General features: G+C 44.9%; 6 protein-coding genes across 10 annotated transcripts; 3 read left to right on the top strand and 3 right to left on the bottom strand.

Moving 5' to 3' along the window:
- Nucleotides 1-22,185: 22,185 nt before the first annotated feature.
- On the bottom strand, nucleotides 22,186-28,415 carry LOC139411218 (uncharacterized). 5 transcript variants are annotated; one of them, XM_071157221.1, is made up of 10 exons: nucleotides 27,880-28,169; nucleotides 25,989-26,090; nucleotides 25,802-25,859; nucleotides 25,448-25,595; nucleotides 25,319-25,355; nucleotides 24,796-25,074; nucleotides 23,761-24,559; nucleotides 22,895-23,479; nucleotides 22,624-22,702; nucleotides 22,186-22,387 (listed from the first exon to the last, which is right to left on the bottom strand). In XM_071157221.1, the coding sequence occupies exons 6-10, from the start codon at nucleotides 24,957-24,959 to the stop codon at nucleotides 22,224-22,226; spliced, it is 1,791 nt and encodes a 596-aa protein (XP_071013322.1). In that variant the 5' UTR covers nucleotides 24,960-25,074; nucleotides 25,319-25,355; nucleotides 25,448-25,595; nucleotides 25,802-25,859; nucleotides 25,989-26,090; nucleotides 27,880-28,169; the 3' UTR covers nucleotides 22,186-22,223. The 5 variants fall into 5 exon arrangements, with proteins under 5 accessions (XP_071013322.1, XP_071013325.1, XP_071013326.1 ...); XM_071157224.1 differs by lacking the exons at nucleotides 25,802-25,859; nucleotides 27,880-28,169 and adding an exon at nucleotides 28,237-28,415; XM_071157225.1 differs by lacking the exon at nucleotides 25,802-25,859 and having other exon boundaries at nucleotides 27,880-27,906.
- A 5,844-nt stretch (nucleotides 28,416-34,259) lies between these two features.
- Nucleotides 34,260-35,634, top strand: LOC139412388 (uncharacterized). The gene is made up of 4 exons (XM_071159198.1): nucleotides 34,260-34,384; nucleotides 34,492-34,802; nucleotides 35,209-35,358; nucleotides 35,442-35,634. The coding sequence occupies exons 1-4, from the start codon at nucleotides 34,373-34,375 to the stop codon at nucleotides 35,632-35,634; spliced, it is 666 nt and encodes a 221-aa protein (XP_071015299.1). The 5' UTR covers nucleotides 34,260-34,372.
- Nucleotides 35,635-45,089: 9,455 nt separating this feature from the next.
- Nucleotides 45,090-47,380, top strand: LOC139412108 (uncharacterized). The gene is made up of 2 exons (XM_071158902.1): nucleotides 45,090-45,312; nucleotides 45,723-47,380. Exons 1-2 carry the CDS (start codon nucleotides 45,098-45,100, stop codon nucleotides 46,528-46,530), a joined length of 1,023 nt encoding a protein of 340 aa, XP_071015003.1. The 5' UTR covers nucleotides 45,090-45,097; the 3' UTR covers nucleotides 46,531-47,380.
- Nucleotides 47,381-47,420: 40 nt separating this feature from the next.
- Nucleotides 47,421-59,718, top strand: LOC139412107 (uncharacterized). The gene is made up of 3 exons (XM_071158901.1): nucleotides 47,421-48,737; nucleotides 48,920-49,001; nucleotides 59,655-59,718. Exons 1-3 carry the CDS (start codon nucleotides 47,529-47,531, stop codon nucleotides 59,705-59,707), a joined length of 1,344 nt encoding a protein of 447 aa, XP_071015002.1. The 5' UTR covers nucleotides 47,421-47,528; the 3' UTR covers nucleotides 59,708-59,718.
- Nucleotides 59,719-61,284: 1,566 nt separating this feature from the next.
- Nucleotides 61,285-62,685, bottom strand: LOC139412387 (uncharacterized). Its single transcript, XM_071159197.1, has 3 exons — nucleotides 61,964-62,685; nucleotides 61,650-61,771; nucleotides 61,285-61,348 (listed from the first exon to the last, which is right to left on the bottom strand). Exons 1-3 carry the CDS (start codon nucleotides 62,618-62,620, stop codon nucleotides 61,285-61,287), a joined length of 843 nt encoding a protein of 280 aa, XP_071015298.1. The 5' UTR covers nucleotides 62,621-62,685.
- A 191-nt stretch (nucleotides 62,686-62,876) lies between these two features.
- LOC139412386 (uncharacterized) lies at nucleotides 62,877-66,307 on the bottom strand. Its single transcript, XM_071159196.1, has 7 exons — nucleotides 66,049-66,307; nucleotides 65,054-65,155; nucleotides 64,867-64,924; nucleotides 64,512-64,659; nucleotides 64,383-64,419; nucleotides 63,858-64,138; nucleotides 62,877-63,615 (listed from the first exon to the last, which is right to left on the bottom strand). The coding sequence occupies exons 1-7, from the start codon at nucleotides 66,061-66,063 to the stop codon at nucleotides 62,877-62,879; spliced, it is 1,380 nt and encodes a 459-aa protein (XP_071015297.1). The 5' UTR covers nucleotides 66,064-66,307.
- Nucleotides 66,308-69,945: the final 3,638 nt, after the last annotated feature.

Genomic DNA, 69,945 nt, shown 5'->3' with positions numbered 1-69,945 from the left:
ATAGGTAAGGATGTTTAAGAGCTCTGCTATAGCTTGTAGTTTTGGTTTAGGTGTGTGTTAGAAACATAGGTATGCCTACCAAACTCATAGCACTTGTTATTTTTCAACGTTACTATTCTGCATCTCTCTCTCCCCCCCAGTTGGAGAGGTTTCTCCCTCCATATCTCAGTCTGTCAAAAAACGATCCTTGATTGTCAGGGTCTTTTCAGCAATGATGAAGCCATTCAGGCGCTTCACCAAGAAGAACCTGTAACCTGTTACGCTGCATGAAGAACTACTTATGTAACAACAAGACTTTTGACAAGAGGAATTTCTGCATGTCTACCCTTTCAAAGTCTATTTGATCAAATAAATGCCATTGATTTGACAAGAATTTCAAGTGTTTTGGAAGATTGATAATACTGAAGCAGATTTTCTCAGAGAAATGCACTAGTTCCCCCTTGGTTACACATTTATTGTGCAGTTTTTGAGTTGGCAGGACTTGGGGCAGCAGGTAGCCTTGTGGTTAGAGCATTGGGCCAGTAACTGAAAGGTTGCTAGGACAGATCCCTGAGCTAACCATGTAAAAAATATGACGTTCTGCTCCTGAACAAGGTAGTTAACCCACTGTTCCTAAGCTGTCATTGTAAATAAGAATTTGTTCTGAACTGACTTGTCTAGGAAAATAAATAAAATAACCACAGCTTGACTCTAATACAATAGTTGCTGCATAGACTGTCAGATAACCAGATGTTCTCTATTAATTTAGTTAGATTGGTAAGAGCTTATTAGCAGCAAGTGGAAAACACATAGAGGAGAATTAGCTATCTGCAGCTAGATCAACCCTCTGAGATGTTTTCTATATGTTGAAACTATAAGGTCCAACAGTTGACAGTGTATGTCAGAGCAAAAACCGAGCCATGAGGTCGAAGAAATTGTCCATAGAGCTCAGAGACATGATTGTGTCAAGACACAGATCTGGTGAAGGGTACCAAAACGTTTCTGCAATATTGAAGGTCCCCAAGGACACAGTGGCCTCCATCATTCTTAAACGGAAGAAGTCTGGAACCACCAAGACTCTTCCTAGAGCTGGCCGCCAGGCCAAACTGAGCAATCGGGGAAGAAGGGCAGTGCAGTGGAGTATCTTCAACAGCCATAAGCCCAGGGATTTCACATCACATTCCATGATGCAATGCTTCACACAGAACAATCACCAAACCCATAAGATAACACTTAGCACAGCCAAACATCATGTATCACATGAAGAGGCATGTGTGTTCTCCAGACGTGATACCTTGTCATGGACCTGCTGTTTCGATCTTCGCTCTCTCTCTCTCCCTCTTCCCCACCTCTCTCTCTCTCTCTCTCTCTCTCTCTCTCTCTCTCTCTCTCTCTCTCTCTCTCTCTCTCTCTCTCTCTCTCTCTCTCTCTCTCCCTCTCTCTCCCTACCACACCTGTTGTCTCGACCTCTGAATGTTCGGCTATGAAAAGCCAACTGACAATTACTCCGGAGGTGCTGACCTGTTGCACCCTCTGTAACCACATTATTTTGTTGACTCTGCTGGTCATCTATGAAGAATGTTTGAACTACAGTACTTGAAGAACGATCTGGCCTTACGATCTGGCCATGTACGCTTATAATCTCCACCGGCACAGCCAGAAGAGGACTAGCCACCCCTCAGAGCCTGGTTCCTCTCTAGGTTTCTTCCTAGGTTCCTGTTTTTCTAGAGAGTTTTTCCTAGCCACCGTGCTTCTAAATCTGCATTGCATGCTATTTGAGGTTTTAAGCTGGGTGTCGGAATAAGCATTTTGTGACATCTGCCGATGTAAAAAGGGCTTTATAAATAAATTGTACTGATTGATTGATGATTGATTGTATGAAATGGAGTAGCATAAATCCATCATGTAAAATGAACATTGAGCACTGTCTCCATGGAGTATAGCACTGCAGCCTTAGGCAATGTATATTTACGTGGTGCATAACATTATCTCATATCACATGTATGGCAAGACATGATTGATGTAATTAGATGCTCTGGAGAGATCCCACGCTCCTTCCCCAACACATGTAGAATGCTTAGAAACCACCAGAAACCTGTGAAATAGATCAACAGATTATGTTTTATCTCCTCTCAAGGTCTGTTGATTTACAGTATCTCAGAATCAGGAACTGTCATATCCCATGTGATATGTCAAAACAAGTTGATACATGGTGCATTGGGTTTGTATTTATTGTGGATCCCCTTTAGCTGCAGCAGTTACTCTTCATGGGTCCAGTAAAATGAAGGCAGTTATACAATTGTAAAAACATTCCCGATACATTCACAACAGATTTCACAAAATCCGTGTTCCTTTTTGATTTCGGGGCAGGCTGTCAACAGCACGTACTGTGACACTATGATAAGTCAACAATACCTCTAGGCATATCTGACGTCATGTATTTGATATCTTTATGTGAAGGTTCATGTCCATATTGACATCAGTTCATTGTGTTTGAGGACGGTTCACTGACCAGTTTCCAACGGATACGATTAGACTAGTTTAACAGTTACAGAACAGCTACAGTAGCCTATCAGAACAGCTGCAGTATCAGAGGCGCAGAGCCTTAATTAACGGGCTACACATAATGGCTGACGACAGCCAGGTAAGGTTCATTTTAGCCTACGTTTAATGAGCTTTACAGTTGTCCTAATTCCATCTTGTTCTAATGGCAAGTCTGCCTTAAGTGCAGAAACTATGGTTGATATTAGAAAATAAGTATGATTGGAAGTTTAGGCAAGTAATTCCAATTGGGGAATTGTTGTGGGATGTTAGCATACCATATTGCGCGTGTAGCATTCGTGCCATGGAGGATTGTGCAGGCCGGCAGGTTGCTACAGGATCCTAGTATCATGTATGTTATAGGGATCAGATCTGGCTGACTTTTTCACCTGAACTGCTCATTGGCTGTCCATAATGAGCCCAGCGAGCAGGATGTGTAGCTGGGCTCTGCACTAATTAGCTCCCAGAGCAATTACAAATAACTATTCTTGTTTTAAAAGCGTCATTACAACTAGCAACATGACGGTCAGTCACCTCTAAGCAGGACTCAGTAGAAACGCTATGTGTTGGATTTGTCCATGTCTCGCTAAATTAACCTAGCTACCATAACAGCCGTGGAGAATTTATACTACAGTTTTAAGGGATCTCTCTGAAGGTTTTAGATGATACAGTGGTGCTTCGTCCTCTGGATGAAGAACCATACATCTCGGCTTGGCTTCATTGCATTATTATTTGGGAAACGTTGACATGCCATTTGTGTTGACGGATGGATGAAAATAATGTAATTATAGTATCGTTATACATAGGCTAGCAGGAAAATCCGCATGAGATATCCATAGAACTGAGCCCTGCTCCATTTCAGCACCATGCCGCGGTCTCAGGTGCTGCCCAGACTCGAAACATTTCAGCACCATGGCACTGTCCCCTGACGCCAAGAACCGTGTCAGCTCTATGCAGCGGAACGTCTTTGATTTGAAATTATTCTGCAAGTGGTTATAATTTATTGCACGTCCTAGTTTTGCAGCTTTACAACCTCAGAATTATAGCTAATGGATGGCAGCGAGTTACGTTTTTGTATATGGTGATGAATGACGATGCATGATAAACCATAAATTAAACGCAAAAACGTGCACTTAGACATATTTTCGTTTGGCAGAACTTTGACAAGCTTTGATTTGTTTTCTAATGACATTGACAATTCATATAGATATTAGACTTAGGCCTAATTGTGACATCATGTGTGTATGACATCTTTGAAGAATGCTCTGCCTTCAGCCAATCGGAATCGAGTATTCAACAATGCTTTGGCATAACGTTCATATTCACTTCAGTTGTCTGCCGATGGTTCACTGACGTTTTTTCAAAGGAGGTATTAGTATTTCCTCTAAACAGCCTACAACAATAAGCTACACATGTCAGATGACAGCAATGTATGGTTAATTTAGCCTATTTTGAGTTTAGAGGAGAAATTACTAACAATATAGTAGGTCACTAACACAGCAATAGGTCTCACTGGTTTGATCCATGGACTGAAATCTGACCACTATTGCCATTTTATTTGAAATAGGAGCGAATAAGTTTTTTCATAAAGTCACAACCTAGGACCTCTTATTTATCCACCAGAGCGTGAAATGGGAGGATCCCCCGGATGACCAAAATAAGGTTGTGGAGAATATGAAGGATGAAACAGAGACACATGCGACCAGCAAAGACAGGACAGGAGGCAAGGTAAGAAATATGCTGTCTTTTACACATGCTCTGCCTACTTAGGCACAGATCTGGGATTAGTTTACTATCACTAAATCCTAGACTTAAAGCATTAGGAGGAGACACTACACTGACCTTAGATCTGCTATGAGACCTATAATCTGTTGTCATGTAGGCTAAACGTAAGTCCAGTGGCTGTGCCAAGAAGACTTCCGTGGAGGAGGACAGCAGCATTGGTGCAGGTCCGAGATTACTTCATGTTGGGTGCAGGTTGTGTTCAAATTCATCAGCACTAATCTGAGAAGTTAGTATCTATATAGGTGAAAGCAATATAGTGGAGGCCCGCAGAGAGATGTGCTTTTACCTGTCCAGTGCAATCAAATCCCTAAAGGTGAAGGAAATTAGGGATCAAGTTCAGATTTCTCTTTGCGGTTTCCCAGAGTCTTCTCAGACACCCAGGTGTGGTTTCCGGGAAAGGGGATCTATCATTGAGCAGCAGGAGAAGGAGGCTCAGAGGACTCTAATGCCGTCTCTCAAGATTGGGACATGCTGTGCCCCAATCCTCCTCTCCTTCCTGAGGAGTCTAACTGATGAGCAAGTCCCATGTCTTTTTCCAACCTCACATACAACTCTGAATTTATAGTCATAGTGCACCTTCTAACCACAAATGGGATTTCAAACATTACACCTAACCCTAAGGTAGTAGTTTTGGAATAGTTAGCTAGATTACTCGTTGGTTATTACTGCATTGTCGGGACTAGAAGCACAAGCATTTCGCTACACTCGCATTACTCACATTAACATCTGCTAACCATGTGTATGTGACAAATAAAATTGGATTTGATTTAACATTACTGTAACCACACACCTAACTCTTCCTGTAAATCAAGATCAAAATGTCTCATGGACTTGCTAATTGCTTAAATAAATACATGTTTATTTTCCTTAACATGGCTATCTAGTGACTCCACTAACTCAACACCAGTGTTAACATTATCATTGATAACTTGTGTGAGATTGAGGGCATCAAGCTTAGATTGTCGGATGGCTGGGGTGTTAAGCATGTTCCAGTTTAGGTCGCCTAGCAGCACGAGCTCTGAAGATAGATGGGGGGCAATCAGTTCACATATGGTGTCCAGAGCACAGCTGGGGGCAGAGGGTGGTCTATAGCAGGCGGCAACGGTGAGAGACTTGTTTTTAGAGAGGTGGATTTTTAAAAGTAGAAGTTCAAATTGTTTGGGTACAGACCTGGATAGTAGGACAGAACTCTGCAGGCTATCTTTGCAGTAGATTGCAACACCGCCCACTTTGGCAGTTCTATCTTGTCTGAAAATGTTGTAGTTTGGGATGAAAATTTCAGAATTTTTGGTGGTCTTCCTATGCCAGGATTCAGACACAGCTAGAACATCCGGGTTGGCAGAGTGTGCTAAAGCAGTGAATAAAATAAACTTAGGGAGGAGGCTTCTAATGTTAACATGCATGAAACCAAAGCTATTACGGTTACAGAAGTCATCAAAAGAGAGCGCCTGGGGAATAGGAGTGGAGCTAGGCACTGCAGGGCCTGGATTCACCTCTACATCGCCAGAGGAACAGAGGAGGAGTAGGATAAGGGTACGGCTAAAAGCAATAAGAATTGGTCGTCTAGAACGTCTGGAACAGAGAGTAAAAGGAGGTTTTTGGGGGCGATAAAATAGCTTCAAGGTATAATGTACAGACAAAGGTATGGTAGGATGTGAATACAGTGGAGGTAAACCTAGGTATTGAGTGATGATGAGAGAGATATTGTCTCTAGAAACATCATTGAAACCAGGAGATGTCATCGCATGTGTGGGTGGTGGAACTAATAGGTTGGATAAGGTATAGTGAGCAGGACTAGAGGCTCTACAGTGAAATAAGCCAATAAACACTAACCAGAACAGCATTGGACAAGGCATATTGCCATTAAGGAGAGGCATGCTTAGTCGAGTGATCAAAAGGGTCCAGTGAGTAGTGAGGTTGGTTGGGGTCATGGTGATTCAGACAGCTAGCCGGGCCATCGGTAGCAAGCTAGCATAGGATGGAGGTCTGTTTTTAGCCACCTCGTGCATTTCCGTCGGTAGGATTAGTGGGGTTCCGTGTGGTAGCGGGGATCAATCCAATTTGCAAAAAAAAATAATAGATATAGTTATAGAGGCCCAAGAAATAAAATAAATAAATGAATTTGTTTTTGTCCGATAGGTCTATTCAGATAGCAGCCGATAAGACAGCTAACGATTAGCGGACCGCAGATGGGCGTTCAGGTAACGTCGCGACGGAGGAGCCAGCCGGATAACTCCCTCGAGTAGATAATGTCAGTACTCCAGTTGTGAAGGCCCGGTGGGGCTCCACGTTGGCAGCAAAATGGGTCCGGATAGGTGATTGTAGCCCAGGAGTGACTGATGGAACTCTTCGGCTGGCTAGCTCCGGAATAATTGATGTTTGCTCCGGAATCGACGTAAGCCGATAGTCACACGGATAGCAGTTAGCTAGCTGCGAGATCCAGGTATAAATGTCCAGAGTTAGCGGTTGAAATCCGGGGACATGGAGAGAAAAATAGGTCCGGTATGTTCCGGTCCGAGCCGCGCCATACAAAACTGGCGATAGATTTTCGAGCTAAAGGATAACTGATGACCACAAACCGTGGTTAGCTGAATACTAACGATTAGCCAGTAAAGAAGCTAACTAGCTTCTGGTTAGCTTCAGGATAGCTTCTGGCTAGCTTCTGGTTAGCTTCTATGGAGGATTACAGATTTGAGGTAAATGATACTTTCTTTTTTTTTAAATATAAATTGGTGAGGCGGGTTGCAGGAGAGTGTTTTGAAGATGAGTTTATGGAAAATAAAAAATATATATAAAAAGGAAGAAAGTTGTAAATACATATATATATATATATATATATATATATGTATATACACGGGACACGACAAGACGAGGACAAAAGGCGTCTGACTGCTATGTCATCTTGGAGCATTTTGTTGAAAATATAAGGTCCAACAGTTGACAGTGTATGTCAGAGCAAAAACCAAGCCATGAGGTCAAAGGAATTGTCCGTAGAGCTCAGAGACATGATTGTGTCAAGGCACAGATCTGGTGAAGGGTTTCCAAAACATTTCTGCAATATTGAAGGTCCCCAAGGACACAGTGGCCTCCATCATTCTTAAACGGAAGAAGTTTGGAACCACCAAGACTCTTCCTAGAGCTGGCCGCCAGGCCAAACTGAGCAATCGGGGGAGAAGGGCTTTGGTCAATTCAAAATAGCTCTACTCTGAGAACTACTTTTAATCACAGAGTGGAAAACATAGAACCATACTGTGTTGATCACAATTATGGGTGCATTCTGGAATAAGACAAACCTATACATAGAGTTGGAGTCTGAGTGTGTGTACACACAGCCACCTCTTTAACCACTCTTCAAAATATTTGGCAGCCTTTGAGATGGAGAGGCAGGAGAAGGAGTGACAGAACAAGAGTATAATAAAAGCATGACTTCTCTCCCACTCCTGCTCACAGCAGCAGTGCAGTGGAGTATCTTCAACAGCCATAGGCCCAGGGATTTCACATCACATTCCATGATGCAATGCAGAATACGGCTTCACACAGAACAATCACCAAACCCATAAGATAACACTTTGCACAGCACAGCCAAACATCATGTATCACATGAAGAGAAATGTGTGTTCTCCGGACGAGATGCCTTGTCACGGACCTGCTGTTTCGATCTTCGCTCTCTCTCCCTCTCCCCCACCTCTCCCTCTCTCTCTCTCTCTCCCTATCCCCCACCTCTCCCTCCCCCCTCTCTCTCTCTCTCTCTCTCTCTCTCTCTCTCTTGCAATGCATGCTGGGAGTTTTTTGGAGTTTGAGTGTTTGGTGTGGAGGGCTCTATCTTAACTAACTTTCTTTGATTCTTTTCTTTACATGCTATTTTCTATGGTGGAGGGTTAATGCAATATTGTTTTAGGGGTATCCACAGTTTTTTCAAAGTTAGGGTGGAAGAGGACAGAGTAACTTTCCTGGGGTTTGGAAGGTGTGGTGTTTTTATTCTTTGTCCCCAACTCTCTAGGCGACCAGTTTTGATAGCCTTTAGCCGCACCCTCATACTACTCCTCCTTTGTTCCGCGGGTGATGTGGAGGTAAACCCAGGCCCTGCATGTCCCCAGGCACCCTCATTTGTTGACTTCTGTGATCGAAAAAGCATTGGTTTCATGCATGTCAACATCAGAAGCCTCCTCCCTAAGTTTGTTTTACTCACTGCTTTAGCACACTCTGCCAACCCTGATGTCCTTGCCGTGTCTGAATCCTGGTTTAGGAAGGCCACCAAAAATTCGGAGATTTCCATACCCAACTATAACATTTTCCGTCAAGATAGAACTGCCAAAGGGGGAGGAGTTAGCCTGCAAAGTAATGTCATACTTTCCAGGTCCATACCCAAACAGTTCGAACTACGAATTTGAAAAATTACTCTCTCCAGAAATAAGTCTCTCACTGTTGCCGCCTGCTTACCGACCCCCCTCAGCTCCCAGCTGTGCCCTGGACACCATTTGTGAATTGATCACCCCCACATCTAGCTTCAGAGTTTGTTCTGTTAGGTGACCTAAACTGGGATATGCTTAACACCCCGGCAGTCCTACAATCTAAGCTAGATGCCCTCAATCTCACACAAATAATCAAGGAACCCACCAGGTACATCCCTGCATCTGTAAACAAGGGCACCCTCATAGACGTTATCCTGACCAACTGGCCCTCCAAATACACATCCGCTGTCTTCAATCAGGATCTCAGCGATCACTGCCTCATTGCCTGTATCCGCTACGGGTCCGCAGTCAAACGACCACCCCTCATCACTGTCAAACGCTCCCTAAAACACTTCTGTGAGCAGGCCTTTCGAATCGACCTGGCCCGGGTATCCTGGAAGGATATTGACCTCATCCCGTCAGTTGAGGATGCCTGGTCATTCTTTAAAAGTAACTTCCTCACTATCTTAAATAAGCATGCTCAGTTCAAAAAATGCAGAACTAAGAACAGATATAGATAGCCCTTGGTTCACTCCAGACCTGACTGCCCTCGACCAGAACAAAAACATCCTGTGGCACACTGCAATAGCATGGAATAGTCCCCGCGATATGCAACTGTTCAGGGAAGTCAGGAACCAATACACGCAGTCAGTCAGGAAAGCAAAGGCTAGCTTTTTCAAGCAGAAATTTGCATCCTGTAGCTCTAACTCCAAAAAGTTCTGGGACACTGTAAAGTCCATGGAGAACAAGAGCACCTCCTCCCAAATGCCCACTGCAATGAGGCTAGGTAACACGGTCACCACCGATAAATCCATGATAATCGAAAACTTCAACAAGCATTTCTCAACTGTTGGCCATGCCTTCCTCCTGGCTACTCCAACCTCGGCCAACAGCTCCGCCCCCCCCGCCCAAGCCTTCCCAGCTTCTCCTTTACCCAAATCCAGATAGCAGATGTTCTGAAAGAGCTGAAAAACCTGGACCAGTACAAATCAGCTGGTCTTGACAATCTGGACCCTCTATTTCTGAAACTATCCGCCTCCATTGTCGCAACCCCTATTACCAGCCTGTTCAACCTCTCGTTCATATCGTCTGAGATCCCCAAGGATTGGAAAGCTGCCACAGTTATCCCCCTCTTCAAAGGGGGAGACACCCTGGACCCAAACTGTTACAGACCTATATCCATCCTGCCCTGCCTATCTAAGGTCTTTGAAAGCCAAGTCAACAAACAGATCACTGACCATCTCGAATCCCACCGTACCTTCTCCGCTGTGCAATCTGGTTTCCGAGCCGGTCACGGGTGCACCTCAGCCACGCTCAAGGTACTAAACGATATCATAACCGCCATCGATAAAAGACAGTACTGTGCAGCCGTCTTCATCGACCTGGCCAAGGCTTTCGACTCCTTCAGTCACCATATTCTTATCGGCAGACTCAGTAGCCTCGGTTTTTCTAATGACTGCCTTGCCTGGTTCACCAACTACTTTGCAGACAGAGTTCAGTGTGTCAAATTGGAAGGCATGTTGTTCGGTCCTCTTGCAGTCTCTATGGGGGTGCTACCGATCCTCGACTTCGGTGATGTCATCTACAAAATAGCTTCCAATACTCTACTCAGCAAACTGGATGCAGTTTATCACAGTGCCATCCGTTTTGTTACTAAAGCACCTTATACCACCCACCACTGCGACCTGTATGCTCTAGTCGGCATTCCCTCGCTACATAATCTTCGCCAGACCCACTGGCTCCAGGTCATCTACAAGTCCATGCTATGTAAAGCTCCGCCTTATCTCAGGTCACTGGTCACGATGGCAACACCCACCCGTAGCACGCGCTCCAGCAGGTGTATCTCACTGATCATCCCTAAAGCCAACACCTCATTTGGCCGCCTTTCCTTCCAGTTCTCTGCTGCCTGTGACTGGAACGAATTGCAAAAATCGATGAAGTTGGAGACTTTTATCTCCCTCACCAACTTTAAACATCTGCTATCTGAGCAGCTAACCGATAGCTGCAGCTGTACATAGTCCATCGGTATATAGCCCACCCAAATTACCTACCTCATCCCCATACCGTTTTTATTTATTTACTTTTCTGCTCTTTTGCACACCAGTATCTCTACCTGCACATCATGTGATCATTTATCACTCCAGTGTTAATCTGCTAAATTGTAATTATTCGCCTACCTCCTCATGCCTTTTGCACACAATGTATATAGACTCTTTTTTCTACTGTGTTATTGACTTGTTTATTGTTTACTCCATGTGTAACTCTGTGTTGTTGTCTGTTCACACTGCTATGCTTTATCTTCGCCAGGTCGCAGTTGTAAATGAGAACTTGTTCTCAACTAGCCTACCTGGTTAAATAAAGGTGAAATAAAATAAAAATAAAAATCTGGCACTTTTTTTCAGAAAACCGATGGCAGCGTCTATCATTGCTCTTCTACCATCTATCCCATGTCTGCACCTCCCTCTTCCATCAAAAACAAATTACCTGGTTAGTTAGTTGGGTTAGGGTTAGGGTTAAGGTTAGAGTTAAGTTTAGGAGTTAGGTTAAAGGGTTAAGGTTAGAGTTAGGGGAAGGGTTAGCTATAAGGGTTAGGGGAAGGGTTAGCTAACATGCTAAGTAGTTACAAAGTAGCTAAAAAGTAGTAAGTAGTTGAAAGTTTGCTAATTAGCTAAAGTTGTCTGTGATGAGATTCAATATCATAACCTTTGGATCGTTAGACATACGTGTTATATTGTATGCCCACCCCTCCACCCTGACTAACCACCCTACTTTCGTTTTTGCCTTAAATAACCATTTGTCTTATATAACCATACCAAACATAACATATTATACTAATTTGAGTGTCCCGGATTTACATTTACTATGTTACGACTAGTCTATGAGATCAGGCTGATCACAGACATGAACAGAGTAACAGGTCATTGTAGTTATGAGTGTGAGGGATTGGAGGATTTCACTGTGGGTCAATGCAGAGCTAAGCATGAAGGGTTTTTGTGGCATGACATAAAACCAGAAACCACAGCACAGAGGAAACCTCTGAGGGTCATAATGGCTGGTCCCATTAAACCTGGGGGAGGAGGAGTTTGAGCAGACCTTAGAGGACAGGAGCTGTCATGGTGTTAAGGACAGTAGATAAGGACACTTTTTTGCTCTTGTTCCCTGTGTGTGTGTGTGCGCGTGTGTGTGTGTGTGTGTGTGTGTGTGTGTGTGTGTGTGTGTGTGTGTGTGTGTGTGTGTGTGTGTGTGTGTGTGTGTGTGTGTGTGTGTGTGTGTGTCTGTGTGTCTGTGTGTGTGTGTGTGTGTGTCTGACAGAGGTAGAAAGTGATGAAATACAGAATTGTGCGTTTGTGTGTTGTAGCTTTTTATTATTGTAATAGATCATTTTCATCCCTAGCTTTTTAAGAATGAGGCAAGATTAAGTCAAATTTCTCAAACAAGAAACATGGTTGACTGTTTCCCTTCAGTCGATTTCTCATTCTCTTGTAAAATAGCAATGATGCAAGCGCTCTGATCTAGAAGCCAGTGAAAGCGAGAGGTTTTACAGCTAGTTTGTTCAGCTCAGGAAAGCCCCACGGCAGCACTTTGGAGTGTAGCATTGTGTTTTGATATCCTCATCTCCTTTGACAGAGTCTCCCGCATTCCGACGGAGCAGATAAAGCAGTACTGGGTAGAGCTGGTGGGGCTTTCAGAGTCAGTTTCATCTTTCTGCTCAGGCACAGGGCAGGCATCCTATGAACTGTTTTATCTCAGGAGTGCCTGATTTACCTCTGAACGGTGTCAAATGTGAGAGAAAGTGAGATCCGGGTGTTCTTTTACCGTTGTATGGATGTCTCTCTTTGCCGAAGAAAAGCCTTGCCATTGAGAACCTTATTCCAGTCAGAGAGATATTATCAATATTTTTGTTGACACATACCCACTGCTTCACGGCTGGGGATTTGTTGTCATCTGTCTGAGACAGAGATACTGGTTGAGCAGAATACATTTAGAGGTACATTGGGAAGGAAAATCCTGCATGTATGAAAAAGCCCACCCTGTGGGTGTCACAACGTCTGCGGAAGTCGAAGCCTCTCCTTGTTCGGGCGGTGCTCGGCGGTCGACGTCACCGGTCTTCTAGCCATCATTGATCCATTTTTCATTTTCCATTGGTTTTATCTTGTCTTACTACACACCTGGTTTCAATCCCATTCATTACCTGTTGTGTATTTAACCGTCTGTTTTCCCTCTTTGTCAGAGATTGTTTTATGTTCAGTATTCGTGTTTTGTATTTGGTGCGCGACGGGTCCTCGTACCCACTTTGTTTCATTGTATTTCATGGTTTTGGAGTTAGTTGTTTTAAGTTATTAAACTACTCCATTCCACCAAGTTTTAATTATCCTGTGCCTGACTTCCCTGCCACCTATACACACGACTGTGATAGAATCTCTGACCAAAATGAAGTCAGCAGGAGAAGGTACCCCAGCCGTGGAGGTGGAGGAGCGCGTCATGGAACATGCGGCGATGATTTCCAAACTGAGCGCAGCCATGGATCGCGTTGTCCAGAATATGGACCGCTGGGAGACACAGGGAGTTTTTCCAGCGCCTCTACCAGGACAACCGGGGTCTACCCTGAACACCCCTTTTCCCACCTGAACCTAGCATGATCCATCTATCCATACCACAGGGATACGACGAAGATGCTGCCGGATGCCAGGGTTTCCTCCTAAAACTAAGCATGTACCTGGCCACGGTCCACCCAGCTCCATCGGACCGTGAGAAGAGTTTCGCCCTCGTCTCGTGCCTCACCGAGAAAGCCCTGGAGTGGGCCAGCGCTGTGTGTGGAGGGGGAGATGCGGCGTTGGACGATTTTGAGGAGTTCACCCGCTGTTTCCGGACAGTATTCGACCACCCACCCGAGGGCAGAGCGGCGGGTGAGCGCCTCTACCATCTGAGGCAATAGATGTAGTCTACGTGAGGACCTCCGTCGGGAGCTGGTCTGTAGAGACACCACCCTCACCTTCGACCAGCTGGTGGACCTGTCCATCCGGCTGGACAACCTGCTGGCTACTCGCAGACGTCCAGATCGGGGTCTGGTTGTTCCATCCTCCCGCAAAACCTCTCCGATACCCATGGAGCTGGGAGGTGCGGAGCGCAGGGAGACCGGAGGGGGTTCCCTCTCGTGCACCATATGTGGCCGCAGAGGTCACACTGCTGGTCGGTGCCGGGTTGGTTCCTCTGGGAATCGAGGTAGCAGGCAGGGCACTCTGGCGTCACCCCAGGTGAGTAGGCACCATTCTCATCCAGAGCCCTCTGTTGCACATATGTTTGTCTCTGTTACTTTTCCTGAATTTTCCCCGCGTTCCCAGCATAAGGTGCTAATAGATTCAGGCGCGGCTGGGAATTTCCTTAATAAAGGATTAGCTCATAGTTTAGGGATCCCCATTGTTCCTGTGCATATGCCTTTCCCCGTTCATGCCTTAGATAGTCGACCATTAGGGTCAGGGTTTATCAGGGAGGCAACCGCTCCTTTGAGTATGGTAACGCAGGGGGGTCACAGGGAAAAGATTAGTATTTTTCTTATTGATTCTCCTGCGTATTCCGTGGTGCTGGGCCTACCCTGGTTAGCTTGTCATAACCCCACTGTTTCTTGGCCACAGAGGGCTCTCACGGGCTGGTCGCGAGAGTGCTCAGGTAGGTGTTTAGGGGTTTCCGTTGGTGCTACTACGGTGGAAAGTACAGACCAGGTCTCCACCGTGCGCATTCCCCCAGAATATGCCGATTTGGCTCTCGCCTTCTGTAAAAAGAAGGCGACTCAATTACCACCCCATCGACGGGGGGATTGTGTGATAGATCTCCTGGTAGACGCTGCACTTCCCAGGAGTCACGTGTATCCCCTGTCGCAAGCGTAGACGGTGGCTATGGAGACATATGTCTCCGAATCCCTGCGTCAGGGGTACATTCAGCCCTCCATTTCACCTGTCTCCTCGAGTTTCTTTTTTGTGAAGAAGAAGGATGGAGGTTTGTGCCCGTGCATTGATTATCGAGGTCTCAATAAAATCACGGTGAGGTATAGTTACCCGCTACCACTTATTGCTATGGCGATTGAGTCAATGCACAGGGCTCACTTCTTCAATAAACTGGATCTCAGGAGTGTGTACAATCTGGTGCGTATTCGGAAGGGAGACGAGCGTAAGGCATTTAGTACCACCTCAGGGCATTATGAGTACCTCATCACGGCGTATGGGTTGCAGCCGTGCGTAATTAGCCGACTCCCACCACGGTAAAGGAGGTGCAGTGATTTTTAGAGTTTGCCAACTACTACCGGAGGTTTTTCCGGGGCGCCAAACAATGAACATGCACATGTAGAATGGTCGTTAAGACACTAACAGCTTACAGATGGTAGGCAATTCAGGTCAAAGTTATGAAAACTTAGGACACTAAAGAGGCCTTTCTACTGACTCTGAAAATCACCAAAAGAAAGATGCCCAGGGTCCCTGCTCATCTGCGTGAACATGCCTTAGGCATGCTGCAAGGAGGTATGAGGACTGAAGGGCAATAAATTGCAATGTTCGTAGTGTGAGACGCCGAAGACAGCGCTACAGGGAGACAGGACAGACAGCTGATGGTCCTCGCAGTGGCAGACCACGTGTAACACCTGCACAGACCACGTGTAACAACACCCGCATCGGTACATGCGAACATCACACCTGCGGGACAGGTACAGGATGGCAACAACAACTGCCCGAGTTACGCCAGGAAAGCACAATCCCTCCATCAGTGCTCAGACTGAATAGACTGAATAATAGGCTGAGAGAGGCTGGACTGGGGGCTTGTAGGCCTGTGGTAAGGCAGGTCCTCACCAGACATCACAGGCAACAACGTCACCTATGGGCACAAACCCACCGTCGCTGGACCAGACAGGACTGGCAAAAAGTGTTCTTCACTGACGAGTCGCGGTTTTGTCTCACCAGGGGTGATGGTCGGATTTGCGTTTATCGTCGAAAGAATGAGCGATTGCCTGTACTCTGCAGCGGGATCGATTTGGAGTTGGAGGGTCCGTCATGGGCTGGGGCGGTGTGTCACAGCATCATTGGACTGAGCTTGTTGTCATTGCAGGCAATCTCAATGCTGTGCGTTACAGGGAAGACATCCTCCTCCCTCATGTGGTACCCTTCCTGCAGGCTCATCCTGACATGACCCTGCAGCATGACAATGCCACCACGCACAGAACGAGCAGTATGGCTGATTTCCTACAAGACAGGAATGTCAGTGTTTTGCCATGGCCAGCAAAGAGCCCGGATCTCAATCCCATTGAGCATGTCTAGGACCTGTTGGATCGGATGGAGGGGACAGGGCCATTCCCCCCTAGAAATGTCTGGGATCTTGCAGGTGCCTTGGTGGAAGAGTGGGGTAACATCTCACAGGAATAACTGGCAAGTCTGGTGCAGTCAATGAGGAGGAGATGCACTGCAGTACTTAATGCTGCTGGTGGCCACACCAGATACTGACTGTTACTTTTGATTTTGCCCTTCCCCTTTCGTTCAAGGACACATTATTCAATTTCTGTTCGTCACATATCTGTGGAACTTATTCAGTTTGTCTCAGTTTTTGAATCTTATGTTCGTACAAATATTTACACGTGTTACGTTTGCTGAAAATAATTGCAGTTGACAGTGAGAGGACATACATACACACACACACACACACACACACACATACTGTACATACATACATGCATACATACATACACTGCTCAAAAAAATAAAGGGAACACTTAAACAACACAATGTTACTCCAAGTCAATCACACTTCTGTGAAATCAAACTGTCCACTTAGGAAGCAACACTGATTGACAATACATTTCACATGCTGTTGTGCAAATGGAATTGACAACAGGTGGAAATTATAGGCAATTAGCAAGACACCCCCAATAAAGGAGTGGTTCTGCAGGTGGGGACCACAGACCACTTCTCAGTTCCTATGCTTCCTGGCTGATGTTTTGGTCACTTTTGAATGCTGGCGGTGCTTTCACTCTAGTGGTAGCATGAGACGGAGTCTACAACCCACACAAGTGGCTCAGGTAGTGCAGCTCATCCAGGATGGAAAAATCAATGCGAGCTGTGGCAAGAAGGTTTGCTGTGTCTGTCAGCGTAGTGTCCAGAGCATGGATGCGCTACCAGGAGACAGGCCAGTACATCAGGAGACGTGGAGGAGGCCGTAGGAGGGCAACAACCCAGCAGCAGGATCGCTACCAGCGCCTTTGTGCAAGGAGGAGCACTGCCAGAGCCCTGCAAAATGACCTCCAGCAGGCCACAAATGTGCATGTGTCTGCTCAAATGGTCAGAAACAGACTCCATGAGGGTGGTATGAGGGCCCGATGTCCACAGGTGGGGGTTGTGCTTACAGCCAACACCGTGCAGGACGTTTGGCATTTGCCAGAGAACACCAAGATTGGCAAATTCTCCACTGGCGCCCTGTGCTCTTCACAGATGAAAGCAGGTACACACTGAACACGTGACAGACGTGACAGAGTCTGGAGACGCCGTGGAGAACGTTCTGCTGCCTGCAACATCCTCCAGCATGACTGGTTTGGCGGTGGGTCAGTCATGGTGTGGGGTGGCATTTCTTTGAGGGGGGGGCGCACAGCCCTCCATGTGCTCGCCAGAGGTAGCCTGACTGCCATTAGGTACCGAGATGAGATCCTCAGACCCCTTGTGAGACCATATGCTGGTGCGGTTGGCCCTGGGTTCCTCCTAATGCAAGACAATGCTAGACCTCATGTGGCTGGAGTGTGTCAGCAGTTCCTGCAAGAGGAAGGCATTGATGCTATGGACTGGCCCGCCCGTTCCCCAGACCTGAATCCAATTGAGCACATCTGGGACATCATGTCTCGCTCCATCCACCAACGCCACGTTGCACCACAGACTGTCCAGGAGTTGGCGGATGCTTTAGTCCAGATCTGGGAGGAGATCCCTCAGGAGACCATCCGCCACCTCATCAGGAGCATGCCCAGGCGTTGTAGGGAGGTCATACAGGCACATGGAGGCCACACACTACTGAGCCTAATTTTGACTTGTTTTAAGGACATTACATCAAAGTTGGATCAGCCTGTAGTGTGGTTTTCCACTTTAATTTTGAGTGTGACTCCAAATCCAGACCTCCATGGGTTGATAAATTTGATTTCCATTGATAATTTTTGTGTGATTTTGTTGTCAGCACATTCAACTATGTAATGAAAAAAGTATTTAATAAGAATATTTCATTCATTCAGATCTAGGATGTGTTATTTTAGTGTTCCCTTTCTTTTTTTGAGCAGTGTACATACATACATAAATTATGGTGGAAAATAAGTGGAAAATAAGTATTTGGTCACCTACAAACAAGCAAGATTTCTGGCTCTCACAGACCTGTAACTTCTTCTTTAAGAGGCTCCTCTGTCCTCCACTCGTTACCTGTATTAATGTTTGTATTAATGTTTGAACTTGTTATCAGTATAAAAGACACCTGTCCACAACCTCAAACAGTCACACTCCAAACTCCACTATGGCCAAGACCAAAGAGCTGTCAAAGGACACCAGAAACAAAATTGTAGACCTGCACCAGGCTGGGAAGACTGAATCTGCAATAGGTAAGCAGCTTGGTTTGAAGAAATCAACTGTGGGAGCAAATATTAGGAAATGGAAGGCATACAAAACCACTGATAATCTCTCTCGATCTGGGGCTCCACGCAAGATCTCACCCCGTGGGGTCAAAATGATCACAAGCAAAAATTCCAGAACCTCACGGGGGGACCTAGTGAATGACCTGCAGAGAGCTGGGACCAAAGTAACAAAGCCTACCATCAGTAACACACTACGCCGCCAGGGACTCAAATCCTGCAGTGCCAGACGTGTCCCCCTGCTTAAGCCAGTACATGTCCAGGCCCATCTGAAGTTTGCTAGAGAGCATTTGGATGATCCAGAAGAAGATTGGGAGAATGTCATATGGTCAGATGAAACCAAAATATAACTTTTTGGTAAAAACTCAACTCGTCGTGTTTGGAGGACAAAGAATGCTGAGTTGCATCCAAAGAACACCATACCTACTGTGAAGCATGGGGGTGGAAACAGCATGCTTTGGGTCTGTTTTTCTGCAAAGGGACCAGGACGACTGCTCCGTGTAAAGGAAAGAATGAATGGGGCCATGTATCGTGAGATTTTGAGTGAAAACCTCCTTCCATCAGCAAAGGCATTGAAGATGAAACGTGGCTGGGTCTTTCAGTATGACAATGATCCCAAACACACCGCCCGGGCAACGAAGGAGTGACTTTGTAAGAAGCATTTCAAGGTCCTGGAGTGGCCTAGCCAGTCTCCAGATCTCAACCCCATAGAAAATCTTTGGAGGGAGTTGAAAGTCCGTGTTGCCCAGCAACAGCCCCAAAACATCACTGCTCTAGAGGAGGTCTGCATGGAGGAATGGGCCAAAATACCAGCAACAGTGTGTGAAAACCTTGTGAAGACTTACAGAAAACGTTTGACCTCTGTCATTGCCAACAAAGGGTATATAACAAAGTATTGAGATAAACTTTTGTTATTGACCAAATACTTATTTTCCACCATCCATACATCCATCCATACATCCATACATGCATGCATGTATGTATGTGGGGCGGCAGGTAGCCTCGTGGTTAGAGCATTGGGCCAGTAACCGAGAGGTTGCCAGATCAAATCCCCGAGCTGACAGGGTAAAATCTGTCGTTCTGCCCTTGAACAAGGCAATTAACCCACTGTTCCTATGGCCGTCGTTGTAAATAAGAATTTGTTCTTAACTGACTTGCCTAAAGTTACAATTTTTAAAAACAATCATACACTCTTAACAATACTGCTACAGAAGTGACACCCAGGGACGGTGCCAACAGACTACAACCACGAGTGATCAACATATTACAACCACGAGTGATCAACTTGTTGTCTTCTGTCTGATTTAATGTGACCCTCTTCCTGTCTCGTAACAGATCCAGCCCCTGACGGTTGCCCTGACACAGACTACATCAACAGGTCCAGATGATTCCAGCAGGCACAGCCCAGGTGGTTTCTGCAGAAGCTCCTCCAGCAGCAGGTGGTGACTGCAGCTTCCTCGCTTCAGATACAGACCCCCCCTCCTCACAGCCCGGACAAACAGGCCCCAGTTTCCGCTGCAGCAGAGTCCCCAGTACAGCAGCAGCCAGCCAAGGGCCAGGCTCGCGGAGGGGCTATGAGGGGCAAGACCCAGTCCAAGCCTAGCGGGGGCAGCAGCTAGGTGCCCACAGGACTAGTTAGAGCTCCCCTTTCAGCTAGGCTAAGCAGGACATCTCATCAGTGTACATGCACTGTGACTGAGGAGCAGCATTATGAAGAGATCCAGCGTTATGAAGGAGTGGTGGAGTCCAGTTTGAGGTGGCTGTGTTGAATCTAACCTGGTTTAAGGAACTGCTCCATGTAAAGGAATGACCTGTCTTTTAAGAGTGTCATCATCTATCTTCAACACAGTACTGTAACTGTCGGCTGTTTCCTTCGCAACTGTTTCAGAAGGTCTCCCCTGGAGGAAACCTGGACCAACATCCAGGTTTTAAGATCAGAAAAGCAGAAAAACAATATTCATGCCTTTTTTTAAATTGATGAATATATTAATGTTACTCCATAGATATCCTGTGGCTATGGTCTGGTGCATAGCTCATTTGGGGAATGTCCATTTGAATAATGTTTTGTGTATTCATACATTGTCCCTGTCCGCCTTGATGATATTATTCTCATGCTTACCGTTTATGATGTCTGTGATTTCATAGTTGGTAGATATAGAAAACACCCTTCTTGTTAAAAAAAACCTATGTAGTGATAATCATATCTTTACGTTGTAAGTTTGAGCTATGTAGTCTGAAGAAAGCTTGTGATTGTGTCCCTGGCACCCGGATAAGCACGCATCCTACGTTATCTCCCAAGGCAGGCAGTATTACCACTGCACTGGATAACCTAGCTATCTATAGTGGCAACCAGCTAATATTTTCATTACATAAAGTGCATTCGAAAAGTATTCAGACCCCTTGACCTTTTCCACATTGTTACGTTACAGCCTTATTCTAAAATTGATTCAATCGTCCCATATACATACCTCCACAGATAATAACCCATAATAAGAAAGCAAAAACTGTTCTATAATTTTTTTTTTCAAAAACCTATGTACTAAAAATTAAATACTGATCACATTTACAAATATTCAGACCCTTTACTCAGTACTTTGTTTAAGCACCTTTGGGAGCGATTACAGCCTCGAGTCTTCTTGGGTATGACGCTACAAGCTTGGTACACCTGTATTTGGGGAGTTTCTCCCATTTTTCTCTGCAGATCCTCTCATGTTCTGTCAGATTGGATGGGGAGCGACGCTGCACAGTTTTTTCAGGTCTCTCCAGAGATGTCCGATTGGGTTCAGGTCCGGGCTCTGGCTGGGCCATTCATGGACATTCAGAGACTTGTCCAGAATCCACTCCGGCATTGTCTTGGCTGTGTGCTTAGGGTCGTTGTCCTGTTGGAAGGTGAACCTCTGGAGCAGGTTTTCATCAAGGATCTCTGTACTTTGCTCCGTTCATCTTTCCCAGGATCCTGATTCAGGCCAAAGAGTTCAATCTCGGTATCATCAGATCAGAGAATATTGTTTCTCATACCCTTCCCCCAGGTCTGTGTTTCTTTCCAAATCATGTCCAATCAATTGAATTTACCACAGGACAAACAAGTTGTAGAAACATCTCAAGGATGATCAATGGAAACAGATTGCACCTGAGCTCAATTTCAAGTCTCATAGCAAAGGGTCTCAATAATTATTTAAACAAGGTAATTATGTTTTTATTCTTAATAAATTTGCTAAAATGTTCTACACTTTTCGCTTTGTCACATGAGGTGTTTTGTGTAGCTTAATGAGAGGAAAAAATAATTGTATCAATTTTAGAATAAGGCTGTAATGTAACAATGTGGAAAAAGTAAAGTGGTCTGAATACTTTCCGGATGCACTGTAAGTTGACTTTTTATAACACATTTCCTGTGATATAACCGTTGGGAAATAATGGGTACTACTACTGTATAATAGGTTAAATCAAAAGATGGAATATGCTGCAATAGATAAAAGCATTTCTCAGTGTTTTAGTCATGAGGGAGAAAAGAAAGCTCTCAACAGCGCTGTCTGTTTTCCCCTGCTGGCTGCTGACAGTGGCAGATATATCAGAAGAGAAAACATTTATTTGGGCAGGAGGGCAGAGATTCAGGCCTAAAGCCACTCAGAAGATCCTAGATCACTGGATCAGAGGGCATGTCACACAGTGTCAGACTGTGTAGAAGGGCTATACACACACACCACTATAGTTAATGTTGCTATCACTGCTAACATTTAAAAGACCAGTATTGTAATCTGGTCTGTTAACGGGAGCACATAAGAAGACAAAGGCCAATTTAATGCAATGAATGACGTTTAATAAATTGTCTGAAGTTACTTGGTCTTTAAGGACTGTTTGAAGGGCTTGAACAGAACTTTGGAGATGGCAGAAAACATCCTGACGAGAAGTGGACGTTTGTGAGGCGTCTCCTGTTGGGAGCTGGCGGGGAGATCCTTTGGCAGTGCAGACATGGCAGCATGTGGCACTATACTGGGCACTACAGAAGAGAGAGAGAGAGTTGACATGCACTTTAATTTAGAAATGATGTAATGTATGTTACAACTCAACATATCTGACACTGATAAATGAGAACCAACAGCTTGAGTTTTACAGAATATAATTACTTTTACATAAGAGATGACTACTGATTGCATATTTAACCTTTGTAAGGTTATTTTGAAATGGCATTTCTTTGTACACCAATATCTCAAACAGACTGTTGTGTGAACTTACGCATGCCATCTTCAGCAGTGGTCTGTACTTGTTCTGATTCAGAGCGGTGGGAATCCTTCTTGTTCCCCTTCTTGAATAGCTAAGTATTTAAAGAGAAAAACATGTTTTAAAAAATGTCACAGCTGACCAACCTCATGATGATAACAATCACACCTACCACACCAGCACAACAACATTTATGATTGGTTTTGGAATGAACGGATGGTTTTATATTTTTACACTGAATAGCATTGTTTACGCACAACTGTTCATTTAAATACTTTTGCTGTACCTTTAAGTTGCTTGTCAGCCTGACCAGCCTTTGTAGAAAAGATAGTTTCCCACTGCTAGCCCTCACATCCTCAGCCAGTGGAAGAGCCTTAGGCCCGGTGGTTTTGACTGATGTTCTTGAGGCTGCCCTCAATGCCTCATTACATCTGTGGAGAAGCGCTTCACTCAAAGACTTGACAAGAATCCTATCAAATGAAGAGTCCTGAGTCGACACGGCCTGTTGGAGGATTTTCTCCGAGCCAAACTCCTCCAACAGATTTTTATAGACGACTCTGTAGACTTTATGAATCCTCAAGTTCTCTGGATAGGCTTGTGTCTCAGAGCAGCCTGACCATGCACAGAAGACTTCCATAACTTTGGGGATCAGGTCTTGTGACTTGCGTGTGACGTCAACTGGGTAATCTTCTGTTGGGGTTTGGATTTCTGTTAGAATTCTCATTACTAACATGCTGATGAGGCCGGTGACGTCATCATCACTGCCCAAGTTATCAGAGGATGGGGTTGGAAGTGTGACATCTTTGACCATGTCTGGGCTGGTTGACATATCGTCCCTGACAATTTTTTGAGCTACACCAGAATGACTGGTGGTATCCACTTCCTCTCCATCAATGTTGGCCTTCAAGATTTGTGCTGCATTGGAGGTCTCGCTTGTTGCTATAATGGAGACAGCCGAGGGGAGGACTTGCCACTCAATAGATTGCCTACATCAGATATAGTGGTTTCAGATGTTTGGAGAGATTCAGTTGGAGAGGATCCTCTACTTTCTGCATCAGAATCCACAGAGTACATGACCTGGCTTACCATAACTTTGGTAAAGAGACTGACTGTGTCACTAAATACTGATGAGGAAGAAGAGCATGAAATTCTATCTTCAGACACTCTAGCCAACACCTTGGCCCCCTGAGCCAAACTCATTGAAGTTGAATAGGGCACAAAACTAGGAAGCAGGAGGCACTTAACAGACTCCTCTACAAACAGCTGAACCAGCTCGTAAGTTGTGGGCTTCCCCACCTTGTCATTCCTCTTCAGCTTCGAAAGGATGGTATCAGATGCACTCTTTCCAGCCGCCACTGTCAGTCCCAGAGGGGTCAAGTTGCTATCAGAAATTATGCGGTTGACTTGGTGACTGAGATCACGGGAGAGAGCACCAATTCTACCCTGAGATATGAGCTCCTCCAGTCTAGCTATTGCATCTGTTAGATCAGGGTGAGATGTAACCTGCCCTTCTGCCTCTGGATATACCTTCTTCATGATGGTATCGGCTATGGCAAACATGCTTGTTCTGGCATCACACACCATTGTTTTTGGCTTAGTAGATTCGCTCATGTCAATGACTGAGCATCTTACAATGGGCTGAGCAGTACTCTCGGGTAACTCAGAAGGAATGGGAGTGCCAGGGAGTGCAAATTCCCACTCTGTCTTCTGTGATTTGGCAGTTGAGAATGACAACGAGGAGGAAGACCGCAGTAACTCTTGATAGACCAATTCCTCGCCACATTCGCTGCTTATCTTCTCAATGTTCTCCAGCATAGTTCCAACCACTTTATCTATTTGTGAAAGCTGTCCTGCAGCCACCATTTGGTCAGATTTTGACAGTTGCTCCTGGACACTGCTGATGATACTGTCCTCTGGCATTCCCAGGTGGACTTTCAGTGAGGTCTGGGAACTTTAAAATGAACAAGCAAAGCATGTTAATTGCTGTCTGAAGTTGGAAAATCGATATCTTACTGCTAACAAATCTAACAAGCATTATAATTGAGTATTCTAAATGTAATTTATATGTGTGCATTAGATATTGCAAAACACACCTGTTAGAAAGCTGGAAAATATTGAAATGGTTGTTCATCAGTTTGAGGGTTAGGATTAACTGCACACACACACATTATGGGGAACATACAGTACCTCTTGGAAGAGGGTGTGCTAGACCTTGGTCGGAGAGCCCTGCCGCCACAGTTACACATCTCCTTCGCCAAATATTTAACTTCCTGGATGAGCTCCAGACTTTTCTGCTCAAAGGCAGTGAAGGATCTTGCACTGCCGCCCCTCGAGTGAGTCAGCGTTGTCATAAAAGCCCGTCACCCCTAGAATGCGGGCCAGGGCCGGCAGCAGGATCTGCAGGGTGGTCTGTGCAATGAAGTTGACAATGGTCTTGCACAATTTTGCAAGCTGTTCCTTTGTCATCTGCATTGCACAAACAAAACAGAACACAGCAGGTTTGGCAATGAGACTCTGATGTAAAGTATTCTAGATTGAACAGAATGCATTTCACCAACATCGTTTTCCTTATCTGTGACTGAATTCAAAGTTGGATGAAGTATGACAGATTAATGAGCGTAATAGCAGAATAGAACCATGGTTAATTCCTCTCTCTTGATTCAACACAACATTCCCAAATCAAAGGTCTAAGGCTGATGGAGAAACTTACAGGTTTTTTAAATCCTTTATAGATCACTTGCCATTGCCTAGAAAAGAAAAAAGAAATGTGTTTTACTTACTTTTTATTTCCTTCTGCACAAAATATGTGAGGCTAGAGCAAAACATGGTTCTAACATACTCATCAGTAAGATTGCGCATGAATGAGATGAGGATTGGGTAGCAGTCCTCCATCTCATCTTTGTTGCCTGGGCCGAATGCAGCCTTAAGAGCATTCTTCTCCAAGAGCTCAATAACAGATCCTCTGTCCGGGTGTTTATTCCTCAATCCTAAATATGTTATTACCATATAGGACAATTCAGGATAAGTCAGACGCTTTTCTCTTAATACAATACTTTGATAAAATTGCTACAATAGGACTATTGAATAAAACTATCCATGCAACATTTCTTACTGACTCCAGTTTCTAACATGACCTTTATCTATGATATGCAGGTTTAGAGAACCAACATACTACAGAGGGAAAATCTATGACCTGCATCCGTATCAGTGCCCTGCTCCCCTGACTTCTTGGCACTACTTTTCCTCTTCGCCTTGGATAGAATATAATAGAATAGATTCCAGATCACAAATAATATACATGTTACATCAGGTCAATGCAGCTATTGTGACAATTGAGTGTTACTAGTCTATTAGTTGCCCTGTCACTCCTGCCATTTTACCTTTCCTGTCTTCTTGGGCTCCTTCTTGAGCTGGGCCACTGGTTCTTCCTCAACAACCTCCCTCCCCTCCCTATGGGGATCATCATCATCTCTCTGTACTACCTGAAGGACATAGGAATTTCATGTCAATGTCAGATTAGATTCTTGCAAAGGACATCATAGAGCTACAGCCATATCAGAGCTAAACGGGTGATTGACTTAATAGAGAGAATTAGACATTTGTTTTGCAATAGCCTATGTTATCTTAAAATGACGTTTTCCTTAGTTACATTCCCAAATATTTAGTGTCATTTAACCTACTTTTTCTTCATCCATAATAGCATACAGTATTTTTTATATCTCGAAAAACTTGTCCTTATCTGTGTTGTTTTCACTAATGTTGAGTTTACTGAGGACAATATTGCAGCCACTGACGAATTAAGAACTTCATACCACGTCATGGAATGTTAGACCTTTATGCACATTCCCATTCTCTCATTAATAGTGGGGGGGAAATATATAGATCAGATTACACACTTTCCCCATCAACCGTTTTCGATACAGCTAGGCCCACATTGAAATCTGTTCACTAAGCACTGCGACTCAGCAGGTCAAAACAGAAATAAACCTAGTCTAATTTCGTGTCGACCTCTTTTGGATGTATTTCGGTACCCCATTTAGTGAGCCAGTTGATTGATCTATTCCTTATAGTGCATTCCTTAAAAGTAGGCCTACATTAGGGAATAAGGTGCTATTTGGTAGCATATTCCTCTCTAGCCCATGCCTCCACCAATCCAATGATTTTAGATTTGTAGGAAGAAGCGAACGAGAGTGTACACTTCAGGAGAAGGAGATATTATTGGACTGTATCCCTAGGCTATAGCCAGGCCTAAACCAAGTAGCCTTGAGTACGATCCCAAAAGCTTGGATTGCCAAAGGCCTATCAGAGCTAAATTGGTGATAACAACTTTAAACTTACTGTAAAACATGTTCTACCTTCCCCTATATTTCACTTACCTTTTCTTGCACCATAGCTAATTGTATATCCCGAAAAGCATGTCATTGACTGTTTTGGCTTTGCTACTTTCATGTCGAGTTATGATAAAAGAGCATTTTTGCAGACGCAGACTTTTAGTTAGTCGGGGACGTCATGGACTGAAGGCAGTAGAGGTTAATTGGTTTTAAGAAATGTTTATATGTCGCCCTCTTGTGGAATTATTTAGGTACAACAACGTGTTGTGTAGGATCCAAATGATTGTTTTCTCCTCATCCCTGTGTTACGTCCTATTATCAGTCATAAACAGAGAGCAATACACTTTAATAGTAAAGAGGTAACACTCTGCTTCACCCAATGTGATACGGTATCGCTATTATTATTATTTGTTTTATTATTTTAGAACACATTCAAGAACCTCCAGAAGCTAACCAGCTACAAGCTATTTAGTCATTGTTAGCCAATGCTAGCGGCTTTTACCTTCTGCACAGATACCAGCCCTGTTCTTAGCCTGGATAATACTCGCCAGTCTACTAGTATCGGACTGTCTCTCCACAACAACGCCGGATTCCTGCCGTAATCCCTGGACCACTACTTCTGATCTTCACAGCTAGATCACAGCTTGCAGCTAACTAGCTCACAGCTAGCTTGCACTCACCGTGGCATCCAGTACCGAAGCTATCCCTGAGGCCCACCTCCCGGCCTACTCAGCTATTCTCCCGAACCCCACTCATACACGGCTAGAGCCCAATAATACCCCGGATCCTTGCTGTAAACTCTGGACCTTGGCACCGGTTCATCGCTGCTACCGATTGGCTATAGTGGATCTATAGTGGATAACGCCACTGCCACGAAGATAGCACCAGTTAGCCGTGAGCCAGGCGCATCTCCCTGCTAGCATTCTAAATTCTACAATACCTCTTTCGCCATCTGGCTTGGATTCTCTGTCGACACGGCCCCCCGCCGCACCACCACGACTGGTCTGCCGATGAATACTCCATCCGCTGTGCCTTCAATGGCCTCCGTCGGAGGGCTACTAACTTTAAACGCAGTGTAGCCCGCGTGCTAGCGTAATGGCGCCTTCCCTGTACCATCTACTGCTGCCTTCTGGACACTATTATCACTTGGCTACATAGCTGATGCCTGCTGGACTGTCGATTAATCACGGTACTCCATTCTGTTTATTTATTTTTTATCTGTCGGCCTCAGGTTCTGTGTGTCATCGCCATTTTACCTGCTGTTGTTGTGTTAGCTGATTAGGTGTTGTTGTCTCACCTGTTGTTTTAGCTAGCTCTCCCAATCAACACCTGCGATTACTTTATGACTCGCTGTATGTCTCTCTCAAATGTCAATATGCCTTGTATACTGTTGTTCAGGTTAGTTATCATTGTTTTGGTTTACAATGGAGCCCCTAGTTCCACTATTCATACCTCTGATATCTCCTTTGTACCACCTCCCACACATGCGGTGACCTCTATGAGGTTTCTGTGTTTTACACTATAGCCATTACCATATGTGTATTCCCAGCAGCTCTGGCCATCTAATCACCCCAGACATCAGCAGTGCCACTGCATTCCCACTGCAGTACTTGATGGACTCCAGCAAAGATAATGGCATCTGTTTTGTCACCATACTGGTGATAAGGTTTCTATCGGAGATCAGACCCTCAGCCCTAGATGGACCATCCCAACAGGCAGCAGATCTGACAGAAACATCTCAGCAACTCATCAGACTAGTCCTGTCTGAGTTCTGTCTGCATCCAGATTCTCCAGGACACAGGCATATTCCCAGAACCTGAACATCCAAATGGTTCAGAGGTGTACACAAAAACTCATGGAGGAGTTTGGCTCTTATAACACCCTGCAAGCAGCTATTTCCTCCCAGGACCCTGCATTTGACAGAGTCCTGGTAAAGTCCTTGACCCAGCAGCTGGTACAGGGATGCAAGGAGGCGTCAAGACCAGCTTCTGCTGCAACAAACCCATCAGACCAGGCTGAGACAGAGAGGGGGCTGAGCAGAAAGCATGAAGGAGCTTCCTTTGCTTTTCAATGACCAAACTCAGGATCAACTTCAAGGTATAGCAGGGAGTTAGCATTTGTTTTTTGTTCCAGTTAGGTGCTGATGTTATTGATGTGGCTATGATAAGACAAATACATGAAATAAATGTTTTATTCATCACTAAATTGTTGACTTGGATTCAGAAGTGTTCCATTTATTTATTCTCTGTACCATTTTCTTTACCTTTCATCTGTTAGCGTTCCAAGAGAGCAAACAAAAAGGACTGCCATTCAGTCCAGGAACAGACTGAGATTCCCTCTTACTGATGGACATTGCATAGGTAAGGAAGTTTTAGAGCTCTGCTATAGCTTGTAGTTTTGGTTTAGGTGTGTGTTAGAAACATAGGTATGCCTACCAAACTCATAACACTGTTATTTGTCAACGTTACTATTCTGCATCTCTCTCTCCCCCCCAGTTGGAGAGGTTTCTCCCTCCATATCTCAGCCTGTCAAAAAACACTCCTTGATTGTCAGGGTCTTTTCAGCAATGATGAAGCCATTCAGGCGCTTCACCAAGAAGAACCTGTAACCTGTTACGCTGCATGAAGAACTACTTTTGTAACAGCAAGACTTTTGACGAGGAATTTCTGCATGTCTAACCTTTCAAAGTCTATTTGATCAAATAAATGCAAATTATTTTACAAGAATTTCAAGTGTTTTGGAAGATTGGTAAAACTGAAGCAGCTTTTCTCAGAGAAATGCACTAGTTCCCCTTGGTTACACATTTATTGTGCAGTTTTTGAGTTGGCAGGACTTGGGGCAGCAGGTAGCCTTGTGGTTAGAGCATTGGGCCAGTAACTGAAAGGTTGCTAGGACAGATCCCTGAGCTAACCATGTAAAAAATATGACGTTATGCTCCTGAACAAGGTAGTTAACCCACTGTTCCTAAGCTGTCATTGTAAATAAGAATTTGTTCTGAACTGACTTGTCTAGGAAAATAAATAAAATAACCACAGCTTGACTCTAATACAATAGTTGCTGCATAGACTGTCAGATAACCAGATGTTCTCTATTAATTTAGTTAGATTGGTAAGAGCTTATTAGCAGCAAAGGGAAAACACATAGAGGAGAATTAGCTATCTGCAGCTAGATCAACCTTCTGAGATGTTTTCTATATGTTGAAAATATAAGGTCCAACAGTTGACAGTGTATGTCAGAGCAAAAACCAAGCCATGAGGTCGAATGAATTGTCCAAAGAGCTCAGAGACATGATTGTGTCAAGACACAGATCTGGTGAAGGGTACCAAAACGTTTCTGCAATATTGAAGGTCCCCAAGGACACAGTGGCCTCCATCATTCTTAAACGGAAGAAGTTTGGAACCACCAAGACTCTTCCTAGAGCTGGCCGCCAGGCCAAACTGAGCAATCGGGGGAGAAGGGCAGTGCAGTGGAGTAGCTTCAACAGCCATAGGCCCAGGGATTTCACATCACATTCCATGATGCAATGCAGAATACGGCTTCACACAGAACAATCACCAAACCCATAAGATAACACTTAGCACAGCCAAACATCATGTATCACATGAAGAGGCATGTGTGTTCTCCAGACGTGATACCTTGTCATGGACCTGCTGTTTCGATCTTCGCTCTCCCTCTCTCCCTCTCTCTCTCTACCACACCTGTTGTCTCGACCTCTGAATGTTCGGCTATGAAAAGCCAACTGACAATTACTCCGGAGGTGGTGACCTGTTGCACCCTCTGTAACCACATTATTTTGTTGACTCTGCTGGTCATCTATGAAGAATGTTTGAACTACAGTACTTGAAGAACGATCTGGCCTTACGATCTGGCCATGTACGCTTATAATCTCCACCGGCACACAGCCAGAAGAGGACTAGCCATAAATAAATTGTACTGATTGATTGATGATTGATTGTATGAAATGGAGTAGCAAATATCCATCATGTAAAATGAACATTGAGCACTGTCTCCATGGAGTATAGCACTGCAGCCTTAGGTAATGTATATTTACGTGGTGCATAACATTATCTCATATCACATGCATGGCAAGACATGATTGATGTAATTAGATGCTCTGGAGAGATCCCACCCTCCTTCCCCAACACATGTAGAATGCTTAGAAACCACCAGAAACCTGTGAAATAGATCAACAGATGATGTTTTATCTCCTCTCAAGGTCTGTTGATTTACAGTATCTCAGTATCAGGAACTGTCATATCCCATGTGATTTGTCAAAACAAGTTGATACATGTGTTATCATGGTGCATTGGGTTTGTATTTGTATTTATTGTGGATCCCGTTTAGCTGCAGCAGCTACTCTTCATGGGGTCCAGTAAAATGAAGGCAGTTATACAATTGTAAAAACATTCCCGATACATTCACAACAGATTTCACATAATCCATGTTCCTGTTTGATTTCGGGGTAGGCTGTCAACAGCACGTACTGTGACACTATGATATATATTCTGATTAGGCATATCTGTATTTGATATCTTTATGTGAAGGTTCATGTCCATATTGACATCAGTTCATTGTGTTTGAGGACGGTTCACTGACCAGTTTCCAACGGATACGATTAGACTAGTTTAACAGTTACAGAACAGCTACAGTAGCCTATCAGAACAGCTGCAGTATCAGAGGCGCAGAGCCTTAATTAACGGGCTACACATAATGGCTGACGACAGCCAGGTAAGGTTCATTTTAGCCTACGTTTAATGAGCTTTACAGTTGTCCTAATTCAATCTTGTTCTAATCGCAAGTCTGCCTTAAGTGCAGAAACTATGGTTGATATTAGAAAATAAGTATGATTGGAAGTTTAGGCAAGTAATTCCAATTGAGGAATTGTTGTGGGATGTTAGCATACCATATTGCGCGTGTAGCATTCGTGCCATGGAGGATTGTGCAGGCCGGCAGATTGCTACAGGATCCTAGTATCATGTATGTTATAGGGATCAGATCTGGCTGACTTTTTCACCTGAACTGCTCATTGGCTGTCCATAATGAGCCCAGCGAGCAGGATGTGTAGCTGGGCTCTGCAATAATTAGCTCCCAGAGCAATTACAAATAACTATTCTTGTTTTAAAAGCGTCATTACAACTAGCAACATGACGGTCAGCCACCTCTAAGCAGGACTCAGTAGAAACGCTATGTGTTGGATTTGTCCATGTTTCGCTAAATTAACCTAGCTACCATAACAGCCGTGGAGAATTTATACTACAGTTTTAAGGGATCTCTCTGAAGGTTTTAGATGATACAGTGGTGCTTCGTCCTCTGGATGAAGAACCATACGTCTCGGCTTGGCTTCATTGCATTATTATTTGGGAAACGTTGACATGCCATTTGTGTTGACGGATGGATGAAAATAATGTAATTATAGTATCGTTATACATAGGCTAGCAGGAAATCCGCATGAGATATCCATAGAACTGAGCCCTGCTCCATTTCAGCACCATGCCGCGGTCTCAGGTGCTGCCCAGACTCGAAACATTTCAGCACCATGGCACTGTCCCCTGACGCCAAGAAACGTGTCAGCTCTATGCAGCGGACAGCTCCACAGTGCTGAAATAGTTCAAGCCCCCTTGAACGTCTGATTTGAAATTATTCTGCAAGTGGTTATAATTTATTGCACGTCCTAGTTTTGCAGCTTTGCAACCTCAGAATTATAGCTAATGGATGGCAGCGAGTTACGTTTTTGTATATGGTGATGAATGACGATGCATGATAAACCATAAATTAAACGCAAAAACGTGCACTTAGACATATTTTCGTTTGGCAGAACTTTGACAAGCTTTTATTTGTTTTCTAATGACATTGACAATTCATATAGACATTAGACTTAGGCCTAATTGTGACATCATGTGTGTATGACATCTTTGAAGAATGCTCTGGCTTCAGCCAATCGGAATCGAGTATTCAACAATGCTTTGGCATAATTCAAGGACATTCATATTCACTTCAGTTGTCTGCCGATGGTTCACTGACATTTTTTCAAAGGAGGTATTAGTATTTCCTCTAAACAGCCTACAACAATAAGCTACTCATCATGTCAGATGACAGCAAGGTATGGTTAATTTAGCCTATTTTGAGTTTAGAGGAGAAATAACTAACAATATAGTAGGTCACTAACACAGCAATAGGTCTCACTGGTTTGATCCATGGACTGAAATCTGACCACTATTGCCATTTTATTTGAAATAGGAGCGAATAAGTTGTTTCATAAAGTCACAACCTAGGACTGATATTGACCTCTTATTTATCCACCAGAGCGTGAAATGGGAGGATCCCCCGGATGACCAAAATAAGGTTGTGGAGAATATGAAGGATGAAACAGAGACACATGAGACCAACAAAGACAGGACAGTAGGCAAGGTAAGAAATATGCTGTCCTTTACACATGCTCTGCCTACTTAGGCACAGATCTGGGATTAGTTTACTATCACTAAATCCTAGCCTTAAAGCATTAGGAGGAGACACTACACTGACCTTAGATCTGCTATGAGACCTATAATCTGTTGTCATGTAGGCTAAACGTAAGTCCAGTGGCTGTGCCAAGAAGACTTCCGTGGAGGAGGACAGCAGCATTGGTGCAGGTCCGAGATTACTTAATGTTGGGTGCAGGTTGTGTTCAAATTCATCAGCACTAATCTGAGAAGTTAGTATCTATATAGGTGAAAGCAATATAGTGGAGGCCCGCAGAGAGATGTGCTTTTACCTGTCCAGTGCAATCAAATCCCTAAAGGTGAAGGAAATTAGGGATCAAGTTCAGATTTCTCTTTGCGGTTTCCCAGAGTCTTCTCAGACACCCAGGTGTGGTTTCCGGGAAAGGGGATCTATCATTGAGCAGCAGGAGAAGGAGGCTCAGAGGACTCTAATGCCATCTCTCAAGATTGGGACATGCTGTGCCCCAATCCTCCTCTCCTTCCTGAGGAGTCTAACTGATGAGCAAGTCCCATGTCTTTTTCCAACCTCACATACAACTCTGAATTTATAGTCAGTCATAGTGCACCTTCTAACCACAAATGGGATTTCAAACATTACACCTAACCCTAAGGTAGTAGTTTTGGAATTGTTAGCTAGATTACTCGTTGGTTATTACTGCATTGTCGGGACTAGAAGCACAAGCATTTCGCTACACTCGCATTAACATCTGCTAACCATGTGTATGTGACAAATAAAATTGGATTTGATTTAACATTACTGTAACCACACACCTAACTCTTCCTGTAAATCAAGATCAAAATGTCTCATGGACTTGCTAATTGCTTAAATAAATACATGTTTATTTTCCTTAACATGGCTATCTAGTGACTCCACTAACTCAACACCAGTGTGCAGGTAAAATATGTTTCCTTTCTTTTCTTTTCTCTAGCCAATGGAGAGTGATTCAGCATGGCATGAAAATTAACGTAAGTCTCTCCACATAAGGTTCTGGTCAAAAGTTGTGCGCTTTATAGGGAATGGTGTCACGGAATTACTTGATTGACAAAAACATTACTCTGTTTGTTGGCCATAGCTCACATTCGAGCAACTCTCCATGCTGTGTCTGAAGATTGTTAAAGTCGTGACCCAGACAGCCCTCCGCATTCTCCTACCAGCGCTAGCTCGTATCATGGGGGTGAACCTGAGGAGTGGGGCAACCTCCCCAGAATCCCAGTGCTCTCTGACAGGGTCTGAGGATTCCTTAGGTGGTCTGGATGAGAGAGAGAAAAGGCTGCTGATCAGTGAGATGAACTACTGGACTAAGGAGAGGAGGAGGAATGGCAGTGCAGGATGCCGCCAAAAATCCACTCGCAGAACCTCATCACCATGCTGTTCGCCTAAGAGGTATGTTCACAGCAATATTTCAACGTAATAATTGCAAGACCTGACCCATACTTATCATAAATTATTAACTTGGAATTCACACCTTGTAGTTTTAAGTTCTGGACAGAAATGTTGCCACTGAGGGGGTCCAGGTGAAAGTCATTTTTAACTGGGTAAGCCATAAAGTCATCTATGAATAATTAGATCAGGTACATGCCTTTCAGAATTAATCATATTCTGATGTCGTACAAACATAAAAATCAGGCAAAAAATCGTGTCAGTTGGCTTTAGGCTTCTAGAACTACGGTGGTATGAGAAGTAATCCATCATTGCTCTAATTTGGTTTTCAGGCTCACTAATGACCCAGATTAGATACAGTTGGTCACATTTGCATGGCATAAGTGGTGATTGTGTGTTTATCTTCAAGGTCCCAGACCTCATTGCAGAGCTTGCCTGCAACTAGAGAGGCTCCCCTCATGGAGGAGCCTCTGAAGGCTCTTTTTGGGGTAACGGAAGAGAGCCTCCTGATATCCCTGGTTGAGGGTCAATCCATCCCCACCTCCTCCAGCTCCTCCGAGTTGAGCTGTGCTATCGTGGGGGAGGTAGTACACCAGCTTAACTTAACTACATCAGCTCGGGGAGTTGTCCCCCTATGGACAGTCAGGACATAGCAGCAGGCAAGGAGGTCATTCGGGTAGCCTCGGTGCAGATCCTGGCCGAGCTACAGAGCAAAAAGTTTGAGCCAGAGTGGGTAGGGTTTATCGAGCCCCTCATGGACCCTGTGACCGATGATGTGCTGGATGCCATTGTCGGCACAATGGACAAAATGGAAGATGACAATCTTGGGGTCTAAATTTCTGACCAATCTTCAATGTGACCTTGATGTTGAGTGTCCATCTGGGAAAGAAGGGACCACTCACTTTCTCAAAGAGACTGGATCCTCTACCAGTGTGGCGTCCAGAAAGATTCAGACCCTCTCTAGCCCCGACTTTCAGTCTAAAGCCCTGAAGGCGGTGTGCACCATCCTTACAAGAAAAGTCAGCAGTTCTTCTGGCATGGCTCCTTCCTCTAGGCCTTCTAGTGCTGCTCCTAGCCTTACTGAAGCCCCCCTGTATACCAGATGCACAGCCCTGACATCTGTAACCTCCACTGCCACAGTGATTGTTAAGGCATTTGTGTGAGGCATGGAGACGATAGCATCATTTGAAGGCACATGTGAAGCAGTTGATTGGCCAGTTCCTGTAAATGACCACAAAACAGGACCTTCACAGATGATAACCCTCTCTCTAGCCCACACACTCTACGGCCGTATACGAGCAAAGCTGAGGGACCTTTTAACTCTATCCGCTCGAGGAGAAGGTGTGGCTAAGGATGCTTCTCTTCTGGAGTCTTCAGACACCCTGGAAAAGGCAACTGTTTCAACTGTTGAGGTCCAGTTACCCAGCACCGAACGTAGTAGACGTTCCCAGAGAGAGCCAACCAATACCAGCTCTCTGTCTCTCCAATCTGGATACCAGTACTCAAGAAGTTCTTAGCAGTGTTTTTTCCATCTACAAGTCAGAGTTATCAAAAGTAGAGAGTAAATCCTTAGCCGTTGTCAGTTCATCTGATGAGTCTCTAGAGGCTTGTTGGTTTGTTGATGGTGTCCTATCAAAGCTTGATGACTATACTATTTCCCAGTCACCCTCACCCAATGAAGACTTGAGCGTGAGTACTCAATATTCTCAACTGAGCTCAGAAGAGAGTGTCAGAATCACAGAGTCCTCAACTAGTCTGATTCAGAGCATTAAGAAGCTCTCTAGCAATGACTTTCAGACTCAGGCAGAAGAGGCAGTGAGTAAAGTGCTGATGAGATCCAGTCATTCCTTTATCACACAGATCAGCCATACTGGTCTTCAGAAAAGTCTGCAGGCTGGCTTATCATCTAGCTCACCATCAGAGATCCATGTCCTTTCAGAATCCATGTCCTCTGAGAATACAGCCTCTGGATTAGTGGAAACCTTTGTCAAAGGAATGGTGACTATTTTCCAGAAAAATGAGTCCACTGACACTGTGCTACTGGAAAGAAGTGTGAGAGTTTCGCAGTGCTCCCGCGGCGGCTCCCAACTGGATGATACTGAATTGAGTGTTAAAATATCAGAGGAGAAGCTTTGGTCAACAGCTGCGTCAGTATGACAGAGATCTGGTGAAGGGTACCAAAACGTTTCTGCAATATTGAAGGTCCCCAAGGACACAGTGGCCTCCATCATTCTTAAACGGAAGAAGTTTGGAACCACCAAGACTCTTCCTAGAGCTGGCCGCCAGGCCAAACTGAGCAATCGGGAGAAGGGCAGTGCAGTGGAGCAGCAGTGCAGTGGAGTAGCTTCAACATCCATAGGCCCAGGGATTTCACATCACATTCCATGATGCAATGCAGAATACGGCTTCACACAGAACAATCACCAAACCCATAAGATAACACTTAGCACAGGCAAACATCATGTATCACATGAAGAGGCATGTGTGTTCTCCAGACGTGATACCTTGTCATGGACCTGCTGTTTTGATCTTCGCTCTCCCTCTCCCCCACCTCTCTCTCTCTCTCTCTCTTTCTCTCTCTCTCTCTCTACCACACCTGTTGTCTCGACCTCTGAATGTTTGGCTATGAAAAGCCAACTGACAATAACTCCGGAGGTGCTGACCTGTTGCACCCTCTGTAACCACATTATTTTGTTGACTCTGCTGGTCATCTATGAAGAATGTTTGAACTACAGTACTTGAAGAACGATCTGGCCTTACAATCTGGCCATGTAAGCTTATAATCTCCACCGGCACAGCCAGAAGAGGACTAGCCACCCCTCAGAGCCTGGTTCCTCTCTAGGTTTCTTCCTAGGTTCCTGTTTTTCTAGAGAGTTTTTCCTAGCCACCGTGCTTCTAAATCTGCATTGCATGCTATTTGAGGTTTTAAGCTGGGTGTCGGAATAAGCATTTTGTGACATCTGCCGATGTAAAAAGGGCTTTATAAATAAATTGTACTGATTGATTGATGATTGATTGTATGAAATGGAGTAGCATATATCCATCATGTAAAATGAACATTGGGCACTGTCTCCATGGAGTATAAATCAAAATCAAATCAAATCAAATCTATTTGTCACATACACATGGTTAGCAGATGTTAATGCGAGTGTAGCGAAATGCTTGTGCTTCTAGTTCCGACAATGCAGTAATAACCAACGAGTAATCTAACTAACAATTCCAAAACTACTACCTCATACACACAAGTGTAAAGGGATAAAGAATATGTACATACAGATATATGAATGAGTGATGGTACAGAGCGGCATAGGCAAGATGCAGTAGATGGTATCGAGTACAGTATATACATATGAGATGAGTATGTAAACAAAGTGGCATAGTTTAAAGTGGCTAGTGATACATGTATTACATAAAGATGCAGTAGATGATATAGAGTACAGTATATACGTATACATATGAGATGAATAATGTAGGGTATGTAAACATTATATTAAGTAGCATTGTTTAAAGTGGCTAGTGATATATTTTACATCAATTCCCATCAATTCCCATTATTAAAGTGGCTGGAGTTGAGTCAGTGTGTTGGCAGCAGCCACTTAATGTTAGTGGTGGCTGTTTAACAGTCTGATGGCCTTGAGATAGAAGCTGTTTTTCAGTCTCTCGGTCCCAGCTTTGATGCACCTGTACTGACCTCACCTTCTGGATGATAGCGGGGTGCACAGGCAGTGGCTCGGGTGGTTGTTGTCCTTGATGATCTTTATGGCCTTCCTGTGACATCGGGTGGTGTAGGTGTCCTGGAGGGCAGGTAGTTTGCCCCCGGTGATGCGTTGTGCAGACCTCACTACCCTCTGGAGAGCCTTACGGTTGTGGGCGGAGCAGTTGCCGTACCAGGCGGTGATACAGCCCGACAGGATGCTCTCGATTGTGCATCTGTAGAAGTTTGTGAGTGCTTTTGGTGACAAGCCGAATTTCTTCAGCCTCCTGAGGTTGAAGAGGCGCTGCTGCGCCTTCTTCACGATGCTGTCTGTGTGGGTGGACCAATTCAGTTTGTCTGTGATGTGTACGCCGAGGAACTTAAAACTTACTACCCTCTCCACTACTGTCCCATCGATGTGGATAGGGGGGTGTTCCCTCTGCTGTTTCCTGAAGTCCACAATCATCTCCTTAGTTTTGTTGACGTTGAGTGTGAGGTTATTTTCCTGACACCACATTCCGAGGGCCCTCACCTCCTCCCTGTAGGCCGTCTCGTCGTTGTTGGTAATCAAGCCTACGACTGTTGTGTCGTCCGCAAACTTGATGATTGAGTTGGAGGCGTGCGTGGCCACGCAGTCGTGGGTGAACAGGGAGTACAGGAGAGGGCTCAGAACACACCCTTGTGGGGCCCCAGTGTTGAGGATCAGCAGGGTGGAGATGTTGTTACCTACCCTCACCACCTGGGGGCGGCCCGTCAGGAAGTCCAGTACCCAGTTGCACAGGGCGGGGTCGAGACCCAGGGTCTCGAGCTTGATGACGAGTTTGGAGGGTACTATGGTGTTAAATGCTGAGCTGTAGTCGATGAACAGCATTCTCACATAGGTATTCCTCTTGTCCAGATGGGTTAGGGCAGTGTGCAGTGTGGTTGAGATTGCATCGTCTGTGGACCTATTTGGGCGGTAAGCAAATTGGAGTGGGTCTAGGATGTCAGGTAGGGTGGAGGTGATATGGTCCTTGACTAGTCTCTCAAAGCACTTCATGATGACGGAAGTGAGTGCTACGGGGCGGTAGTCGTTTAGCTCAGTTACCTTAGCTTTCTTGGGAACGGGAACAATGGTGGCCCTCTGGAAGCATGTGGGAACAGCAGACTGGGATATGGATTGATTGAATATGTCCGTAAACACACCAGCCAGCTGGTCTGCGCATGCTCTGAGGGCGCGGCTGGGGATGCCGTCTGGGCCTGCAGCCTTGCGAGGGTTAACACGTTTAAATGTTTTACTCACCTCGGCTGCAGTGAAGGAGAGTCCGCATGTTTTGGTTGCGGCCGTGTCAGTGGCACTGTATTGTCCTCAAAGCGGGCAAAAAAGTTATTTAGTCTGCCTGGGAGCAAGACATCCTGGTCCGTGACTGGGCTGGTTTTCTTTTTGTAATCCGTGATTGACTGTAGACCCTGCCACATACCTCTTGTGTCTGAGCCGTTAAATTGCGATTCTACTTTGTCTTTATACTGACGCTTAGCTTGTTTGATTGCGTTGCGGAGGGAATAGCTACACTGTTTGTATTCGGTCATGTTTCCGGTCACCTAGCCCTGATTAAAAGCAGTGGTTCGCGCTTTCAGTTTCACGCGAATGCTGCCATCAATCCACGGTTTCTGGTTTGGGAATGTTTTAATCGTTGCTATGGGAACGACATCTTCAACGCACGTTCTAATGAACTCGCTCACCGAATCAGCATATTCGTCAATGTTGTTGTTTGATGCAGCCTTAGGCAATGTATATTTACAATGTATATTTACGTGGTGCATAACATTATCTCATATCACATGCATGGCAATGTAACGGATGTGAAACGCTAGTTTAGTTAGCGGTGGTTCGCGCTAAATAGTGTTTCAATCGGTGACGTCACTTGCTCTGAGCCCTTGAAGTAGTGGTTCCCCTTGCTCTGCAAGGGCCGCGGCTTTTGTGGAGCGATGGGTAACGACGCTTCGTGGGTGACTGTTGTTGATGTGTGCAGAGGGCTTTTGTGGAGCGATGGGTAACGATGCTTCGAGGGTGACTGTTGTTGATGTGTGCAGAGGGTCCCTGGTTCGCGCCCGGGCATGGGCGATGGGACGGTCTAAAGTTATACTGTTACAGCAAGACATGATTGATGTAATTAGATGCTCTGGAGAGATCCCACCCTCCTTCCCCAACACATGTAAAATGCTTAGCGGGTGGTGACATCGGGTGGTGTAGGTGTCCTGGAGGGCAGGTAGTTTGCCCCCGGTGATGCGTTGTGCAGACCTCACTACCCTCTGGAGAGCCTTACGGTTGTGGGCGGAGCAGTTGCCGTACCAGGCGGTGATACAGCCCGACAGGATGCTCTCGATTGTGCATCTGTAGAAGTTTGTGAGTGCTTTTGGTGACAAGCCGAATTTCTTCAGCCTCCTGAGGTTGAAGAGGCGCTGCTGCGCCTTCTTCACGATGCTGTCTGTGTGGGTGGACCAATTCAGTTTGTCTGTGATGTGTACGCCGAGGAACTTAAAACTTACTACCCTCTCCACTACTGTCCCATCGATGTGGATAGGGGGGTGTTCCCTCTGCTGTTTCCTGAAGTCCACAATCATCTCCTTAGTTTTGTTGACGTTGAGTGTGAGGTTATTTTCCTGACACCACATTCCGAGGGCCCTCACCTCCTCCCTGTAGGCCGTCTCGTCGTTGTTGGTAATCAAGCCTACGACTGTTGTGTCGTCCGCAAACTTGATGATTGAGTTGGAGGCGTGCGTGGCCACGCAGTCGTGGGTGAACAGGGAGTACAGGAGAGGGCTCAGAACACACCCTTGTGGGGCCCCAGTGTTGAGGATCAGCAGGGTGGAGATGTTGTTACCTACCCTCACCACCTGGGGGCGGCCCGTCAGGAAGTCCAGTACCCAGTTGCACAGGGCGGGGTCGAGACCCAGGGTCTCGAGCTTGATGACGAGTTTGGAGGGTACTAGTTTAGTTAGCGGTGGTTCGCGCTAAATAGTGTTTCAATCGGTGACGTCACTTGCTCTGAGCCCTTGAAGTAGTGGTTCCCCTTGCTCTGCAAGGGCCGCGGCTTTTGTGGAGCGATGGGTAACGACGCTTCGTGGGTGACTGTTGTTGATGTGTGCAGAGGGCTTTTGTGGAGCGATGGGTAACGATGCTTCGAGGGTGACTGTTGTTGATGTGTGCAGAGGGTCCCTGGTTCGCGCCCGGGCATGGGCGATGGGACGGTCTAAAGTTATACTGTTACAGCAAGACATGATTGATGTAATTAGATGCTCTGGAGAGATCCCACCCTCCTTCCCCAACACATGTAAAATGCTTAGCAACCACCAGAAACCTGTGAAATAGATCAACAGATGATGTTTTATCTCCTCTCAAGGTCTGTTGATTTACAGTATCTCAGAATCAGGAACTGTCATATCCCATGTGATATGTCAAAACAAGTTGATACATGTGTTATCATGGTGCATTGGGTTTGTATTTGTATTTATTGTGGATCCCCTTTAGCTGCAGCAGTTACTCTTCATGGGGGCAGTTATACAATTGAAAAAACATTCCCGATACATTCACAACAGATTTCACAAAATCCATGTTCCTGTTTGATTTCGGGGTAGGCTGTCAACAGCACGTACTGTGACACTGTGATATGTATTCTGATCAAGTCAACAATACCTCTAGGCATATCTGACGTGATGTATTTGATATCTTTATGTGAAGGTTAATGTCCATATTGACATCAGTTCATTGTGTTTGAGGACGGTTCACTGACCAGTTTTCAACGGATACGACTAGACGAGTTTAACAGTTACAGAACAGCTACTACAGTATCAGAGGCGCAGAGCCTTAATTAACGGGCTACACATAATGGCTGACGACAGCCAGGTAAGGTTCATTTTAGCCTACGTTTAATGAGCTTTACAGTTGTCCTAATTCCATCTTGTTCTAATGGCAAGTCTGCCTTAAGTGCAGAAACTATGGTTGATATTAGAAAATAAGTATGATTGGAAGTTTAGGCAAGTAATTCCAATTGGGGAATTGTTGTGGGATGTTAGCATACCATATTGCGCGTGTAGCATTCATGCCATGGATGATTGTGCAGGCCGGCAGATTGCTACAGGATCCTAGTATCATGTATGTTATAGGGATCAGATCTGGCTGACTTTTTCACCTGAACTGCTCATTGGCTGTCCATAATGAGCCCAGCGAGCAGGATGTGTAGCGGGGCTCTGCAATAATTAGCTCCCAGAGCAATTAGAAATAACTATTCTTGTTTTAAAAGCGTCATTACAACTAGCAACATGACGGTCAGCCACCTCTAAGCAGGACTCAGTAGAAACGCTATGTGTTGGATTTGTCCATGTCTCGCTAAATTAACCTAGCTACCATAACAGCCGTGGAGAATTTATACTACAGTTTTAAGGGATCTCTCTGAAGGTTTTAGATGATATTATATGTAATTATAGTGTCGTTATACATAGGCTAGCAGGAAAATCCGCATGAGATATCCATAGAACTGAGCCCTGCTCCATTTCAGCACCATGCCGCGGTCTCAGGTGCTGCCCAGAGGGGAGATGGGACGGTCCCCTGATGCCAAGAAACGTGTCAGCTCTATGCAGCGGACAGCTCCACAGTGCTGAAATAGTTCAAGCCCCCTTGAACGTATGATTTGAAATTATTCTGCAAGTGGTTATAATTTATTGCACGTCCTAGTTTTGCAGCTTTGCAACCTCAGAATTATAGCTAATGGATTGCAGTTACGTTTGGCAGTTACGGCAGTTATGGCAGTTACGTCGAGTTACGTTTTTGTGCATGGTGATGAATGACGATGCATGATAAACCATAAATTAAACGCAAAAACGTGCACTTAGACATATTTTCGTTTGGCAGAACTTTGACAAGCTTTGATTTGTTTTCTAATGACATTGACAATTCATATAGACATTAGACTTAGGCCTAATTGTGACATCATGTGTGTATGACATCTTTGAAGAATGCTCTGCCTTCAGCCAATCAGAATCGAGTATTCAACAATGCTTTGGCATAATTCAAGGACGTTCATATTCACTTCAGTTGTCTGCTGATGGTTCACTGACGTTTTTTCAAAGGAGGTATTAGTATTTCCTCTAAACAGCCTACAACAATAAGCTACTCATCATGTCAGATGACAGCAAGGTATGGTTCATTTAGCCTATTTTGAGTTTAGAGGAGAAATTACTAACAATATAGTAGGTCACTAACACAGCAATAGGTCTCACTGGTTTGATCCATGGACTGAAATCTGACCACTATTGCCATTTTGTTTGAAATAGGAGCGAATAAGTTTTTTCATAAAGTCACAACCTAGGACTGATATTGACCTCTTATTTATCCACCAGAGCGTGAAATGGGAGGATCCCCCGGATGACCAAAATAAGGTTGTGGAGAATATGAAGGATGAAACAGAGACACATGCGACCAGCAAAGACAGGACAGGAGGCAAGGTAAGAAATATGCTGTCCTTTACACATGCTCTGCCTACTTAGGGACAGATCTAGGATTAGTTTACTATCACTAAATCCTAGCCTTAAAGCATTAGGAGGAGACGCTACACTGACCTTAGATCTGCTATGAGACCTATAATCTGTTGTCATGTAGGCTAAACGTAAGTCCAGTGGCTGTGCCAAGAAGACTTCCATGGAGGAGGACAGGAGCATTGGTGCAGGTCCGAGATTACTTCATGTTGGGTGCAGGTTGTGTTCAAATTCATCAGCACTAATCTGAGAAGTTAGTATCTATATAGGTGAAAGCAATATAGTGGAGGCCCGCAGAGAGATGTGCTTTTACCTGTCCAGTGCAATCAAATCACTAAAGGTGAAGGAAATTAGGGATCAAGTTCAGATTCAACTTTAGATTTCTCTATGCGGTTTCCCAGAGTCTTCTCAGACACCCGGGTGTGGTTTCCGGGAAAGGGGATCTATCATTGAGCAGCTGGAGAAGGAGGCTCAGAGGACTCTAATGCCTTCTCTCAAGATTGGGACATGCTGTGCCCCAATCCTCCTCTCCTTCCTGAGGAGTCTAACTGATGAGCAAGTCCCATGTCTTTTTCCAACCTCACATACATACAACCAACAACTCTGAATTTATAATCATAGTGCACCTTCTAACCACAAATGGGATTTCAAACACTACACCTAACCCTAACATTGCTGTAACCACACCTCTAACTCTTCCTGTAAATCAAGAACAAAATGTCTCATGTACTTGCTAATAGCTTAAATAAATACATGTTTATTTTCCCTGACATGGCTATCTAGTGACTCCACTAACTCAACACCAGTGTGCAGGCAAAATATGTTTCCTTTCTTTTCTTTTCTCTAGCCAATGGAGAGTGATTCAGCAGGGCATGAAAAATAATGTAAGTCTCTCCACATAAGGTTCTGGTCAAAAGTTGTGCTCTATATAGGGAATGGTGTCATGGAATTGCTTGATTGACAAAAACATTACTCTGTTTGTTGGCCATAGCTCACATTCGAGCAGCTCTCCATGCTGTGTCTGAAGATTGTTAAAGTCGTGACCCAGACAGCCCTCCTCCGCATTCTCCTACCAGCGCTAGCTCGTATCATGGGGGTGAACCTGAGGAGTGGGGCAACCTCCCCAGAATCCCAGTGCTCTCTGACAGGGTCTGAGGATTCCTTAGGCGGTCTGGATGAGAGAGAGAAAAGGCTGCTGATCAGTGAGATGAACTACTGGACTAAGGAGAGGAGGAGGAATGGCAGTGCAGGATGCTGCCAAAAATCCACTCGCAGAACCTCATCACCATGCTGTTCGCCTAAGAGGTATGTTCACAGCAATATTTCAACATAATAATTGCAAGACCTGATCCATACTTATCATAAATTATTAACTTGGAATTCACACCTTGTAGTTTTAAGTTCTGGTCAGAAATGTTGCCACTGGGGGGGTGGGTCCAGGTGAAAGTCATTTTTAACTGGATAAGCCATGAAGTCATCTATGAATAAATAGATCAGGTACATGCCTTTCAGAAATAATCATATTCTGATGTCGTACAAACATAAAAATCAGGCAAAAAATCGTGTCAGTTGGCTTTAGGCTTCTAGAACTACGGTGGTATGAGAAGTAATCCATCATTGCTCTAATTTGGTTTTCAGGCTCACTAATGACCCAGATTAGATACAGTTGGTTACATTTGCATGGCTTAAGTGGTGATTGTGTGTTTATCTTCAAGGTCCCAGACCTCATTGCAGAGCTTGCCTGCAACTAGAGAGGCTCCCCTCATGGAGGAGCCTCTGAAGGCTCTTTTTGGGGTAACGGAAGAGAGCCTTCTGATATCCCTGGTTGAGGGTCACTCCAACCACACCTCCTCCAGCAGCTCCTCCGAGTTGAGCTGTGCTATCGTGGGGGAGGTGGTACACCAGCTTAACTCTGGCCTCTCAGTGGCCATTCAGGCCAGCCCGGGGAGTTGCCCCCCTATGGACAGTCAGGACATAGCAGCAGGCAAGGAGGTCATTCGGGTAGCCTCGGTTCAGATCCTGGCCGAGCTACAGAGCCAAACATCTGAGCCAGAGTGGGTAGGGTTTATCGAGCCCCTCATGGACCCTGTGACCGATGATGTGCTGGAGGTCATTGTCGGCACAATGGACAAAATGGCACAGGACTTCAACATCCTATTGGATCTGGCCAAGAAGATGACAATCTTGGGGTCTAAATTTCTGACCAATCTTCAATGTGACCTAGATGTTGAGTGTCCATCTGGGAAGGAAGGGACCACTCACTTTCTCAAAGAGACTGGATCCTCTACCAGTGTGGTGGCCAGAAAGATTCAGACCCTCTCTAGCCCCGACTTTCAGTCTAAAGCCCTGAAGGCGGTGAGCACCATCCTTACAAGGAAAGTCAGCAGCTCTTCTGGCATGGCTCCTTCCTCTAGGCCTTCTAGTGCTGCTCCTAGCCTTACTGAAGCCCCGCTGAATACCAGCTGCACAGCCCTGACATCTGTAACCTCCACTGCCACAGTGATTGTTAAGGCATTTGTGTGAGGCATGGAGACGATAGCATCATTTAAAGAGACATGTGAAGCAGTTGATTGGCCAGTTCCTGTAAATGACCACAAAACAGGGTCTTCACAGAAGATAACCTTCTCTCTAGCCGGCACACTCTATGGCCGTATACGAGCAAAGCTGAGGGACCTTTTAACTCTAGCCGCTCGAGAAGAAGGTGTGGCTAAGGATGCTTCTCTTCGGGAGTCTTCAGACACCCTGGAAAAGGCAACTGTTTCAACTGTTGAGGTCCAGTTACCCAGCACCGAACACAGTAGAGTTCCCAGAGAGAGCCAACCAATACCAGCTCTCTGTCTCTCCAATCTGGATACCAGTACTCAAGAAGTTCTTAGCAGTGTTTTTTCCATCTACAAGTCAGAGTTATCAAAAGTAGAGAGTAAATCCTTAGCCGTTGTCAGTTCATCTGATGAGTCTCTAGAGGCTTGTTGGTTTGTTGATGGTGTCCTATCAAAGCTTGATGACTATACTATTTCCCAGTCACCCTCACCCAATGAAGACTTGAGCGTGAGTACTCAATATTCTCAACTGAGCTCAGAAGAGAGTGTCAGAATCACAGAGTCCTCAACTAGTCTGATTCAGAGCATTAAGAAGCTCTCTAGCAATGACTTTCAGACTCAGGCAGAAGAGGCAGTGAGTAAAGTGCTGATGAGATCCAGTCATTCCTTTATCACACAGATCAGCCATACTGGTCTTCAGAAAAGTCTGCAGGCTGGCTTATCATCTAGCTCACCATCAGAGATCCATGTCCTTTCAGAATCCATGTCCTCCATGTCCTCTGAGAATACAGCCTCTGGATTAGTGGAAACCTTTGTCAAAGGAATTGTGACTATTTTCCAGAAAAATGAGTCCACTGACACTGTGCTACTGGAAAGAAGTGGGAGAGTTTCACAGTGCTCCCACGGGGGCTCCCAACTGGATGATACTGAATTGAGTGTTAAAATATCAGAGGAGAAGCTTTGGTCAACATCTGCGTCAGTATGAAGAACACACTTAAGGATTTCTTCACAGGGCTGAAGCCATCCGGATCCGAAAGGACAGAAATGGCTTCTTCCAAAGAGACCCTTGGGGAAATCCTGGTTGCTATCCAGAGTGAAATCTCAAACTTCGGGCGAATGAAGGATTCCAAGGAGCTCCTTCAGATCAATGATATGGTAGGAACTATGCTGAAGGAGATTGAGAAAAGTGAGGATGACAGTGAACAAGTCTGCCAAGACATCCCTCAAACCTGTTCATCTTTATCCACTTCTTTAAATGGTCGTAGTTCCTTGTCCAGCTCTTCAAAGGGTCCTAGGTCAGAGTGTGAGTTAGAGATCAACCTCCCTGGCACTCCCATCCCTGACGAAGTGCCTTTTGATCTGACCTGCCCCATCGTCAGGAGCTCCTGCATCGACACCAGGGACTCTAAAATGCCAGAGATTTCTACAAGTGACCTAAAGACAAAGATGATGGCACACACAGATGAACCCCTGCATCGTAACAGTCCAATGACTGACAGCAGCCGACCACCGAGTGCTAAAGTCTCTTTTCGATCCTCCACTCCGTCTTTCACCAGCAAGGGAACCTCTTTGGTACCAAAGGGAGAGGGGATTGACATTGAAGAGAAGGAGGTGTGTATCCCCAGCAGCTCTGGCCATCTGAGGGAGCTCTTAATCATCCCGGACATCAGCAGTGCCACTGCATTCCCACTGCAGTACTTGATGGACTCCAGCAAAGATGATGGCATCTGTTTTGTCACCATACTGGTGATAAGGTTGCTATCGGAGATCAGACCCTCAGCCCTAGATGGACCCTCCCAACAGGCAGCAGATCTGACAGAAACATCTCAGCAACTCATCAAACAAGTCCTGTCTGAGTTCTGTGCTGCATCCAGATTATCCAGGACACAGGCATATTCCCAGAACCTGAACATCCAAAGGGTGTTCAGAGGTGTACATAAAAACCTCATGGAGGAGTTTGGCTCTTATAACACCCTGCAAGCAGCTATGTCCTCCCAGGACCCTGCATTTGACAGAGTCCTGGTAAAGTCCTTGACCCAGCAGCTGGTACAGGGATGCAAGGAGGCGTCAAGACCAGCTTCTGCTGCAACAAACCCATCAGACCAGGCTGAGATGGAGAGGGGGGCTGAGCAGAAAGCAAGAAGGAGCTTCCTTTGCTTTTCAATGACCAAACTCAGGATCAACTTCAAGGTATAGCAGGGAGTTAGCATTTGTTTTTTGTTCCAGTTAGGTGCTGATGTTATTGATGTGGCTATGATAAGACATATACATGAAATACATAGTTTTTATTCACCACTAAATTGTTGCCTTAGATTCAGAAGTGTTCCATTTATTTATTCTCTGTACCATTTTCTTAACCTTTCTTCAGTTAGCGTTCCAAGAGAGGAAACAAAAAGGACTGCCATTCAGTCCAAGACCAGACTGAGATTCCCTCTACTGATGGACATTGCATAGGTAAGGATGTTTTAGAGCTCTGCTATAGCTTGTAGTTTTGTTTAGGTGTGTGTTAGAAACATAGGAATGCCTACCAAACTCATAGCACTGTTATTTTTCAACGTTACTATACTGCATCTCTCTCATGATATGATTGTGTCAAGACAGAGATCTGGTGAAGGGTACCAAAACGTTTCTGCAATATTGAAGGTCCCCAAGGACACAGTGGCCTCCATCATTCTTAAACGGAAGAAGTTTGGAACCACCAAGACTCTTCCTAGAGCTGGCCGCCAGGCCAAACTGAGCAATCGGGAGAAGGTCAGTGCAGTGGAGCAGCAGTGCAGTGGAGTAGCTTCAACATCCATAGGCCCAGGGATTTCACATCACATTCCATGATGCAATGCAGAATACGACTTCACACAGAACAATCACCAAACCCATAAGATAACACTTAGCACAGGCAAACATCATGTATCACATGAAGAGGCATGTGTGTTCTCCAGACGTGATACCTTGTCATGGACCTGCTGTTTTGATCTTCGCTCTCCCTCTCCCCCACCTCTCTCTCTCTCTCTCTCTCTCTCTCTCTCTCTCTCTCTCTCTCTCTCTCTCTCTCTCTCTCTCTCTCTCTCTCTCTCTCTCTCTCTCTCTCTCTCTCTCTCTCTCTCTCTCTCTCTCTCTCTCTCTCTCTCTCTCTCTCTCTCTCTCTCTCTCTCTCTCTCTCTCTCTCTCTCTCTCTCTCTCTCTCTATATATATATATATATATATATATCCATTTCTCTTGTGTTTCTAGCTCCAGTTGGAGAGGTTGGAGAGGTTTCTCCCTCCATATCTCAGCCTGTCAAAAAACGATCCTTGATTGTCAGGGTCTTTTCAGCAATGATGAAGCCATTCAGGCGCTTCACCAAGAAGAACCTGTAACCTGTTACGCTGCATGAATAACTACTTTTGTAACAGCAAGACTTTTGACAAGAGGAATTTCTGCATGCCTAACCTTTCAAAGTCTATTTGATCAAATAAATGCCAATGATTTTACAAGAATTTCAAGTGTTTTGGAAGATTGATAATACTGAAGCAGATTTTCTCAGAGAAATGCACTAGTTCCCCCTTGGTTACACATTTATTGTTCAGCTTTTGAGTTGGCAGGACATAGGGCGTCAGGTAGCCTTGTGGTTAGAGCATTGGGCCAGTAACTGAAAGGTTGCTAGCGTCAGATCCCTGAGCTGGCCATGTAAAAATATGTTGTTCTGCTCCTGAACAAGGTAGTTAACCCACTGTTCCTAAGCTGTCATTGTAAATAAGAATTTGTTCTAAACTGATTTGTCTAGGAAAATAAATAAAATAACCACAGCTTGACTCTAATACAATAGTTGCTGCATAGACTGTCAGATAACCAGATGTTCTCTATTAATTGAGTTAGATTGGTAAGAGCTTATTAGCAGCAAGGGGAAAACACATAGAGGAGAATTAGCTATCTGCAGCTAGATCAACCCTCTGAGATGCTTTCTATATTTTTTAAATCTTTTTTTTTATTTCACCTTTATTTAACCAGGTAGGCAAGTTGAGAACAAGTTCTCATTTACAATTGCGACCTGGCCAAGATAAAGCAAAGCAGTTCGACACATACAACGACACAGAGTTACACATGGAGTAAAACAAACATACAGTCAATAATACAGTATAAACAAGTCTATATACGATGTGAGCAAATAAGGTGAGATAAGGGAGGTAAAGGCAAAAAAAGGCCACGGTGGCAAATACAATATAGCAAGTAAAACACTGGAATGGTAGATTTGCAGTGGAAGAATGTGCAAAGTAGAAGTAAAAAATAATGGGGTGCAAAGGAGCTAAATAAATAAATACAATAAAATAAATACAGTAGGGAAAGAGGTAGTTGATTGGGCTAAATTATAGGTGGGCTATGTACAGGTGCAGTAATCTGTGAGCTGCTCTGACAGTTGGTGCTTAAAGCTAGTGAGGAAGATAAGTGTTTCCAGTTTCAGAGATTTTTGTAGTTCGTTCCAGTCATTGGCAGCAGAGAACTGGAAGGAGAGGTGGCCAAAGAAAGAATTGGTTTTGGGGGTGACCAGAGAGATATACCTGCTGGAGCGCGTGCTACAGGTGGGTGATGCTATGGTGACCAGCGAGCTGAGATAAGGGGGGACTTTACCTAGCAGGGTCTTGTAGATGACATGGAGCCAGTGGGTTTGGCGACGAGTATGAAGCGAGGGCCAGCCAATGAGAGCGTACAGGTCGCAATGATGGGTAGTATATGGGGCTTTGGTGACAAAACGGATTGCACTGTGATAGACTGCATCCAATTTGTTGAGTAGGGTATTGGAGGCTATTTTGTAAATGACATCGCCAAAGTCGAGGATTGGTAGGATGGTCAGTTTTACAAGGGTATGTTTGGCAGCATGAGTGAAGGATGCTTTGTTGCGAAATAGGAAGCCAATTCTAGATTTAACTTTGGATTGGAGATGTTTGATGTGGGTCTGGAAGGAGAGTTTACAGTCTAACCAGACACCTAGGTATTTGTAGTTGTCCACGTATTCTAAGTCAGAGCCGTCCAGAGTAGTGATGTTGGACAGGCGGGCAGGTGCAGGCAGCGATCGGTTGAAGAGCATGCATTTAGTTTTACTTGTATTTAAGAGCAATTGGAGGCCACGGAAGGAGAGTTGTATGGCATTGAAGCTTGCCTGGAGGGTTGTTAACACAGTGTCCAAAGAAGGGCCAGAGACTCACCAGCAGCAAGAGCGACATCATTGATGTATACAGAGAAGAGAGTCAGTCCAAGAATTGAATCCTGTGGCACCCCCATAGAGACTGCCAGAGGTCCGGACAGCAGACCCTCCGATTTGACACACTGAACTCTATCAGAGAAGTAGTTGGTGAACCAGGCGAGGCAATCATTTGAGAAACCAAGGCTGTCAAGTCTGCCGATGAGGATGTGGTGATTGACAGAGTCGAAAGCCTTGGCCAGATCAATGAATACGGCTGCACAGTAATGTTTCTTATCGATGGCGGTTAAGATATCGTTTAGGACCATGAGCGTGGCTGAGGTGCACCCATGACCAGCTCTGAAACCAGATTGCATAGCAGAGAAGGTATGGTGAGATTCTATTGTTTTCATACTGTTTTTATTTATTTACTTTTCTGCTCTTTTGCTCACCAGTATCTTTACCTGCACATGACCAGCTGATCATTTATCACTCCCGTGTTAATCTACTAAATTGTAATTATTCGCCTACCTCCTCATGCCTTTTGCACACAATGTAAATAGACTATTTTTTTCCTACTGTATTATTGACTTGTTTATTGTTTACTCCATGTGTAACTCTGTGTTGTTGTCTGTTCACACTGCTATGCTTTATCTTGGCCAGGTCGCAGTTGTAAATGAGAATTTAATCTCAACTAGCCTAACTGGTTAAATAAAGGTGAAATAAAATCAAAATACAAATCAGGCACTTTTTTTCAGAAAACCGATGGCAGCGTCTATCATTGCTCTTCTACCATCTATCCCATGTCTGCACCTCCCTCTTCCATCAAAAAAAAATTACCTGGTATCAACAAAAAATTACCTGGTTAAAGTTAGTTAGGCTAGGGGTTAGGGTTAGGGTTAAGGTTAGAGTTAAGTTTAGGAGTTAGGTTAAAGGGTTAAGGTTAGAGTTAGTGGAAGGGTTAGCTATAAGGGTTAGGGGAAGGGTTAGCTAACATGCTAAGTAGTTACAAAGTAGCTAAAAAGTGGTAAGTAGTTGAAAGTTTGCTAATTAGCTAAAGTTGTCTGTGATGAGATTCAAAATCATAACCTTTGGATTGTTATACTGTATGCCCACCCCTCCACCCTGACCAACCACCCTACTTTCGTTTTTGCCTTAAATAACCATTTGTCTTATATAACCATACCAAACATAACATATTATACTAATTTGAGTGTCCCGGATTTACATTTACTATGTAATGTCTAGTCTATGAGATCAGGCTGATCACAGGCATGAACAGAGTAACAGGTCATTGTAGTTATGAGTGTGAGTGTTAGAGAGGGATTTGAGGATTTCACTGTGGGTCAATGCAGAGCTAAGCATGAAGGATTTTTGTGGCATGACATAAAACCAGAAACCACAGCACAGAGGAAACCTCTGAGGGTCATAATGGCTGGTCCCATTAAACCTGGGGGAGGAGGAGTTTGAGCAGACCTCAGAGGACAGGAGCTGTCATGGTGTTAAGGACAGTAGATGAATCACCGCACTTTTTTGCTCTTGTTCCCTGTGAGTGTGTGTGTGTGTGTGTGTGTGTGTGTGTGTGTGTGTGTGTCTTGACAGAGGTAGAACGTGATGAAATACAGAATTGTGCGTTCGTTTGTTGTAGCTTTTTATTATTGTAATAGATCATTTTCATCCCTAGCTTTTTAAGAATGAGGCCATGACCAAAATTTCTCAAACAAGAAACATGGTTGACTGTTACCCTTCAGTCAATTTCTCATTCTCTTGTAAAATAGCAAAGATGCAAGCGCTCTGATCTAGAAGCCAGTGAAAGCGAGAGGTTTTACAGCTAGTTTGTTCAGCTCAGGAAAGCCCCACGGCAGCACTTTGGAGTGTAGCATTGTGTTTTGATATCCTCATCTCCTTTGACAGTGTCTCCCGCATTCCGACGGAGCAGATAAAGCAGTACTGGGTAGAGCTGGTGGGGCTTTCAGAGTCAGTTTCATCTTTCTGCTCAGGCACAGGGCAGGCATCATATGAAGTGTTTATCTCAGGAGTGCCTGATTTACCTCTGAACGGTGTCAAATGTGAGAGAAAGTGGGATCCGGGTGCTCTTTTACCGTTGTATGGATGTCTCTCTTTGCCGAAGAAAAGCCTTGCCATTGAGAACCTTATTCCAGTCAGAGAGATATTATCAATATTTGTGTTGACACATACCCTACTGCTTCAGTCAGGATAGCATCACGGCTGGGGATTTGTTGTCATCTGTCTGAGACGGAGATACTGGTTGAGCAGAATACATTTAGAGGTACATTGGGAAAGAAAATCCTGCATGTATGAAAAAGCCCACCCTGTGGGTGTCACAACGTCTGCGGAAGTCGAAGCCTCTCCTTGTTCGGGCGGTGCTCGGCGGTCGACGTCACCGGTATTCTAGCCATCATTGATCAATTTTTCATTTTCCATTGGTTTTATCTTGTCTTACTACACACCTGGTTTCAATCCCATTCATTACCTGTTGTGTATTTAACCGTATGTTTTCCCTCATGTCTTTGTCAGAGATTGTTTTATGTTCAGTATTCGTGTTTTGTATTTGGTTTGCGACGGGTCCTCGTACCCACTTTGTTTCATTGTATTTCATGGTTTTGGAGTTGTGTTTTAAGTTAAAGTTATTAAACTACTCCATTCCACCAAGTTTTAATTATCCTGTGCCTGACTTCCCTGCCACCTATACACACGACTGTGATAGAATCTCTGACCAAAATGAAGTCAGCAGGAGAAGGTACCCCAGCCGTGGAGGTGGAGGAGAGCGTCATGGAACATGCGGCGATAATTTCCAAACTGAGCGCAGCCATGGATCGCGTTGTCCAGAATATGGACCGCTGGGAGACACAGGGAGTTTTTCCAGCGCCTCTACCAGGACAACCGGGGGTCTACCCTGAACACCCCTTTTCCCACCTGAACCTAGCAGGAACCATCTATCCATACCACAGGGATACGACGGAGATGCTGCCGGATGCCAGGGTTTCCTCCTCAAACTAAGCATGTACCTGGCCACGGTCCACCCAGCTCCATCGGACCGTGAGAAGAGTTTCGCCGTCGTCTCGTGCCTCACCGGGAAAGCCCTGGAGTGGGCCAGCGCTGTGTGTGGAGGTGGAGATGCGGCGTTGGACGATTTTGAGGAGTTCACCCGCTGTTTCCGGACAGTATTCGACAACCCACCCGAGGGCAGAGCGGCGGGTGAGCGCCTCTACCATCTGAGGCAGGAGATGAGGAGCGCACAGAAGTTTGCGCTGGAGTTTAGGACCCTGGTTGCCGGCGCTGGATGGAGCAACAGGGCCCTGATCGACCATTACCTCTGTAGTGAGGACCTCCGTCGGGAGCTGGTCTGCAGAGACACCACCCTCACCTTCGACCAGCTGGTGGACCTGTCCATCCGGCTGGACAACCTGCTGGCTACTCGCGGACGTCCTGATTGGCGTCTGGTTGTTCCATCTCCGATACCCATGGAGCTGGGAGGTGCAGAGTGCAGGGAGACCGGAGGGGGTTCCCTCTCGTGCACCATATGTGGCCGCAGAGGTCACACTGCCGGACTGTGCCGGGTTGGTTCCTCTGGGAATCGAGGTAGCAGGCAGGGCAATCTGGCGTCACCCCAGGTGAGTAGGCACCATTCTCATCCAGAGCCCTCTGTTGCACATATGTTTGTCTCTGTTACTTTTTCTGAATTTTCCCTGCGTTCCCAGCATAAGGTGCTAGTAGATTCAGGCGCGGCTGGGAATTTCCTTAATAAAGGATTAGCTCATAGTTTTTCATTGTTCCTGTGCATATGCCTTTCCCCGTTCATGCCTTAGATAGTCGACCATTAGGGTCAGGGTTTATCAGGGAGGCAACCGCTCCTTTGAGTATGGTAACGCAGGGGGGCCACAGGGAAAAGATGAGTCTTTTTCTTATTGATTCTCCTGCGTATTCCGTGGTGCTGGGCCTACCCTGGTTAGCTTGTCATAACCCCACTGTTTCTTGGCCACAGAGGGCTCTCACGGGGTGGTCAAGAGAGTGCTCAGGTAGGTGTTTAGGGGTTTCCGTTAGTGCTACTACGGTGGAAAGTCCAGACCAGGTCTCCACCATGTGCATTCCCCCAGAATATGCCGATTTGGCTCTCGCCTTCTGTAAAAAGAAGGCGACTCAATTACCACCCCATCGACGGGGGGATTGTGCTATAGATCTCCTGGTAGACGCTGCACTTCCCAGGAGTCACGTGTATCCCCTGTCGCAAGCGGAGACGGTGGCTATGGAGACATATGTCTCCGAATCCCTGCGTCAGGGGTACATTCAGCCCTCCATTTCACCTGTCTCCTCGAGTTTCTTTTTTTGTGAAGAAGAAGGATGGAGGTTTGTGCCCGTGCATTGATTATCGAGGTCTCAATAAAATCATGGTGAGGTATAGTTACCCCCTACCTCTTATTGCTATGGCCATTGAGTCAATGCACAGGGCTCGCTTCTTCAATAAACTGGATCTCAGGAGTGCGTACAATCTGGTGCGTATTCGAAAGGGAGACGAGCGTAAGACGGCATTTAGTACCACCTTAGGGCATTATGAGTACCTCGCCATGCCATATGGGTTTTAGCCCTGTGCCTTCTTTTCGAAGAACCTCAGCCTGGCGGAGCGAAACTATGATGTGCGGGACCGGGAGCTGTTGGCTGTCGTCAAGGCCTTGAAGGCGTGGAGACATTGGCATGAGGGGGCTAAACACCCTTTTCTCATCTGGACTGACCATCGCAAACATCTGGGAGGCGAGGAGACTGAATCCTCGTCAGGCAAGGTGGGCCATGTTTTTCACCCATTTTGTGTTTACCCTCTCTTACAGACCAGGCTCCCAGAACGTTAAGGCAGACGCACTGTCCCGGCTGTATGACACAGAGGAGCGGTCCATGGATCCCACTCCCATACTTCCAGCCTCTTGTTTGGTGGTGCCAAACAATGAACATGCACATGTAGAATGGTGTTAAGACACTAACAGCTTACAGATGGTAGGCAATTCAGGTCACAGTTATGAAAACTTAGGACACTAAAGAGGCCTTTCTACTGACTCTGAAAATCACCAAAATAAAGATGCCCAGGGTCCCTGCTCATCTGCTTGAACATGCCTTAGGCATGCTGCAAGGAGGCATGAGGACTGCAGATGTGGCCAGGGCAATAAATTGCACTGTTCGTAGTGTGAGACGCCTAAGACAGCGATACAGGGAGACAGGACGGACAGCTGATGGTCCTCACAGTGGCAGACCACGTGTAACAACACCTGCACAGACCACGTGTAACAACACCCACATCGGTACATGCGACAGGCACAGGATGGCAACAACAACTGCCCGAGTTACACCAGGAAAGCACAATCCCTCCATCAGTGCTCAGACTGAATAGACTGAATAATAGGCTGAGAGAGGCTGGACTGGGGGCTTGTAGGCCTGTTGTAAGGCAGGTCCTCACCAGACATCACCGGCAACAACGTCGCCTATGGGCACAAACCCACCGTTGCTGGACCAGACAGGACTGGCAAAAAGTGTTCTTCACTGACGAGTCGCGGTTTTGTCTCACCAGGGGTGATGGTCGGATTTGCGTTTATCGTCGAAAGAATGAGCGTTACAGAGGCCTGTAACTCTGGAGCGGGATCGATTTGAGTTGGAGGTTCCGTCATGGGCTGAGGCGGTGTGTCACAGCATCATCGGACTGAGCTTGTTGTCATTGCAGGCAATTTCAATGCTGTGCGCTACAGGGAAGACATCCTCCTCCCTCATGTGGTACCCTTCCTGCAGGCTCATCCTGACATGACCCTGCAGCATGACAATGCCACCACGCACAGAACGAGCAGTATGGCTGATTTCCTACAAGACAGGAATGTCAGTGTTCTGCCATGGCCAGCAAAGAGCCCGGATCTCAATCCCATTGAGCATGTCTAGTACCTGTTGGATCGGATGGAGAGGACAGGGCCATTCCCCCCTAGAAATGTCTGGGATCTTGCAGGTGCCTTGGTGGAAGAGTGGGGTAACATCTCACAGGAATAACTGGCAAGTCTGGTGCAGTCCACGAGGAGGAGATGCACTGCAGTACTTAATGCTGCTGGTGGCCACACCAGATACTGACTGTTACTTTTGATTTTGCCCTTCCCCTTTCATTCAGGGACACATTATTACATTTCTGTTCGTCACATATATGTGGAACTTATTCAGTTTGTCTCAGTTTTTGAATCTTATGTTCGTACAAATATTTAAACGTGTTACGTTTGCTGAAAATAATTGCAGTTGACAGTGAGAGGACATACACACACACACACACATACACACATGCATGCATACATACATACATACATACATAAAGTATGGTGAAAAATAAGTATTTGGTCACCTACAAACAAGCAAGATTTCTGGCTCTCACAGACCTGTAACTTCTTCTTTAAGAGGCTCCTCTGTCCTCCACTCGTTACCTGTATTAATGTTTGTATTAGTCCACAACCTCAAACAGTCACACTCAAAACTCCACTATGGCCATGACCAAAGAGCTGTCAAAGGACACCAGAAACAAAATTGTAGACCTGCACCAGGCTGGGAAGAGTGAATCTGCAATAGGTAAGCAGCTTGGTTTGAAGAAATCAACTGTGGGAGCAAATATTAGGAAATGGAAGGCATACAAAACCACTGATATTCTCTCTCGATCTGGGGCTCCACGCAAGATCTCACCCCGTGGGGTCAAAATGATCACAAGAACGGTGAGCAAAAATTCCAGAACCTCACGGGGGGACCTAGTGAATGACCTGCAGAGAGCTGGGACCAAAGTAACAAAGCCTACCATCAGTAACACACTACGCCGCCAGGGACTCAAATCCTGCAGTGTCCCCCTGCTTAAGCCAGTACATGTCCAGGCCCATCTGAAGTTTGCTAGAGAGCATTTGGATGATCCAGAAGAAGATTGGGAGAATGTCATATGGTCAGATGAAACCAAAATATAACTTTTTGGTAAAAACTCAACTCGTCGTGTTTGGAGGACAACGAATGCTGAGTTGCATCCAAAGAACACCATACCTACTGTGAAGCATGGGGGTGGAAACAGCATGCTTTGGGGCTGTTTTTCTGCAAAGGGACCAGGACGACTGCTCCGTGTAAAGGAAAGAATGAATGGGGCCATGTATCGTGAGATTTTGAGTGAAAACCTCCTTCCATCAGCAAGGGCATTGAAGATGAAACGTGGCTGGGTCTTTCAGTATGACAATGATCCCAAACACACCGCCCGGCCAACGAAGGAGTGGCTTCGTAAGAAGCATTTCAAGGTCCTGGAGTGGCCTAGCCAGTCTCCAGATCTCAACCCCATAGAAAATCTTTGGTGGGAGTTGAAAGTCCGTGTTGCCCAGCAACAGCCCCAAAACATCACTGCTCTAGAGGAGGTCTGCATGGAGGAATGGGCCAAAATACCAGCAACAGTGTGTGAAAACCTTGTGAAGACTTACAGAAAACGTTTGACCTCTGTCATTGCCAACAAAGGGTATATAACAAAGTATTGAGATAAACTTTTGTTATTGACCAAATTCTTATTTTCCACCATCCATCCATCCATCCATCCATACATACATACAATGTATCTATGTGGGGCTGCAGGTAGCCTCGTGGTTAGAGCATTGGGCCAGTAACCGAGAGGTTGCCAGATCAAATCCCCGAGCTGACAAGGTAAAAATCTGTCGTTCTGCCCTTGAACAAGGCAATTAACCCACTGTTCCTATGGCCGTCGTTGTAAATAAGAATTTGTTCTTAACTGACATGCCTAAAGTTAAAATTTAAAAAAACAATCATACACTCTTAACAATACTGCTACAGAAGTGACATCCAGGGACGGTGCCAACAGATTACAACCACGAGTGATCAATTTACACTTTATAACATGTTGTCTTCTGTCTGATTTAATGTGACCCTCTTCCTGTCTCGTAAAAGATCCAGCCCCTGACGGTTGCCCTGACCCAGACTACATCCCCAGGTCCAGATGATTCCAGCAGGCACAGCCCAGGTGGTTCAGCAGAAGCTCCTCCAGCAGCAGGTGGTGACTGCAGCTGCCTCGCTTCAGATACAGACCCCCCCTCCTCACAGCCCGGCCCAACAGGCCCCAGTTTCCGCTGCAGCAGAGTCCCCAGTACAGCAGCAGCCAGCCAAGGGCCAGGCTCGCGGAGGGGCTATGAGGGGCAAGACCCAGTCCAAGCCTAGCGGGGGCAGCAGCTAGGTGCCCACAGGACTAGTTAGAGCTCCCCTTTCAGCTAGGCTAAGCAGGACATCTCATCAGTGTAAATGCACTCAGTGACTGAGGAGCAGCATTATGAAGAGATCCAGCGTTATGAAGGAGTGGTGGAGTCCAGTTTGAGGTGGCTGTGTTGAATCTAACCTGGTTTAAGGAACTGCTCCATGTAAAGGAATGACCTGTCTTTTAAGAGTGTCATCATCTATCTTCAACACAGTACTGTAACTGTCGGCTGTTTCCTTCGCAACTGTTTCAGAAGGTCTCCCCTGGAGGAAACCTGGACCAACATCCAGGGTTTAAGATCAGAAAAGCAGAAAAACAATATTCATGGCTTTTTTTAAATTGATGAATATATTAATGTTACTCCATAGATATCCTGTGGCTATGGTCTGGTGCATAGCTCATTTGGGGAATGTCCATTTGAATAATGTTTTGTGTATTCATACATTGTCCCTGTCCGCCTTGATGATATTATTCTCATGCTTACCGTTTATGATGTCTGTGATTTCATAGTTGGTAGATATAGAAAAAACCCTTCTTGTTAAAAAAAACCTATGTAGTGATAATCATATCTTTACGTTGTAAGTTTGAGCTATGTAGTCTGAAGAAAGCTTGTGATTGTGTCTCTGGCACCCGGATAAGCACGCAGCCTACGTTATCTCCCAAGGCAGGCAGTATTACCACTGCACTGGATAACCTAGCTATCTATAGTGCCAACCAGCTAATATTTTCATTACATAAAGTGCATTCGGAAAGTATTCAGACCCCTTGACCTTTTCCACATTGTTATGTATAATAAGGCTGTAACGTAACAATGTGGAAAAAGTCAAGTGGTCTGAATACTTTCCGGATGCACTGTAAGTTGACTTTTTATAACACATTTCCTGTGATATAACCGTTGGGAAATAATGGGTACTACTACCGTATAATAGGTTAAATCAAAAGATGGAATATGCTGCAATAGATAAAAGCATTTCTCAGTGTTTTAGTCATGAGGGAGAAAAGAAAGCTCTCAACAGCGCTGCCTGTTTTCCCCTGCTGGCTGCTGACAGTGGCAGATATATCAGAAGAGAAAACCTTTATTTGGGCCGGAGGGCAGAGATTCAGGCCTAAAGCCAATCAGAAGATCCTAGATCAGTGGATCAGAGGGCAGACACAGTGTCAGAAGAGTCAGACTGTGAAGAAGGGCTATACACACACCACTATAGTTAATGTTGCTATCACTGCTAACATTTAAAAGACCAGTATTGTAATCTGGTCTGTTAACGGGAGCACATAAGAAGACAAAGGCCAATTTAATGCAATGAATGACGTTTAATAAATTGTCTGAAGTTACTTGGTCTTTAAGGACTGTTTGAAGGGCTTGAACAGGCCTTTGGAGATGGCAGAAAACATCCTGACGAGAAGTGGACGTTTGTGAGGCGTCTCCTGTTGGGAGCTGGAGGGGAGATCCTTTGGCAGTGCAGACATGGCAGCATGTGGCACTATGCTGGGCACTACAGAAGAGAGAGAGAGAGTTGACATGCACTTTAATTTAGAAATGATGTAATGTATGTTACAACTCAACATAACTGACACTAATAAATGAGAACCAACAGCTTGAGTTTTGGAGAATATAATTACTTTTACATAAGAGATGACTACTGATTGCATATTTAACCTTTGTAAGGTTATTTTGAAATGGCATTTCTTTGTACACCAATATCTCAAACAGAGATGAGTCCTGTTGTGTGAACTTATGCATGCTATCTTCAGCAGTGGTCTGTACTTGTTCTGATTCAGAGCGGTGGGAATCCTTCTTGTTCCCCTTCTTGAATAGCTAAGTATTTAAAGAGAAAAACATGTTTTAAAAAATGTCACAGCTGACCAACCTCATGATGATAACAATCACACCTACCACACCAGCACAACAACATTTATGATTGGTTTTGGAATGAACGGATGGTTTTATATTTTTACACTGAATAGCATTGTTTACGCACAACTGTTCATTTAAATACTTTTGCTGTACCTTTAAGTTGCTTGTCAGCCTGACCAGCCTTTGTAGAAAAGATAGTTTCCCACTGCTAGCCCTCACATCCTCAGCCAGTGGAAGAGCCTTAGGCCCGGTGGTTTTGACTGATGTTCTTGAGGCTGCCCTCAATGCCTCATTACATCTGTGGAGAAGCGCTTCACTCAAAGACTTGACAAGAATCCTATCAAATGAAGAGTCCTGAGTCGACACGGCCTGTTGGAGGATTTTCTCCGAGCCAAACTCCTCCAACAGATTTTTATAGACGACTCTGTAGACTTTATGAATCCTCAAGTTCTCTGGATAGGCTTGTGTCTCAGAGCAGCCTGACCATGCACAGAAGACCTCCATAACTTTAGGGATCAGGTCTTGTGACTTGCGTGTGACGTCAACTGGGTAATCTTCTGCTGGGGTTTGGATTTCTGTTAGAATTCTCATTACTAACATGCTGATGAGGCCGGTGAAGTCATCATCACTGCCCAAGTTATCAGAGGATGGGGTTGGAAGTGTGACATCTTTGACCATGTCTGGGCTGGTTGACATATCGTCCCTGACAATGTTTTGAGCTACACCAGAATGACTGGTGGTCTCCACTTCCTCTCCATCAATGTTGGCCTTCAAGATTTGTGCTGCATTGGAGGTCTCGCTTGTTGCCATAATGGCGCCAGAAGGAGACAGCCGAGGGGAGGACTTGCCACTCAATAGATTGCCTACATCAGATATAGTGGTTTCAGATGTTTGGAGAGATTCTACTTTCTGCATCAGAATCCACAGAGTACATGACCTGGCTTACCATAACTTTGGTAAAGAGACTGACTGTGTCACTAAATACTGATGAAGAAGAAGAGCATGAAATTCTATCTTCAGACACTCTAACCAACACCTTGGCCCCCTGAGCCAAACTCATTGAAGTTTAATAGGGCACAAAACTAGGAAGCAGGAGGCACTTAACAGACTCCTCTACAAACAGCTGAACCAGCTCGTAAGTTGTGGGCTTCCCCACCTTGTAATTCCTCTTCGAAAGGATGGTATCAGATGCACTCTTTCCAGCCACCACTGTCAGTCCCAGAGGGGTCAAGTTGCTATCGGAAATTATGCGGTTGACTTGGTGACTGAGATCACGGGAGAGAGCACCAATCCTACCCTGAGATATGAGCTCCTCCAGTCTAGCTATTGCATCTGTTAGATCAGGGTGAGATGTAACCTGCCCTTCTGCCTCTGGATATACCTTCTTCATGATGATATCGGCTATGGCAAACATGCTTGTTCTGGCATCACACACCATTGTTTTTGGCTTAGTAGATTCGCTCATGTCAATGACTGAGCATCTTACAATGGGCTGAGCAGAATTCTCGGGTAACTCAGAAGGAATGGGAGTGCCAGGGAGTGCAAATTCCCACTCTGTCTTCTGTGATTTGGCAGTTGAGAATGACAACGAGGAGGAAGACCGCAGTGACTCTTGATAGACCAATTCCTCGCCACATTCGCTGCTTATCTTCTCAATGTTCTCCAGCATAGTTCCAACCACTTTATCTATTTGTGAAAGCTGTCCTGCAGCCACCATTTGGTCAGATTTTGACAGTTGCTCCTGGACACTGCTGATGATACTGTCCTCTGGCATTCCCAGGTGGACTTTCAGTGAGGTCTGGGAACTTTAAAATGAACAAGCAAAGCATGTTAATTGCTGTCTGAAGTTGGAAAATCAATATCTTACTGCTAACAAATCTAACAAGCATTATAATTGAATATTCTAAATGTAATTTATATGTGTGCATTAGATATTGCAAAACACACCTGTTAGAAAGCTGGAAAATATTGAAATTGATAAATTATTGTTCATCAGTTTGAGGGTTAGGATTAACTGCACACACACATTAAGGGGAACATACAGTACCTCTTGGAAGAGGGTGTGCTAGACCTTGGTCGGAGAGCCCTGCCGCCAGAGTTACACATCTCCTTTGCCAAATATTTAACTTCCTGGATGAGCTCCAGTCTTTTCTGCTCAAAGGCAGTGAAGGATCTTGCACTGCCGCCCCTCTTGAGTGAGTCAGCGTTGTCATAAAAGCCCGTCACCCCTAGAATGCGGGCCAGGGCCGGCAGCAGGATCTGCAGGGTGGTCTGTGCAATGAAGTTGACAATGGTCTTGCACAATTTTGCAAGCTGTTCCTTTGTCATCTGCATTGCACAAACAAAACAGAACACAGCAGGTTTGGCAATGAAACTCTGATGTAAAGTATTCTAGATTGAACAGAATGCATTTCACCAACATCGTTTTCCTTATCTGTGACTGAATTCAAAGTTGGATGAAGTATGACAGATTAATGAACGTAATAGCAGAATAGAACTATGGTTAATTCCTCTCTCTTGATTCAACACAACATTCCCAAATCAAAGGTCAAAGGCTGATGGAGAAACTTACAGGTTTTTTAAATCCTTTATAGATCACTTGCCATTGCCTAGAAAAGAAAAAAGAAATGTGTTTTACTTACTTTTTATTTCCTTCTGCACAAAATATGTGAGGCTAGAGCAAAACATGGTTCTAACATACTCATCAGTAAGATTGCGCATGAATGAGATGAGGATTGGGTAGCAGTCCTCCATCTCATCTTTGTTGCCTGGGCCGAATGCAGCCTTAAGAGCATTCTTCTCCAAGAGCTCAATAACAGATCCTCTGTCCGGGTGTTTATTCCTCAATCCTAAATATGTTATTACCATATAGGACAATTCAGGATAAGTCAGACGCTTTTCTCTTAATACAATACTTCGATAAAATTGCTACAATTAGGACTATTGAATAAAACTATCCATGCAACATTTCTTACTGACTACAGTTTCTAACATGACCTTTATCTATGATATGCAGGTTTAGAGAACCAACATACTACAGAGGGAAAATCTATGACCTGCATCCGTATCAGTGCCCTGCTCCCCTGACTTCTTGGCACTACTTTTCCTCTTCGCCTTGGATAGAATATAATAGAATAGATTCCAGATCACAAATAATAGACATGTTACATCAGGTCAATGCAGCTATTGTGACAATTGAGTGTTACTAGTCTAGTAGTTGCCCTGTCACTCCTGCCATTTTACCTTTCCTGTCTTCTTGGGCTCCTTCTTGAGCTGGGCCACTGGTTCTTCCTCAACAACCTCCCTCCCCTCCCTCGGGGGATCATCATCATCTCTCTGTACTACCTGAAGGACATAGGAATTTCATGTCAATGTCAGATTAGATTCTTGCAAAGGACATCATAGAGCTACAGCCATATCAGAGCTAAACTGGTGATTGACCTAATAGAGAGAATTAGACATTTGTTTTGCAATAGCCTATGTTATCTTAAATGACGTTTTCCTTAGTTACATTCCCAAACATTTTGTGTCATTTAACCTACCTTTTCTTCATCCATAATAGCATACAGTATTTTTTATATCTCGAAAGACTTGTCTTTGTCTGTGTTGTTTTCACTCATGTTGAGTTTACTGAGGACAATATTGCAGCCACTGACGAATTAAGAACTTCATACCACGTCATGGAATGTTAGACCTTTATGCACATTCCCATTCTCTCATTAATAGTGGGGGGGAAATATATAGATCAGATTACACACTTTCCCCATCAACCGTTTTCGATACAGCTAGGCCCACATTGAAATCTGTTCACTAAGCACTGCGACTCAGCAGGTCAAAACAGAAATAAACCTAGTCTAATTTCGTGTCGACCTCTTTTGGATGTATTTCGGTACCCCATTTAGTGAGCCAGTTGATTGATCTATTCCTTATAGTGCATTCCTTAAAAGTAGGCCTACATTAGGGAATAAGGTGCTATTTGGTAGCATATTCCTCTCTAGCCCATGCCTCCACCAATCCAATGATTTTAGATTTGTAGGAAGAAGCGAACGAGAGTGTACACTTCAGGAGAAGGAGATATTATTGGACTGTATCCCTAGGCTATAGCCAGGCCTAAACCAAGTAGCCTTGAGTACGATCCCAAAAGCTTGGATTGCCAAAGGCCTATCAGAGCTAAATTGGTGATAACAACTTTAAACTTACTGTAAAACATGTTCTACCTTCCCCTATATTTCACTTACCTTTTCTTGCACCATAGCTAATTGTATATCCCGAAAAGCATGTCATTGACTGTTTTGGCTTTGCTACTTTCATGTCGAGTTATGATAAAAGAGCATTTTTGCAGACGCAGACTTTTAGTTAGTCGGGGACGTCATGGACTGAAGGCAGTAGAGGTTAATTGGTTTTAAGAAATGTTTATATGTCGCCCTCTTGTGGAATTATTTAGGTACAACAACGTGTTGTGTAGGATCCAAATGATTGTTTTCTCCTCATCCCTGTGTTACGTCCTATTATCAGTCATAAACAGAGAGCAATACACTTTAATAGTAAAGAGGTAACACTCTGCTTCACCCAATGTGATACGGTATCGCTTTAAAAAAAAAAAAATTAGAACACATTCAAGTACCTCCAGAAGCTAACTAGCTAACTAGCTACAAGCTATTTAGTCATTGTTAGCCAATGCTAGCGGCTTTTACCTTCTGCACAGATACCAGCCCTGTTCTTAGCCTGGATAATACTCGCCAGTCTACTAGTATCGGACTGTCTCTCCACAACAACGCCGGATTCCTGCCGTAATCCCTGGACCACTACTTCTGATCTTCACAGCTAGATCACAGCTTGCAGCTAACTAGCTCACAGCTAGCTTGCACTCATCATGGCATCCAGTACCGAAGCTATCCCTGAGGCCCACCTCCCGGCCTACTCAGCTGTTCTCCCGAACCCCACTCATACACGGCTACTAGAGCCCAATACTCCACCTGATCCTTGCTGTAAACTCTGGACCTTGGCACCGGTTCATCGCTGCTACCGAATGGCTATAGTTGATCTATAGTGGATAACGCCACTGCCACGAAGGTAGCACCAGTTAGCCGTGAGCCAGGCGCATCTCCCTGCTAGCATTCTAAATTCTACAATACCTCTTTCGCCATCTGGATTGGATTCTCTGTCGACACGGCCCCCCGCCGCACCACCACGACTGGTCTGCCGACGAATACTCCATCCGCTGTGCCTTCAACCGGCCTCCGTAGGAGGGCTACTAACTTTAAACGCAGTGTAGCCCGCGTGCTAGCGTAATGGCGCCTTCCCTGTACCATCTACTGCTGCCTTCTGGACACTATTATCACTTGGCTACATAGCTGATGCCTGCTGGACTGTCGATTAATCACGGTACTCCATTCTGTTTATTTATTTTTTATCTGTCGGCCCCAGCCAGCCGCGATCTCAGGCTCTGTGTGTCATCGCCATTTTACCTGCTGTTGTTGTGTTAGCTGATTAGGTGTTGTTGTCTCACCTGTTGTTTTAGCTAGCTCTCCCAATCGACACCTGCGATTACTTTATGACTCGCTGTATGTCTCTCTCAAATGTCAATATGCCTTGTATACTGTTGTTCAGGTTAGTTATCATTGTTTTGGTTTACAATGGAGCCCCTAGTACCACTATTCATACCTCTGATACCTCCTTTGTACCACCTCCCACACATGCGGTGACCTCTATGAGGTTTCTGTGTTTTACACTATAGCCATTACCATATGTGTATTCCCAGCAGCTCTGGCCATCTGAGGGAGCTCTTAATCACCCCAGACATCAGCAGTGCCACTGCATTCCCACTGCAGTACTTGATGGACTCCAGCAAAGATGATGGCATCTGTTTTGTCACCATACTGGTGATAAGGTTTCTATCGGAGATCAGACCTTCAGCCCTAGATGGACCCTCCCAACAGGCAGCAGATCTGACCGAAACATCTCAGCAACTCATCAGACAAGTCCTGTCTGAGTTCTGTGCTGCATCCAGATTCTCCAGGACACAGGCATATTCCCAGAACCTGAACATCCAAAGGGTGTTCAGAGGTGTACATAAAAACCTAATGGAGGAGTTTGGCTCTTATAACACCCTGCAAGCAGCTATTTCCTCCCAGGACCCTGCATTTGACAGAGTCCTGGTAAAGTCCTTGACCCAGCAGCTGGTACAGGGATGCAAGGAGGCGTCAAGACCAGCTTCTGCTGCAACAAACCCATCAGACCAGGCTGAGACGGAGAGGGGGGCTGAGCAGAAAGCAAGAAGGAGCTTCCTTTGCTTTTCAATGACCAAACTCAGGATCAACTTCAAGGTATAGCAGGGAGTTAGCATTTGTTTTTTGTTCCAGTTAGGTGCTGATGTTATTGATGTGGCTATGATAAGACAAATACATTAAATAAATATTTTTTATTCACCACTAAATTGTTGCCTTGGATTCAGAAGTGTTCCATTTATTTATTCTCTGTACCATTTTCTTTACCTTTCTTCTGTTAGCGTTCCAAGAGAGGAAACAAAAAGGACTGCCATTCAGTCCAGGACCAGACTGAGATTCCCTCTACTGATGGACATTGCATAGGTAAGGATGTTTTAGAGCTCTGCTGTAGCTTGTAGTTTTGTTTAGGTGTGTGTTAGAAACATAGGAATGCCTACCAAACTCATAGCACTGTTATTTTTCAACGTTACTATACTGAAATGAGTTTACAAGAATTTCAAGTGTTTTGGAAGATTGATAATACTGAAGCAGATTTTCTCAGAGAAATGCACTAGTTCCCCCTTGGTTACACATTTATTGTTCAGCTTTTGAATTGGCAGGACATAGGGCGTCAGGTAGCATTGTGGTTAGAGCATTGGGCCAGTAACCGAAAGGTTGCTAGCGTCAGATCCCTGAGTTGGCCATGTAAAAATATGTTGTTCTGCTCCTGAACAAGGTAGTTAACCCACTGTTCCTAAGCTGTCACTGTAAATAAGAATTTGTTCTAAACTGATTTGTCTAGGAAAATAAATAAAATAACCACAGCTTGACTCTAATACAATAGTTGCTGCATAGACTGTCAGATAACCAGATGTTCTATATTAATTGAGTTAGATTGGTAAGAGCTTATTAGCAGCAAGGGGAAAACACATAGAGGAGAATTAGCTATCTGCAGCTAGATCAACCCTCTGAGATGCTTTCTATATTTTTTTATTTCACCTTTATTTAACCAGGTAAACCAGCAAATAAGGTGAGATAAGGGAGGTAAAGGCAAAAAAAGGCCATGGTGGCAAAGTAAATACAATATAGCAAGTAAAACACTGGAATGGTAGATTTGCAGTGGAAGAATGTGCAAAGTAGAAGTAAAAAATAATGTGGTGCAAAGGAGCTAAATAAATAAAGAAAATAAAATAAATACAGTAGGGAAAGAAGTAGTTGATTGGGCTAAATTATAGGTGGGCTATGTACAGGTGCAGTAATCTGTGAGCTGCTCTGACAGTTGGTGCTTAAAGCTAATGAGGGAGATAAGTGTTTCCAGTTTCAGAGATTTTTGTAGTTCGTTCCAGTCATTGGCAGCAGAGAACTGGAAGGAGAGGTGGCCAAAGAAATAATTGGTTTTGGGGGTGACCAGAGAGGGTGCCTGGAGGGTTGTTAACACAGTGTCCAAAGAAGGGCCAGAGACTCACCAGCAGCAAGAGCGACATCATTGATGTATACAGAGAAGAGAGTCGGTCCAAGAATTGAACCCTGTGGCACCCCCATAGAGACTGCCAGAGGTCCGGACAGCAGACCCTCCGATTTGACACACTGAACTCTATCAGAGAAGTAGTTGGTGAACCAGGCGAGGCAATCATTTGAGAAACCAAGGCTGTCGAGTCTGCCGATGAGGATGTGGTGATTGACAGAGTCGAAAGCCTTGGCCTGATCATTGAATACGGCTGCACATTAATGTTTCTTATCGATGGCGGTTAAGATATCGTTTAGGACCTTGAGCGTGGCTGAGGTGCACCCATGACCAGCTCTGAAACCAGATTGCATAGCAGAGAAGGTATGGTGAGATTCGAAATGGTCGGTAATCTGTTTGTTGACTTGGCTTTCGAAGACCTTAGAAAGGCAGTGTAGGATAGATATAGGTCTGTAGTAGTTTGG

This window comes from Oncorhynchus clarkii, chromosome 6 (assembly GCF_045791955.1).
Source record: "Oncorhynchus clarkii lewisi isolate Uvic-CL-2024 chromosome 6, UVic_Ocla_1.0, whole genome shotgun sequence".
Lineage (NCBI taxonomy): Eukaryota > Metazoa > Chordata > Actinopteri > Salmoniformes > Salmonidae > Oncorhynchus > Oncorhynchus clarkii.
The sequence above is the reverse complement of the archived record's forward strand: the minus strand, read 5'-3'. Positions and strand labels throughout refer to the sequence as shown.

Coding starts and splice junctions, on each gene's coding strand:
- LOC139411218 (XM_071157224.1), bottom strand. CDS start 24,959: ATGACAACGCTGACTCACTCGAGGGGCGGCAGTGCAAGATCCTTCACT. Junction 24,560..24,795: donor AGCACACCCTCTTCCAAGAG/GTACTGTATGTT, acceptor TTCATTTTAAAG/TTCCCAGACCTCACTGAAAG. Junction 22,703..22,894: donor GGCTGACAAGCAACTTAAAG/GTACAGCAAAAG, acceptor TTAAATACTTAG/CTATTCAAGAAGGGGAACAA.
- LOC139412388 (XM_071159198.1), top strand. Junction 34,803..35,208: donor CCATGCTGTTCGCCTAAGAG/GTATGTTCACAG, acceptor TTTATCTTCAAG/GTCCCAGACCTCATTGCAGA. Junction 35,359..35,441: donor ACCTCCTCCAGCTCCTCCGA/GTTGAGCTGTGC, acceptor CCCTATGGACAG/TCAGGACATAGCAGCAGGCA.
- LOC139412387 (XM_071159197.1), bottom strand. CDS start 62,620: ATGGCAACAAGCGAGACCTCCAATGCAGCACAAATCTTGAAGGCCAAC. Junction 61,772..61,963: donor GGCTGACAAGCAACTTAAAG/GTACAGCAAAAG, acceptor TTAAATACTTAG/CTATTCAAGAAGGGGAACAA. Junction 61,349..61,649: donor TCTCTGTTTGAGATATTGGT/GTACAAAGAAAT, acceptor ACTTCTCGTCAG/GATGTTTTCTGCCATCTCCA.
- LOC139412108 (XM_071158902.1), top strand. CDS start 45,098: ATGGGGGTGAACCTGAGGAGTGGGGCAACCTCCCCAGAATCCCAGTGC. Junction 45,313..45,722: donor CCATGCTGTTCGCCTAAGAG/GTATGTTCACAG, acceptor TTTATCTTCAAG/GTCCCAGACCTCATTGCAGA.
- LOC139412386 (XM_071159196.1), bottom strand. Junction 64,925..65,053: donor AGCCCAAGAAGACAGGAAAG/GTAAAATGGCAG, acceptor ATTCTATCCAAG/GCGAAGAGGAAAAGTAGTGC. Junction 63,616..63,857: donor AGCACACCCTCTTCCAAGAG/GTACTGTATGTT, acceptor TTCATTTTAAAG/TTCCCAGACCTCACTGAAAG.
- LOC139412107 (XM_071158901.1), top strand. CDS start 47,529: ATGAAGAACACACTTAAGGATTTCTTCACAGGGCTGAAGCCATCCGGA. Junction 48,738..48,919: donor AACTCAGGATCAACTTCAAG/GTATAGCAGGGA, acceptor TTCTTCAGTTAG/CGTTCCAAGAGAGGAAACAA. Junction 49,002..59,654: donor TACTGATGGACATTGCATAG/GTAAGGATGTTT, acceptor GTCTCGTAAAAG/ATCCAGCCCCTGACGGTTGC.